Genomic DNA, 72,089 nt, shown 5'->3' with positions numbered 1-72,089 from the left:
ACTTATCTAAGTGTTTTACCCCTGAAAATGCATAATCTTATAATGACTCCTCTTGATTTTAAGTAATGAACCACTGTATATGTATTCTTGAGGAAGTCCCACCTTTCTAGGAAAGTGATGATCACTTCCACGGTAGTTTATGACCAGTCCTGAAGTCTGAAGGATGCTAGAGTCTCAAAAGTTGTCCAGAAGCAATCTACAACTCAGTAACATTGAGGACAATTATTTATAGACTATAAAATACATATGTTATCACTCTTTTAAGATAGTTGGATAAACCAAGACATTCACTGAATATCCTCATCCATGCTTATTTCTCTTTCACAGTACTTACAGAATAGTTATAGTCTCACAGGTTTCTGTCAGGTGTTCTGTCAGCTTCCTAGCCAAAGGTAGACCTCTGCTACCTTCCATGCATTCTGTTGGACAATATCTACCAGTGGGAAACATTGTACATTAAATTAAATCCATTCTATTACTAGGCAACTGCTGGTATTAAAACAGTTTCTATTAAATTTAACCAAAACCTGACTCCTTCTAATTTATGGCATGATCTGTTAGTCTGGCTGGTACCACATGTAGTTAATTAAATCTGTCAGGTATTTGCAAAGTGTTTTCATATTGAACATTTGTCCTCCATTTTATTTCTAACTACCCAAAGCAGTGAATCCTGAGTTTCTTTTATTATTTGTAGGAGACCCAAGTAAAAATGACTAGTATTTATTGAGAATCTACTGTGGTAAAGTCAGGGTAGGGAAGTGGAGTGAATAAAAAGATGAATAAAATAGGATAGCCATATTCAAGGAGCTTAAAATTAATTCAGTACCCTATAGTTATCCCTACTCTGTTATTTATTTTTTTCTTCTAGCAGCTTTATAGTTTTATTACATTCAAGTTTTTCAAAGATTTTTTATTCATTTATTTGAGAGAGAGAGAGAACATGAACAGAGGGAGAAGCAGACTCCCCGCTGAGCAGGGAGCCCGACACAGGGCTCAATCTCAGGACCCTGAGATCATGACTTGAGCCAAAGGCAGGCACTTAACCAAGTGAGCCACCCAGGTGCCCCATATTCAAAAAGATACATATTTTTAAGCAGGACAAGAAAGTTTAGCTGATGACTCAAGCCCAGTAGGATCTATGGTGCCCTTAGGTTACATTGAAATCTAATGCATATATACAGACATTGTGTGGTTTAAAAAGCTCCCTACTACACTGGAATTAAAAAAAAAAAAAAAAAAAGCTGCCTACAAATTTCTTAACTTTATTCTGTTCGTAAAGAATCAGGAATCTTGGGGCGCCTGGGTGGCTCAGTCGGTTAAGCGACTGCCTTCGGCTCAGGTCATGATCCTGGAGTCCCGGGATCGAGTCCCACATCGGGCTCCCTGCTCTGCGGGGAGCCTGCTTCTCCCTCTCCCCCTCCCCCTGCTTGTGTTCCCTCTCTCGCTGTGTCTCTCTCTGTCAAATAAATAAATAAAATCTTTAAAAAAAAAAAAAAAAGAATCAGGAATCTTCTTTCCCCAAGGCCAACTTTTCAGCTTTCATAGAAGATGCTCATTCTATTACCATTGTGAATTTCCAGTTAAATAGCATATTTCTTCTGAAGAGTTCAACCATTCTAGATAGTAATTATAACCACCTTTGCAATAAAGATACCACATACATAGACAGAATCATGTAATAATTATGATTACTTGGGAGAAAATGGAAGAAGAGCATCGTAATTCTTATATTTCAAGGAGCAAAATTGAGGAATTTTGAGGTTTATTATAAGATATCATATTCACATAAGAGATTATATTCATTGTAGTTTTGTCAACTTCCCTTTTTAAAATTTTGTGCTAATTGTCTTTCATATAAATACATGCTTTGCAAAGGCTTCTATTAATACATGTAAAACAATATTCAGATTGAAATTCAATTTACTCTCTCCAGAAAAATCAGTTACTCAGTGTAGTCACTATATTAATTAACTCATTCAGTGCTAAGCACTATATTGATAGAAAAATGAGAAGATACATAAGTTCGCTGTTTTATAAGGGATTCAGGGAGGTAAGTAACCACATGAAAAGCATTTTAGTAAGGACTGTAAGATATATTAAAGCTGTACCGATGTCTCAAATAAAGGATTGCTAGGTCTTCCTGAAATGGTCAGGGGCCACATCCCAGAGAAAGCAGCACAGGAGATGCAAGATGAGAGCAGGGTTTGCCAGGGAGGAAGGACACCGAGTCATATGTGGGCAGCAACTGTGAATATCTTGTTCACCATTCTTCACACCGAGTAAATCGCAGTAAAAATGTTCAGTGAATATATGATTTCTAGGCAATGAAAATGGCAAATGCAAAGGCATGGAAGTGTGAAACAGTTTGACAGAATCTTGAGACTGAAATTAGCCACGTGTTTAGAGATGATACTAAGGAGGTAGGCAGGGACTCCCAACAAAGAGAGTTTTACACATTATCTAGGATTTTCTTTTAAAGGTTTTTACCATATGTTACTTCCTCAGGCATTTCAACTTTATTTTTTTAACATGTAATTCATACACAAATTTTAGAAACATATCTTTTTACTTTTCCAAGAGAAAGGAAGGAGTGAGGGAGGGAGGCAAAATAAAAGAAGTTGTGTTTGTGATCAAGATTGGCCTAGAAATTGCAAAATAGGGTTGAAACCAAGAAATAGTTTGTGGATATTTGGTTTTTTACAGAATTGCAATTACTGTCGTCCAACCCCTCTCCCCCGCAAAATGCGCATGTATCCTAGGTAAAAACAAAACAAAACAAAAAACTGCTTACTAAGAAACTCCCAACTTTGGGTCAGTATTCTAGTGCTGCTTCTGCTTCATCCTGCCTGGGGAAAAATGCCACCCCCCCCCCAATCTATTATATATGGAAAATCTGGAGCTGACATTTTGTGAAAAATCGGGCCTGTAAACAAATATAACGTGTGTGTTCTTTTCTTTCTTACTTACATGGTACCAAAATAATAGTCATGCTTGTTTTCTAAAGCTTTTGAAGGTTGATGACAAAATACCCAAAGTGAAACTTTAAATCTTAATTCATAGTAACGATTCAGTTCATCTGCCCTGGGGTGGAGAATTATTTTAAAAACAACAACAAAATGGGCGCCTGGGTGGCTCAGATGGTTAAGCGTCTGCCTTCGGCTCAGGTCGTGATCCCAGGGTCCTGGGATCGAGTCCCGCATCGGGCTCCCTGCTCCTTGGGAGCCTGCTTCTCTCTCTCTCTCTCTCTGTCTCTCATGAATAAATAAATAAAATCTTTTAAAAAAAACAACAAACTTCACAGTAGACTTTTTAAAAATTATCATTATTATATTGAGAAAGAGGTGCCAAAATTTTGCTACCAAATCAAAGATAAATAACAAATAGATCCTTTTATTTTAATGATAGAAAACTTTTTATTGCCCTTTTTCTGAAATAAATTTAATATTAGAATGTTACCTGTGGAGATTCTTTTATCTACTCTATGCTTAAAGCTTAAATAGAAAAGCAAATATAGCCTTATTAACATCCTTTTATAGAAGATCAAAATTAAGAGCTTAAATCACCTACTCCCTAATTTTCTTTAGAATCGTAAACATTTCTTCAGAGTTACTTGCTTACATAGACAAATTGATGAAAGGGGTCCCTAAAGTGCCATTTGGTGATACTGTAGACACCTAGCTCCATAAGTACTTTATAAATTAAGGGTTGATTATTTGCTTTGCCAAAGAATTCTTCCCTTTACAAGAAATTCTCCAGAGGATTCCTTTAATTAGCTAGCTCCCTAAGTGCATGTAAAATAGAGAGGGAGTAAGGCTTTTAAGCCCCATAGCTCCTTTTGGAAGATTATCCTGTTTCTGGTTTTAACCTTTTTGGATTAAGCATTGTCTTTATGCAGATCTCTTGGCCTGATCCATTACAGAGTTCAAATGTATAAAGATCCCCTAGACATCATGCTAGGCTCTGGGTTAGATCATGGAGTACACAAAGATGAGTGATGCCGGTAGCGGCTGTCACAGAACAAACAAGTACACCACCACCCCCCCCTTTCAGGAGACCTCAGCCAGCTCTTTGTCAACAGAATAATGCAGAGATTGAGGAGTTCATAGGGGCTTATCATGCACCATTTCTGCTGGTAGAGAAAGAAACAATTAACTTATAGAAGAGAAATCTTTGGTTTTAGTGGTAGACATCATAAAGAGGTAGGGTATGAAACTTTCTAGAAAGAAGAAATTCATGGGAAAAAAGTCAGGGTCATTATGAATCATGGAGTGTGTTCTGACGGAACAGAGCTTAACTGGAGTAAGGGGTAGAAGAGCCCTAGAAGTGGGACATTGTGATTAGATGAGGAAGGTAAAGGCTTAGGGTCCAATGAGAAAGGACCTTGAAAAGGAGACTGCATTTTGCTTTAGGGAGTGGAAACCATTAAACACATTCAATAACTGGATATTGTGACTGTATCGTAGTTTTTCTGACCAAAACTCAGAGCAGAGTGTAGGAGGGATTTGAGGACAGAGAGAAACAAAGCCAGAGAGACTAGACGGAAAGTTTGATGAAAGTCCATCTGAAAGAGAATAAAGAATGTGGTACCAGCATTGAAAAGGGAAGAGACGAAACTGATGGAAATGGAGGACAATTGCAAAATTCACAGGCCAACTAGAGATTGTGAATAAGATGGAAGAGACACTTGTGTCTTCTAGTCCTAATCACAAGGTGACTGGCGATACCATAAATCAGGAAGCAGACTAGAGCAGGAGGAAAATTTAATTTTTTCTGTGTTTATCAAAAAGTTTCTGACTATTTGTTAAACCATCCCTTCTATTTTATATTGTGATAATTCTAAAGAAAATGGTAGGATTGTGATTTAAAACAATTTAAATATAAAAATATGTTTTTGACTTTTAAAATATATCTAAATTCATTATCTACAAACAATTTCAGTTATCCTTTCTCTTGTCTTGACTATGTGTTTAAGATTTCTCTTCCTACTGGGAGATAAATATTGTATTACTAAAGACAATCGTTTGGTTCTATTAATTTAATTGAATTTATAATTTGGAGAAGTCTTCTTGATGACTGTAGAAACATATCTTTTTGCTTTTATTTTTACTTTTATTTAAATTCCAGTTAGAACATGTCACCTGTACTTGTTATTTCTATGACTTTTGTAAAAAAATGCAAACCATCTAAATCTTATTACATATTACCCGACTTGTTTATCAACACAAGTCATCTAGACACTAGATTCTAGTGGAACAGGCCAATTGATCTGTTCCAAAGAAGTTGTTTTTAAGATGGAAGATTGTATATTATATGCTAACAGCTATGTGAATAAACCTTTAATGACATCCAACTAAACTTCTGACAGATTTTCAAAGACCTAAACATTTAGGTCTTAAATAAAAAAGTTGATGCTCACAATTAGTCATTTTATCTTATATTTTCAGGTTTTTGAAGAAGTGAGAAAACGTGAGGCAGAATGGCATAATTTTTATGAAAATGAGTGTGGGGTAAAATAGGAAAAAACTACAGTAAAGATATAAATGATAGAAAGTAATAATGGAGGTTGAGGATATTTTTACCACATTAGAATGCAATGATGAACATTGTTGAAGATTCAAAGATGTTTTGTCCTTACCTCCTAGATGTTCTTTCAGTTCAAGAATATATTGAAATAATAATTTAATACCTTTGTGCTATAGGGAAATATATTGATGTGGGAATTGGTAAGGTCAAAGAGAAGGTCAGGTTCTCTCTCAACCCTGTCAAAGCCTTTCTATAAATAGTTTGCAATTTCTTGAATATATTTGGAAGTATTTCACACTGAACAAAGCGTCACCCCTTTCTTTCACCCATAAGGCAGTAAATGTTCACATGGAAAAAGAGAAATCCTGTCCCTCTCTCAATAAAAGGTACTTGCCCCTGAGTACATTGGTGTATTTCCAATATTTACAAACAGGTCTTCATAGCATGTGGATAATTTAATTTATCTAGCCATGTTAGAAAGGTGGGCAGCATGTTTATTTTTGAATAATTCTCCATGATTTTATCAGAATTCCTTTATAATCCAAGAAAATAATAACATCTGGGCTTAGACTTCACTTAATAGAGAAAAATCTTTTCTTACAGCGTATTGATTTCTCTGGTCAGTTACTCTCTCTCTCTCTCTGTGTCTGTCTCTCACTTTTAAATGAGATGTAACTGACCTATAACATTGTGTGTAAGTTTAACCTGTGCAGGGTGTTCATTTGATACATTTATACCTTGCAGTGGGATCACCACCATAGTGTTAGCTAACACCTCTACAACATCACATAATTGTCATTTCTTTTTTTGTGGTGAGAACTTAAGATCTAGTCTCTTAGCAACTTTGAAATATGTAATACCGTATTGTTGACTAAAGCAGTGAGAATGTTAGCAATTGATAGGAAATCAGTACTTATTTTATTTCATTCTAGGTAACATAGTCACTTATTTGGAATTAAAACAATAGAAGCCTTACTATTTAAATTGTAGGGGCTTATATAAATGTTTACCCATGAGAATCCTATCCCCATTGCAGGGCAATAAGATTATCTATATGAGCAGCTGCATAGAGGAGTGAAAGATATAAAGACTATAGAATAAGGCCAGGCTGGAAATCCTGGTTCCGCCCATTCCTAACTGTGTAACCTAAGGCAAGTCAGTGTTTCCAGTCTTCTAAATGTGTAAGATAAAGAATGCTGTGATGAATTCATCCTTAACGTTTCAATAATATCAATAATCAATGTGTTTTCAAAAATCAATTACTTTTCTTTCTCTTTTAACCTCTCTTTGACTTGGGAGAGACATGAGTTAAAAGTCAACTCTGATGCATATCTGCTCCATCACAGCTATAACAGAGCTGCTTCTGAAAGCAGAAGCTATACTGACTTTGAAGGTGAAAGCATTATTTCCTCAGGGTGGCTTCTTGGGTTGATGGACTGTTGTCCTCAGTGGCTGTACTGACTCTGGAGGAGAGAATAATCCTTAGAGAAGAAAGCAGATTTCTCTGTGTCCATACATTTTCTGCTGTCCTCAGTACACAAAGAGAAAGAAAGGTCACTTTGTTCTTGAGTATAATCATTACACTATTTCATCCAGTTACAGTGTTCCTGCAGTGGTCATTTTGTATTGAGACCAAACAGAAATGTATGTTTGAGAAATGTTTTTTAAATTTGTATTCATACTACGTATACCAAAATGCAGTATGATGGCATTCTTTTGCAATTTTTGTTCCACAAAATGGATTGACTCTGAGATTTGGCCTCATTTCTTGACATACTTATAAAATTTATTTCATCTTGACAACATCCTCAAACAATTGGTGCATTAAGACTATGCACATGAAGACTAAACTCAGACATCAAGTTCTGTATCTCCACATTGGTACATCAGCCACCCCCAGGGATCCATTGCTGTCCACTCTGGAGAAGGTGTCATGTGGTACTTCCAGCCAGAGTAGCATTCCCTCCAGTGGAGGAAATGGTGGGGAGATGTGCTCCATGGAGCTGAGCACCAGGGAAGGCTCATATTCTCAGAGCTTTGGTTTCCAGTGTGAATAATAGGAAACCATTTAAATGGTCTTCCAGTGGTCTGAAACTATCAGTGCCTCTTCAAATCTCTTAACAAAGAGTAGCTCAGGGACTGGAAATGATTTAAAGAATACTTATTTGCTACAGGAAAAATGTATCTTCATCATTGTTTTACTCCAGTTAAAGACTAAATTCCTATTTCCAAAAGTAGAAACAAGAGTAGTGTCTGCTTTTTCTCTAAATGTGTCTTTACACATTAAACAAAGATTTTCTGAATATAAATAAACAAAAGTAAACATTTTACTTTTTATATAATACATCTTTTATCCTATTTGGGGAGGAAGGGCATACTCCAAGAGAACAAAGGATTATAGCCTTCACCAAAAAGATTATTTTATTTTATTATTATTATTTTTTAAGATTTTATTTATTTATTTGAGAGAGAGAGAATGAGAGACAGAGAGCATGAGAGGGAGGAGGGCCAGAGGGAGAAGCAGACTCCCTGCTGAGCAGGGAGCCTGATGCGGGACTCCAGGATCATGACCTGAGCCGAAGGCAGTCGCTTAACCAACTGAGCCACCCAGGCGCCCAAAAAGAGGTTATTTTAATAGCTTGATTTTCCTCAAGGAATATCTTAATTGGTCTGAGAGGGTTAGCAGCATTACCAGGTATAAAGAACATAATTTGTGGGGCCCAGTGAAAAATGAAAATGCAAGGGTCTTTGTTCAAAAGGCAGGAAAATGTGAAATTAAAGGTTCTAAAATATGAATAGTTTTCTTCCATGGACTTTTCAACTTGTCAAGGTGTTTTTGCCATTTAATGCCATTTTATGTAAAGAAACGTTAATTATTAGCATGAATTTTACTGTTTATGTTGTATAATGCCTGTTTTAAATGCAAATGTAAAAACATTCACCTACTATGCCAATCACTAAAATATGCAGTTTGTATTTTTCAGCTCATATGTATTTCATTCTTATCAGAAAAATGAAAATGCTACATAAAACAATCTCTGTTTTTATTTCACATAGTGAATATAGCTAAAATATTTAGTCTACCAATACTCTCTTATCTTCAACTTACTGATAAGTAAGGAAAGACTCGGGCACCTGGGTGGCTCAGTTGGTTAAGCGACTGCCTTCGGCTCAGGTCATGATCCCGGAGTCCTGGGATCGAGTCCCGCATCGGGCTCCCGGCTCGGCAGGGAGTCTGCTTCTCCCTCTGATCCTCCCCCCTCCCATGTGCTCTCTTCTCTCCTCTCATCCTCTCTCTCAAATAAATAAATAAAATCTTTAAAAAAAAAAAAAAGTAAGGAAAGACTCAAAGAAAAAGGAACTATGGTTTGTCTTTTCCCCATATCCTTTTATGTCCTCATTTGCAGCATTAGTGGATGGCTAATACAAGGGAAAAGTATAAGAATGGACATGATAAGGTGTCTAAGTCATTCATGTTTCTTACAAGTCTTCTTCATTGGAATTAAGTTGTAGTTCTACTGGAAAGGTAGTTTTTCACTCTGTCTTAGATCTAATATGCATACCTTGGATTCACTTTGAGTGTTCCTAAACTCCCAGACATCATGGGCCCATTGGAATTTGGTGCACAAGGGTCCCTGCATACACTGTATTTGAATGGGGAGCCAAGAACTGGCAGACGTGCATATTGTGAGTGGCTTATCTGCTCATGTGCATGTTTATTGTCTCATCGGACTTCACTTAAAAAATACAAGCTCAAAGGTATGGAAACAGCAGAGCATGAAACCAAGTTCAGTACCCTTCCAAGCACCAAGTCCTGTGCAATTACATTACTCATATGCCCTTGAAGCTCTCCCTGGTAAAGAACGAGTGATGACTCCTAATGTTCATCCTCTTCAGACTTCCCCTGAGATAGGGCCATGGGGCTGGGACTATTTCAGGACTCACTGGGGTAATTGTGGCTCTTACCAAATGTAGCCAGGCACCCAGGGGATGTGCTGCCCACGTGAAAGTGAACAACCAATCTTTAATCACACCCCTCAATTCACAGTAGCATTGAGCCTAGATTCAAACTGCTGCTTAATGAAAAGTTTTAATTGTCCTACATTTAACATAAAGCCTATAGAGCTTACTAACTTAGGGATAGTGTGATTTTCAGAAGGACTTAGTAATGTTGCAGTGTGGAATTTTCTTGTAAAGATCCAGGCTACAAAATCAGATTTTCTCAGGAGCACTGAGAAAACACATGCTCCTACATTCTGCACTCCTTTCCCCAATCTTCCTTGGCTTTCCGTGCTGCCTCCCATCTGCCTACTGACCTCCAGCTCTCCAGACAGAAGGCCTGCTTCCCTGTACAGTGTGAATGAACATGGGCTTAGACTAAGTCTCAACTAACTTAACAATCAGAAGGTTGTTAAGAACTTAAAATAGCTGATAGGGTTCTTCCTTAGGAATATACATACTAGCAGAAACTACCATTATAAGTGTACAATTGCTCCTTCTTTTAAAAGTTTTATTTAGGGGTGCCTGGGTGGCTCAGTTGTTAAGCGGCTGCCTTCGGCTCAGGTCATGATCCCAGGGTCCTGGGATCGAGCCCCGCATCGGGCTCCCTGCTCAGCTGGAGGCCTGCTTCTCCCTCTTCCACCCCCTCTGCTTGTGTTCCCTCTCTTGCTGTGTCTCTCTGTCAAATAAATAAATAAATAAATAAATCTTAAAAAAAAAAAAGTTTTATTTAAATTCCAGTTACATACAGTGTAATATTAGCCTCAGGTGTGCAATATAGTGATTCAACACTTCCATACATATAATTACTTCTAATGGTAGAATTTCACAATTCTGAGAGAGACTTCTGGAGATGGTCCTTTCAGTAGGAAAAGTATTGTTGGGGTTCCTTTAAATTTCATTGAGTAGGCACATGGCAAATTGCATTTCCCCTCCTGGAGGCACCAGGTTTCATTTAGTATCTTGGTATTCACTTCGCTACAGTAGATCAACTGTCTATAGCTCTTATTACCCCATAGTAGTGGAGTTCCCACCCTTTCTATTGTGTACTTTATGCTTTCAAGTGTACTTTATGTTTTCATACTCAACAGTGTTAGCTAAAATGTGTAGGTTAAGTCAACCTAGTCATTCAGCCCTATTTTCCTATTACTAAAGAGCAAATAGAGAGAGAAGGGTCACAAAGTGAATCTTCACTCTGAAAAGATAAATAGTAAGAGGAGATAGGACAACATTTTTAGGATGATAATATGGATACCTTAAACACAGATTTGTTTATCAAATCTCAAAATACTATAATTTGTATATGAAGTTTGAAACAACTCAGGGTGATTCAAAACGTGTAGAAGGAAGTACCAGAAGCATTAACTTTGCATCTCAGTATATTCCCTCCCTCCCTCCCTTCCTTCCCTCCTCCCTCCTTCCTTCCTTCCTTCCTTCCTTCCTTCCTTCCTTCCTTCCTTCCTTCCTTCCTTCCTTCCTTCCTCCCTTCCTTCCCTCCTCCCTCCTTCCTTCCTTCCTTCCTCCCTCCCTCCCTCCCTCCCTCCCTCCCTTCCTTCCTTCCTTCCTTCCTTCCTTCCTTCCTTCCCTTTCCAGAAGCCATGTTAAATAAAGCCAAGGTAAAAAGTCTGTGGAGTAAAGCTTGCAGTTACCACTTATTGACACTAGATGGTGATGGTGCATCAGAAAGGTGAAATGTTGCTGGTCTCATTTGCCCTTGGGTATTACAAATTTAAGTATTTGTGGAAATACTAGCACAATTTGATAAGTATTGTAAATTGAAGGGATCATCAAAGTGTAAATGAGAAAGAAAAAAAGGCATTCAATAGAATTTTTTTATTTTAATCAATGGGAGTAATTTCTCCTAAACTTTTATGGATAAATCACAGTTTAGGGTATCTATGATTTCTAATTTCCATATCTTTATTTTTTTAAATTTTATTGTGTTATGTTAGTCACCATACAATACATCATTGGTTTTTGCAGTCAAATGCTCTACCACTGAGCTATACCTCCCATCATTGGTTGTTGATGTGGTGATCCACGATCCATTGTTTTCGTATAACACCCAGTGCTCCATGCAGTACGTGCCCTCCTTAATACCCATCACCGGGCTAACTAATCCCCTCTCCCCCCTCCCCTCTAAAAACCTGTTTGTTTCTCAGAGTCCATAGTCTCTCGTGGTTCATCTCTCCCTCCAACCCCCCCCATTTTTCCCTTCCTTCTCCTAATGTCCTCCATGCTATTTCTTATGTTCCACAAATATGTGAAACCATATGATAATTGAATTTCTCTACTTGACTTATTTCACTTAGCATAATCTCGTCGAGTCCCATCCATGTTGATGTAAAAGTTGGGTATTCATCCTTTCTGATGGCTGAGTAATATTCCATTGTATATATGGACCACATCTTCTTTATCCATTCATCTGTTGAAGGGCATCTTGGCTCTTTCCACAGTTTGGCTATTGCGAACATTGCTGCTATGAACATTGGAGTGCATATGGCCCTTCTTTTCACTCCATCTGTGTCTTTGGGGTAAATACCCAGTAAGTGCAATGACATTTTTCAAAGTGCTGAAACAAACAATCCTAAAATTTGTATGGAATCAGAAAAGACCCCAAATCGCCAAGGAAATGTTGAACAAGAAAAACAAAGCTGGGGGCGTCATGTTGCCCGATTTCAAGCTATATTACAAAGCTGTGATCACCAAGACAGCATGGTACTGGCACAAAAACAGACATACAGACCAATGGAACAGAATAGAGAGCCCAGATATGGACCCTCAACTCTATGGTCAAATAATCTTTGACAAAGCAGGAAAAAACATGCAATGGAAAAAAGTCTCTTCAATAAATGGTGCTGGGAAATTGGACAGCCACATGCAGAAGAATGAAACTCGACCATTCTCTAACACCATTCACAAAGATAAACTCAAAGTGGATGAAAGACCTCAATGTGAGACAGGAATCCATCAAAATCCTACAGGAGAATATAGACAGTAACCTCTTTGACATTGGCCACAGCAACTTCTTTCAAAATACATCTCCAAAAGCTAGTGAAACAAAAGCAAAAATGAACTTTTGGGACTTCATCAAGATAAAAAGCTTCTGCCCAGCAAAGGGAACAGTCAACAAAACAAAGAGGCAACCCACAGAATGGGAGAAGATCTTTGGAAATGACACTACAGATAAAGGGCTGGTATCCAAGATCAATAAAGAACTTCTCAAACTCAACACCCAAAAAACAAATAATCAAGTCAAAAAGTGGGCAGAAGAAATGAAAAGACACTTCTCTGAAGAAGACATACAAATGGCTAACAGACACATGAAAAAATATTCATTGTCATTAGCCATCAGGAAAATCCAAATCAAAACCACATTGAGATATACCACCTTACACCAGTGAGAATGGCCAAAATGGACAGGGAAAGAAACAACAAATGTTGGAGAGGTTGTGGAGAAAGGGGAACCCTCTTACCCTGTTGGTGGGAATACAAGTTGGTACAACCACTTTGGAAAACAGTATGGAGGTTCCTCAAAAATTTAAAAATAGAGCTACCCTATGACCCAGTATTGCTCTAATTTCCATTTCTTTAGAGCAAGAACATAAAGCAGTGAGAATACAGACTCTTAGGTTTTCTCACTTCTTTCCTTATCTTTTACTCTTCCCTTCCCAGCACTTAATTTGGCTTCTAAAATTTGTGAAGGCATCCAAGAGATTCACCTTATTTTCATAGAAACAACAAATCAGTTTTTCAATAGACATTTAGTAAATATCTCCCATGTGTCAGAAACTGTTCAAGGTGCTGGGGATACAGTAGTAAATTCAACAATAATAATACTTCCCTTTGTGGAACTTAGATTGCAGTATCAATTCTTTTCTTTTGCACTCATATTTCACTGGCTTTTATAATATTTCATTAATTTGTAGAATAATAACAGATAATATGTAGATGTTGATTAGGGAATTTACCCAGGGCACACTGCTGGGTGTAGAACCAAACTATTGGGCGTAAAAGTGTTAAGAGGGTATTAGTAGTGAAAGTTCATCATATGGAGGCCATAGGCATTATTTTAATGGGTGGAAGGAAGGCTTCTGCCTATTAATCTTGTCAGTGGATCAGGGCTGGAAAATGTAGTCAGCAGATCCCAGTGTGTCCCTGAGACTCCTTTAAGGGTCTTCAGGATTAAAATTATGTTCATAATAGTAGTAAGATATTATTTGCCTTTTGTACTTTGTTAGTACTTCCACTGATGGTGCAAAAGTAAAGGTAGGTAAAACTGTTGGCTTCTTAAGATGAATCAAGGGGAACAGCACCAAAATGTACTAATGGTCCTTATATTCTTTTCTGCTACATACTCTCATTTGATAATATCTTTGATCAAACAGTTACAATGGTTAATTTTTATTAAAGGTGCTTAATAATCTGTATGGTGAAATGGAAAATACACATACAAAGCTTGTGCTGCATACCAAAGATTGTCATTAGGAAAAGAACTTATGGGATTATTGGCCTTTGAGCGGAGCTTGCTGCTTTTTTTATGGAATACCATTTTACTTAAAAGAACATTGACAGAAAAATTATTCAGACATGACTATTAGACCATTTTCTCAAAAATTAATGAAGTAGGTCTATCACTTCAAGGAAAACTGACAGTATTTGTTACCAGAGATAAATTGTGAGCTTTCATATGAAAATTATAATTTTTGAAAACTTGCATCTACTATCATGAGCTTGATAGTTACCTCACACTGCTGTTTTAATATTGTGTAATGACATATGTAACCATTTAGAAGATTGCATAAGTCAGAGAACCAGTATTTTCCAGATGACCACGGTATTATGTTACAAATTCAGGCATAGGTAAAAAAATTCACTCAAAATACAAGACAAACCAAGGGTTTTCATGGAACACAGTGGGAAAAGCTACCCATAGGTTTCAGATTTTATGTTGTAAATAACCTTTAAGAAACTCCCACTTGTTGAGTTTTGTTGTAGTATCAAAGAAGAATATCCAAAATTAGCTAAAAAGGCCAAAATATTGTCTTTCCTTTTCCATTTTCATCCAACTCACCTATGTGTGACTCTGGATTTTTTTCAAACAATACATTTCAACAGATTGAAAACAGAATCAGATATGATACTACAGCTGTCTTCTAATGTAGAATTTATAGTGATGTGCAAAAATGTAAAACAAGGCCACTTTTCTTACTAATTGGTGTGTTTTGAAAAATATTTTTTGTAAAATGTTACTTGCATTAGCATTTAATGAGTATTATTGGGTTTAAGCAAATTACTAAATTAATATTTAAATAATTTCTTAGTTTAATTTCTAATTCAGTAGATGTCAATAAAAATAACATGCATAAACAAGAGCTCTTGGGGTCTTCAGTAATTTTGAGAATGTAGAGGGTTCCTCAGATCAAAAAGTTTGAGAAATCACTGAGATATGTTACAGAAGTTAGTTAATTTTATCTCATATTTAACAGGGATTATAGTATAAAGTATCTGTTACAGACTACGTGTTCTCAAACTATTTTCTGCATCTGAAAATACATAATTTGGAACCTCACCCCTCCCAAGACATTCAAGATTTTTAATCTTGGGTAGAGAAAATGAATCTACCTTTTTTTTTTTTTTTTTTAAGTGTAGCCCAACGTGGGGCTTAAACCCTGAGATCAAGACCTGGGCTGAAGAGTCAAACACTTAACCAACTGAGCCACCCAGGCACCCTTACCATTTTTAAAACACCCTGAGGTAATTCTGAGATTATGAAATAGTAGATGTTTAAACACTAATTTTGTAAAAATAGCTTTTATTAATTAAAAACAATGCTTATCTATTATATAACATTTTGAAAATGCAAATTACCTAAAATAATAACAATCACATAGAAATCCCTTTTCTGTGATCTCATTACCTAGAAATGACTATTACTAGCACTGCCTAGAGTGTCAGTCTTGGAAATGTGTATGTGTTTCTGTGTGTTTTAAGAACTAACAAGGTGTAGTTTGCTTTTAATCATTTAACATTTAATGAACATCTTTTCTTGACATTAACAATCTTTAAAACCTGTGATTCCTAAACCTGGCTATTTCAGAGTAAGGCAGGGGTTGGGGAGCAGATTAAAATACTGCTGCTTGGGCCTCGTGCCCAGAGATTCTGATTTCATTTTTGAATTGTTTTCTGTTGGAATGATGAATAGAAACTGTGGAGTCAAAGGCTTTAGAATCTTTATTTTGGAGCGATCTTTCATTTTGTTAAATTGCTCTACAGAAAAGCTCTGTTCATTTACATTCTCATTAGTAGAGCATAAGGGTGCTGAAAATCTCATCACTATCAGTGGGTATTTCTATCTTTTAAAAAACTTTACCAAGTTGATAGTGCGGAAATGTTGCCCATATATATTAATTTGCAGTTGTTGGAGTACTAGAAAGGGTCGAATATGTTTTATACTTGTTATCCATTTGAATTTTTTTTCTTTGCCTCTTCACCTCAAACCTGAACCTTTGAAAGTTGATATTAAACAGTATATTACCTTATCAAGTCCTTTGCCTGGAGCTACTGCCAAATATAGGATTCATGGCAGTATGCATTATTGATGTGCCAGTATGGCAGTTCTCCCATTTGTTTTCATTGGCTCTGAACTTAGCAGTCTTACATCATTTCTTAACTAAATTTTAAACACTGAAAGAAGTGTGTAAAGAATTGAATTTATATCTTGACCCCAGCCACGATCCTCAGCCCTGTCTTCAACTTAAATATTTAGCAATATGTTTGATTTTGATTAACTCAAAAGCACTAGTCATAGACTTAAACATTTCAAGTAAAAATATTGGAGAAATTATGTGCTTCATATAGGACTACATTGTCAGTAACTATATTGTGGCTTTGTTTGTAATCACTGGAAAATGTCTTGCAAAATTCAGGCAAACCCTTAGTGAGAAGTTGAGTCTATTCCTTTTGTGGCCTAATTTTAAATCACCAACAGTGTGAGTCATGAGAAATGAAAGCCTTAGAATTCTATCAAGTGAATTATATGCTGGCAAAGCCATCACAGGGTTGCCTTTGGAATTTGACATTACTATTATGTTACTGGGCATGTTCTGTTTTCAAGCTCATGAAAATCAAAAGGGTAATATTTCTGGGAAAATTTCCTAAAGCTCCTGTCTCTGTGGGCCTTTGCAATAGAACAACCACAATTTTACCATATGTTTCCTTTCAGTGTTTTTTGATAACTTTTCAGAGTTGGCTTCAGTTAGTCAGTGTTGATAAAACCCACTTGGTAGCTGTTGGGAGTGCTTTTTTGAAATGAGAGGCCAGGAGTTGACCTTCTGATCAAGACCAGTTTTAAGTTCAACCCTGTGACTCTAATCTACCATCAGCCTGGGCACAGTTGAGGGTAAAATGAATATTGTTTTTACGTGGGAATACCAAATGTAAACTAGGATGGGGATAGGCCTAATGAGAGCACAGAGTATAGTCATTTGATACCCAAACTGGGCAAATTAAGGATGGAGACCCCTAGGAAGTTACATCAAAGCTGGATCCTGGAGGAAGAGTGAGTTAACCAAATAAAGTAAAGGTAGGGATTTCCTATAAAAGCCAACAGTTGGACTGCTCAGACCTCTTTGAACATGCCACGTCTCTGTGTGAATAGTGGTGATGGGCTTTTGAAGTGGGGGAGGCTGGGAGAGGACCACACTCGGAAGGTCTTAATGTGTCCATCCAGGGAGTCTCATGTCAGCTGACTTACTCTCTCCCTACATTCTTATTAAAAAAAAAAAAAATGATAAATGCAAACAAAGTTCCTACTTATGTTCCTGAGGTGATCCACAGGCCCAGTGAATCCTTCCCTTTTCTCTTAGGTAATAAAGAAACCCATATATTTTTTAAAGATATTTTACATTTGTCATAATCATGAAATTCAGAAAGACTGTTGACAACCAGTGAAAACAACTGGTTTCCTATGATGAGGACAAAATTAGTGTCTGTTGAATTTAATATATGGGTTTTAGAAGCATCTTAGTTTTACTTGCTAATTTATTATTAATATATATTGCTAAGATAAGTGTGTACATTTTTAAAGGTTTTTTTACTGCTTTAAATTCTTTATAGAATAATATGGGGTCTAACAAACTATATATATTTTTTAAATCCCCACGTAATTAATTATTTTAACGTAATCAAATTAACTTTGTTTTGCGAATTTTGAATGGAGTGGTGTGGTGAATCATTTTTCCTATAATTTTTTAAACACTAAATCTTTGTTGAAAGGCCAACATATGCAAGGGAAAAGTTCTTGTACTGAAGAACTATTAAATAGGGAAATGAGGTAAACACAAAAAAGCAAAATAACTATGTATTTAAATTATATTTTGTGACTGTAGTAGATCTCTCTCTATATATACATATATATATACATATATTTTAAGATTTCATTTATTTATTTGACAGAGATACAGTGAGAGAGGGAACACAAGCAGGGGGAGTGGGAGAGGGAGAAGCAGGCTTCCCGCCGAGCAGTGAGTCTGATGCGAGGCTCGATCCCCATGACCTGAGCCGAAGGCAGACGCTTAACGACTGAGCCACCCAGGTGCCCTGAGATACTTTAAACTTAGATAGCATATGTATAATTGCCAGAGGAATCACATGGAATCACATGGAAATTGGGTCGTTACTAAATGGGACTATGGAGCAGATATCATTTAACTTTTTATGTGCGTCTTGAAAGATGCTTGAAAGATGGGTGTAATTTGTATTGGCAAGGAGGAAGGAAGGCTTAGGATGTAGTATTGGAAAGGCATTGAATATTGTGAATAAATTGATCTTTTGCTTCCAGAAGAGTGGAAAAAGCAAAATTTTAGAGTAAAATAACCTCGTTTATTTTTCTCCCTTCCTCTCTCCTTTCCCAAAAATTTCCTTGGGAAAGAAAATAGCTTTTATATGGTACCCATGTCATACTAATTTTTCAGCATTGTCATGCTAGGAGTTGTCAATGATTGATGATGAGCTATCTAGATTCAGTTCTTAAAAGGACAAAGCAAACCACTTTAGTGAACTGAATTTTTTTAATCTGCAATGTGTATTGTTTGATATGCCTGCATAATTTATCAAGACACTTCAGAATCTCCACGTCACCTGCTCCTCAGATCAGAAGGTGATTGTGGCTTTGGGTGGATATTAATCAGCCACAGCACTGCCTGGTCAGAAAGAGCAAGTGTCCTAGCCTTTTACCTCATGAGACCTTGAGTGTCCATCCAGCGTAGGTCCCAAGGGAACTGCATTTGGTGGACTGGAGTGGCCGGCATGCCTCAGGTGAGATGTGAAGAACAATGGTTGACCTATGTTTAGAAGCCTCTCTTTCTCATAAAATACCTAATTGTTATTTACATGAGAACTTCTGTTGTTATTTCCTTTTCCCCATTCTTTAAACATTTTATACTATAAAGAAAATAACTGGAGATTACATGTGGTAGTTAGAAATTCATGGGCAAAATGTTTTTAACTGAAAATAGCACAAATTTAATATGCATGCTTTCATTTTACTTTCTTTAAACATGAATGTTGGTTTAATTCATGAGTGATCAAATTATTATTGGAAGAAGTACATTGTACTTGCCATGTACCTCAGAAGCAGAGATGGTTTTTGATGATGAGTGTGGCTGCACATGAGAAGCGCGTATCTGGTCTTTTTCACAGTGGTTCCCATCATCAGGCAGGCAAAAGCTCCATAGAAATATTAACATATGTTTTTAGGAGTTAACAACTCAGTGGAGTTTAGTCAAAGAGAATGTGGGAACAATACTCCAGGAATCCAGGAAAGACATTGATGGAGAGAAATGCTGTTACTCTATGAAACACTAGAGGTGGGAGGTAAGCCAAAGAAAAATTTTTGTACTTTACAATTTTTCCTAAATTTGGTCTTTCTCCAACATAATTATACAAGCTGCAGTTGCCAAAAACTAAATATGAATAAAAATGGAAAAGACAAGATGTTTGTTGGGAAGATTATAGGCATCTGGTGATAAGAAAAAAAGTCAATAAATATTCAATTGATATGAAAAATAGCTAATTCGACAAATGTTTTCAGGCAATTGTTGGCAGGGTGTTTCTTGAGGACTGTGTGTACCCAATAGTAACTCTTATTGACTCAAGTTTTCATTTTGATTGAGTTTTATTCAATCATATATAAAAAATTAGAGCTTCCCCCTTTAATATTTTTCTAATATGTAGAAAAAGCAGAATCTTCTATAGGCATATGTCAACGGGAAATATCTTTGAATATTTTATATTCTATCAATTATTGGCAAAGTATCAATACATACTTTTAAAAAGGCTATTTAAATATATATATGCAGTGTTGATCCAATCTTTCCATGTTCTTAGAACCTGAAGCTATGTCTACACTGTACATGCTCCACATATTTAGCAATATTAATGTGTACCACTTTAAGAAATATTGCACTTGAGTTTTTGTGCTTCTGTTTTTTGAAATGACTTGACCAGAGGAGTTTTAAGATACGGTCTCTTCTAAAAATTTGATCTTAGAAGTTTAGGGATCAGCAATATGCTAACAAAAACAAGTAAGAGGAAGGAACCTTTAACCGGAGGGGACAAGTAAATTGCTGAAGTTTATTTCCTTGGGAGGAGAAATGTCAAAGATGGGTCTAATAAACTTTCCTATGTCAAATGCTTTTCTTCTGAGTATTTTCAAGGATCACAGCTTTCATCATTTCCCTTTAATAAAACTGGTTATCCTGTGCATAATCCTGCTTTTATTCTTGTGAGAAAAGAAAAGTCATGAAATTAGAGAAGATGGGCACAATTTTCTTTCTCCATCAACTTAGGTTTTCAAGAAAGTGTTCCCTCTAAAGCCCAGAAGTGTCTAGGCAATAGACTAAGATTATGATGACACAGAGGATAGAAACAAGTAGAAACAATATTCCACACATGGATTACCTCAAAGATGTGAAAAGTACTAAATATTTCCTATGTAAATGTTTTGGCCATCTCTTTAGTTGATAATGTGTTTTGACAAAAATAATATGAAAGCATTTAGGTTTCAAAGTCATCAACAAATCATTACTTGAAAAGATTTGGGTAAACCATTGATACTCTTTTGGTGAAAGTGCTATTATTTTAAGCTAAGCTTAAATTTTAAGAAGCTAAGGTTAAATATCTATGTGTGAATTCCTTCTCTGCATTGGTTTGATAATATCACTATCTTACATAAATTCCTTAAAAGTTTTCCTCTGCTTTCAGGATAAAGTTCAGACTGTAGCCATGGCATATTACACATTAAACATTATCATGAAATTCTTATGTCTTTCACTTAGTTATTTTGGTTCCAGTTCACTGAGGCATCCTTATGTCTCATACATAATATCCTTTTCCTCATTTGTCTGCCTCAACAACTTTTACCCTTCAAAACAGTCTATTCAGGACTTAGGCCACAAAGTCTTCCCTGAAACATTTTTTGCTCTGCCAACACCCCGATGCCTCCCCCATCAAAACTACACATTCATTTGGTTGCTCACAATTCTGTCTTTATAATTCTTATTTATCACACGTGTAGTACGGTATAGTAGTTACCTATTTACATGACTTTCTCCTTTAAAAGAATAATTCCCTGAAAACAAGGACCATGCCATTTTCATTATTATTACCGAGGATCCAGGACAATGCCTGCATATTTTGACCGCTCAGTAAATGGTTACTGAATGGGAATATTTGAACTAAAAACTTATATGCATATTATATAATGAAATTTGGCATCGAGGCAGTATGAAATTATTTGAAGTAAAGCAAACATCACATATCTAATCACGTAAGGGTGGTACAAACCAACTGTGTCTCTCAACACAAAAGAAGATAGAGTTTAGTCTATATGCCGAAGACAGCAACTGGGTATCTCAGTTTACAGAATCTGAAATGGACTGTTGGGTAGAATATACTCCTCTTGATTCCTCTCTGAAAAGGAGTCAGAACACCTTTACCTTTCTGTGTTAAGGTGATTTGAAAATAACTAAAAAGAGACAATTTGCTGTTTTTTAATATGCTTAATTTAAAAGTGTTTCCTAGATAGTGCTGAAAGCTGTATAATTTCCAGTTTCGACCTTGCTTTGTTTTCCCCTTTAACAACTTTATAGGAACATAACTGCACATACTTAAAATATAAAAATTGGTAAGTTTGACCTAAGTATATATCCATTAAATAATCACCACTTTCAAAATAGTGAACCTATCTGTCACCCACAGAGAATCCTTGTGCCCTGCCTCTTACCCACCTATATCTGAGGCAGTCACTGCCCTGTTTCCTGTCATGACAGATTCGTTTGCATTTTCTAGAATTTTATATAATATGAATCATACGGTATGTACTACTTATTGTCTGGCTTCTTTCATGTAGGATAATTACTTTGAGATCAATCCGTGGGTTTTAGTGTGTATGAGTGTTTCTATTTATTGATGAGTAACATTCCGGTGTGTGTAGGCACCACAGCTGTGTATCTGTTCACCTGTTGCTTGCAGGTTTTGACTGTGACAAATAAAGCTGCTATGAAAATTAGTGTAAAGGTATTTTTATTGACATATTTTTTTTTTCCTCTTGGATAAATATCTAGGAGTGGAGTGGCTGGGTCATTTGTTAGGTGTATATTTAACTTTCTAAGAACCTAACAAACTGTTTTCAAAGTAGATTTATTATTTTACATTCCTTCCAGTACTGTGTGAGAGGTCTAGTTTTCTACATATTTACTACTGATTTTCATGATCAGTCTTTTTAATTTAGGTGTTCTAGTATGTGTGTAGGTGTATCTAATTGTGGTTTTAAGTTGCATTTCTTTAATACCAATGATGTTAAACATCTTCCTTTGTGCTTATTTGCCATCTATATAACTTTCTTGATGAACTCTGTTACAAAATTTTACAAAAGTTTTAATTGGATTACTTGTTATCTTATAATTAATTTTTGAGAATCCTTTATATATTCTGACACAGATCCTTTATGTGCTGTAATAATTTTCTCCCACCCTCTGGCTTGTCTGCATTTTCTTAACAGTGTCCAGGTGAAGTTTATAATTTTGCCAATGTCCTTTTTATCTTCTTAGATTTTTTACTTTGTAATCATAACCTCTGTGAGAACTATAAAATGTCCAAAATCCTCAGGCAAAGGAAATTCCCATGACATGCAGTCATCTGTTACAACATACTACACAGCAGTTAATATGTTGTGCAAATCACCTTGAAATAGGAATCTCATTCAGGACTAAAGATTGAGGCTAGTGTCAAGGAAACATGAAATATTAATCTTAATAAAAATGACATTTAACAAACAGGCAATTCTTTTTTTTTCTTTTTTTATTATTTTTTTAAATTTTATTACGTTATGTTAATCACCATACATTACATCATTAGTTTTTGGTGTGGTGTTCCATGATTCATTGTTTGCGTATAACACCCAGTGCTCCATGCAGAACGTGCCCTCCTTAATACCCATCACTGGGCTAACCCATCCCCCCACCCCCCTCCCCTCTAGAACCCTCAGTTTGTTTCTCAGAGTCCATAGTCTCTCATGGTTCATCTCCCCCTCCAATTTCCCCCCCTTCATTTTTCCCTTCCTGCTATCTTCTTCTTCTTCTTTTTTTTTTTTTTTTAACATAATGTATTATTTGTTTCAGAGGTATAGGTCTGTGAATTGTGTAAAATGACTGTTTTTTTTTTAATATTTTATTTATTTGACAGAGAGAGAGATAGTGAGAGCAGGAACACAAGCAGGGGGAGTGGGAGAGGGAGAAGCAGGCCTCCCGCCGAGCAGGGAGCCCGATGTGGGACTCGATCCCAGGACTCCGGGATCATGACCCGAGCCGAAGGCAGACGCTTAACGACTGAGCCACCGAGGTGCCCTAAAATGACTGTTTTTAATGTCTTTGTCTACCAATTCTTTTTCGGTTATAGGTGAGTTTCTACTGATTGGTTTTTCTGCTTATCATAAGCCATATTGTCCTGCTTTTTTGCAAGCCTGGTAATTTTTTATTAGTCTTCAGACATTGCAGATTTTTACTCTAGGTGGTTGGAATAGGCACTGTTCCCTGTCCAGTGTGATTGCTGGGCACTATAACATCTCACTGTTTCCCTAGTCTTGGGTAGTTTCTTGCACTGATTAGGTGAACCCTCAAATGGGAACTCTGTCAGTTTCCAGAGCTCTCTCTGTAGCTCTGTCCTCTCTCAAATTCTATACTTAAAGTCTAGCTACTGTTTTCACTCCAGACTCTCAGCTCCATGTCTTCAACTGAGGAAACCTACTGGGCTTTGTTTGGGTTTTCCTTCCCTTCATCATGGTCTGATAAAACAGACCCCAAATCTTCCCATCTTAGAACAATTTATTTCTTATTCATGTTCCATGTGAGCTGAGAGTCTCTGCTGTATGTGTGTTTTTCATTCTAGTATCTACACGAAAGGAGTCAATATGACAAAAAAATTTCATGGTAGAACGACAACCTAGGGTGGCTAGAACCAATAACACCATGGTATTTTTGGAGTCAGATGTATTATATACCCCATTGGAAAACTGATCCCAGTAGAGAGAAGAGTACTTCTCCTACTGGGGCATTATAAATCACATGGCAATGGGAAACGATATATCATTTTTGTATGGGGAAGGGAAAAGTGACTAGTTAAGGGCAATAATAGAATCTATCATACTCGTGTATCTTCTCTCTGCAAAATGGAAATAGTATATACAGTGAATATACACTGTAGTATATACACTACAGTCTTGATCTAGAGAAGCAGTCCAGCAAGACTGGTTCTGGAGCCAGATTTGAGTTTCAGTCTTTATTTTTCTACTTTACTCTTTACTTAGCATCTGAGAAAACTTAGGCATGTCATTTAACTTCTCTAGGCTCTTCCCTCATCTGTGTAAAGGGATAATAATAATATTGGTGTCATAGAGCTGATGTGAATAATATAAGTGTTAATATATTCAAAATACTGAGTATCTAGGGGCGCCTGGGTGGCTCAGTCAGTTAAGCATCCGACTCTTGATTTCGGCTCAGATCATGGTCTCAGTCCCACTTCGGGCTCTGTGCTCAAGGCGAAGTCTGCTTATCCCTCTCCCTCCCTTTCTGCCCATCCTCCCTGGGTGTGTATGCTCTCTCTCTCTCTCAAAAATAAATAAAATCTAAAACAAAACAAAACAAAAAAGCCCCCAAACCAGAAGTACTTAGTATCTAATGCAAAATAAGCACTTGACACATATTTGCTTGTATTATTACAAAATAATTTTCTTATTTATGTCGTACTTTTACCCTAAAGTATTTTTAAATGATATCTATATAAATAACATCTATTTGTAAATAATGTATATTTGAAAATTTGTAAATAATATATATTCCCTTGAGAGACCTATAAAACAGATTTCCTCAATTCTATCTTCCTTCCTAAACATTTAGCTTGGGCATAATAAAACTGTTCATGGGGAAACAGGATAGTTGGACAGCGTTCTGTTGAACAGAACTAAGGTTAGAATAGGAACACCAGTAATGTTGATTTTGATTAGCCTTAAAGTAATATGGGAATAATGAGCTAAGTGTACTATCTATGAGTATTTCAGAAATTCTTAGAAGAGTTTCATAAATAACCTATCACTCATCTCTTTGTAATATTTGATTTTCAGTGTTCTTTTTCTAGATCCATACCCTATATTTTGGATGTACTGTGTGTGTGAGAGAGAGAGAGATATCGAGTGTCTTTATCTCTAAGCAAAGACATATGTATTACTTAAAATATATATTTTTATTGTTCTGAAATAGATTTTTTAATCTATTCTAGAAGAAACAAGAATATTTAATTTAGTGTGTTTACCATGAATGAAAGGATAGACAGTGATGAAAGTGCATTTTGTAAACACTATGTGGCTGACACTCTACAGGGTATATTTGTAGACATTAAGTCATTTTCACATAACAGATACATAGAATTCTAATCAGTCTGTCTTGATTTCACCATTTATAAATCAGTAAGTTAGAAACAATCAAACAATAGTTTGAGAATATACCTGTGGTTCATATTTTAAACCTTCTAAATAAATGAAAAGGCTTAAACTGCTTTTCTTGTTGAGAATATCTATGTACATAGGATATTAGTATTCTGATAACTTGGAAGAAATGAACTGTCAATGGTGGATGACAAAAATGCATGACCCCCGATGAATCTCAGAGTCTCCCTGGGAAACTTTGTGTTCTGAACTGCCATCATCACTAACATGAACTGCCTGAAAGGTCATCATTTATTCTGTTTGGGCATTTTCAAATTGGCTATATGAATTGCAAGCATAACAATCTTTTCAAAATGCAAATTTGATTGTTACTTCTGGTGCTTAAACATTTCAAAAATTTCTTATCTCTCTCTTCTCTCTTCCCATAAAGATAAAAAAAAAATCTTAAGTAGGTGTATTAGGAATCTACAGAGTGTACATGTTTGTGTGTGCATACATGCACCTGAATAGAGAAATTTATTATAAGGCATTGGCTCCTGGGATTATGAAAATGGAGAAGTCCAGACCCAGGAGATCTGACATTGTAAATTCTGATCAAAGTCTGAGCCCAATAAGAGTTGATGGTGGAAATTCAAGTTCTAGCCCAATCTGAAGGTAGAGGACTGCTGTCCCAACTCATGGACAGTCAGGCAGAGTGTGCAAGTTTTTTCTTACTCTACCTTTTTTAGTTGGATAGACCAACCCAATTGCCCCCCATTGAGGAGGGCAATCTGCTTTACTCAGTCTACCATTGGGACGTTAACATCATTTAGAAACACCCTCACAGACATACTCAGAATAATATTAAACCATATATCAGGACACCAAATACCCTGGCACTCTGTGGCCCAGTCAACTTGTCATATAAAATTAATCGCCACAATAGGTTTATAAACACTCTGTACTGCAGCTTCTGCCTGACTCTCCACCTCATCTTAAAATGACTTATCCCCTTTTGGATTAGTTTTCTTTTACTTATCCCTCAGATGTTAGTTCACGTATCACCAACTCAGGAAAACATTTTCTACTTGCTACTTTCCATTTCCTTCATCCAATTCTATTTTCTTCAGAACCTAAATATATAATTATGCACTGCTTGATGAATGTTCTGTGGAAACAATTACCTTATCAGTTTCATCATATCATTATATTACTTGAGTCTACTGTAGGGTCTGACCCAAAGTAGATGCTTAGTATCTGTTTGCTAAAGGAAACACACTCACACAATTCAGTCCTGGAATGAAGTCCTGGTATAGGATGCAGACCCTACTATGGAAACCAGAACAGTGCAGAGCCCTTGGCTGTATGGCAGGGAGTCCACTTCTAGTCTTCCCCTTTCTTTGACCTTTTGACTTGAATAAGGAAAATTTTTTCCCAGGCCCTGATTTGCTCACTTGTAAGATGAGAACATCGGATAAAATAATCTCTGAAATCCTTTAGTAGTATATAATTTTATGACAATTTAAAATTGATTGCGTTTTCTGACAGTAATCCCATGTTACATGAGCTTATCTCTTTTTTATAGCACCCACAAAGTTAAGCCTTAGTCATTACTAAATTAAAATTCCAATAGTTTCTTAGTTTAAAGCTGAAAGAAATCCCTCATCATCTAATGAAAGCTCTTATTTTTTTCTGAAAACTTGCTATTTACAATTCTCCTAAGCTATTAAGTTACCTGCTCCAGTAGCTGGAACTTCCTACTGACCAATCATGTAATTTTGTGGAGAGTAGAATTTTCAGAAAGAAGAAAGTTTTAGTTCTTTGAATTCCATGAATATGAACTCTTCCTTCATGACGTTTCCCTGAATGGAAGGTAAAATCCAATTAGCAAGATTCTAGAGAGTAGTCTTTTAAAACTGTGTCTCATTTGTTAGGTTTGCATGTAAGCATCTTTGGAGCTTGTGCTTGCAAATGGAAAAGAGAAGAATCTATTTGCATGGCTCTTTAGTTTACGTTTGATGACTGAGTCTTAGCATCTTTTAGTCTGTCTTTAATAGTCCTCTTTAATATCACTGAGACTTAGTATTTCCGACATGCAATATTTAAACTGAAAGAGCCCGGTATTGTAGCCTGGTTCTCTTTTTGTTCTTCTCATACCCTATTCTTATAGTGTTAGAGTGGATTCAGTTTTCCATTTTCCTGCTATAGGACCTCAGGCAAAATATTTATGTTCTCCGGTAAAATTTCTTCATCTATAAGATGGGAGTAGTAAGAGTAACTTCACAGAAATGTTGGAAAGATTAAGATGTCATTCTCATTATAATATCTAAAATATAGTAGATGCCCCAAATACAACAATTGTTATTACAGGAATTGATGTCTTGCAACCAAAAGTAAACATATCACTCAGAAGCAACACATCAACAAATTGGACATTTTTAAAAGTCTCTTAAGATATATATATATATATATATATATAAATTTAAGATGCTTTCTCATCAAATCCTTTCCTTTGATAGATAAAACTAAGTTCTGTGAAGATTAAATGGCTTATAGAAAATAGATCCTGACAAGACAATACGATTTAGGTCTCCTCGATTTACGTGTCATGTTCTACTTGTAAGTGGCCTGAAGATAGTTCCCAGAGCAGGAGACAAGCTCATTTTAGAGAAATGAGATTGGGTTGCTTTGACATTGATTCTGATTATCTTCTCCATTAGCTCCAATTACCTGGATACAGAATTTTAATGGGCAAATCAGAAATAATATTTTCTAAAATTTGATGAAGTACTGTGTATCATGGTTTTTACTGGTTATAACAACATTGATACGCTATTTTTCTTAAAATTATTTTATTACCACTGAAACATTAATTCAAATAAAATAAGGTCTGTAATGTTTCATATGAATAATATTTCCTTTTTGAATTTTAATTTTGCTCTAATGCCTATTCCTTAAAATATAATAGTTGGCTAGAAGACTTTCCTGATCATTCTGATCAATACTCAATTCTCTTGTGTTTCAAACCCTTTAAGCACAAATAATCTTTCCTTTACTTTCAAGCTGGTAATTATATTCAAATTATATCAACAATCTGTTATGGAACATCTACTTTACTTAAGGTTCACCTGTTTGTGATGATGTATTTCATTAATTCTCATCATTACAAATGCAAGTCTATATATGTTGTTTGGTTCCTCTGCATTCCTACTGCAGTGCAAAGCACATGATTTTTTAGATACGTAAAATGCAAGGAATCATACCATACCTTTTGCTTTGGGAGCTCTCACTGGTCTGTGGCAGATTGCTTGGCAGTGAGTCAGTGGGATGAAGGAAGAAGCTGCTCCCTTTAGCACTAACTGGGGCTTTATCTTATTCCAAACTAAGGTAATCAGGGCTCCTTTGTGGGTTAGCAGCCTTGAGCCCTGGGGTAAGAATAAGAGGAGTAGGTATTGAGAGTTTTCATGACACTAACTAGAGATTGAGAAGGGATTTTAAAAAATATTACAATGTTTGAGGCTGTTCTATGATTGGTTTGAAGAGAAAGCAGATATGTAGAATAGCTGTCAATGATATGGTGATAAGCAAAGATAATATGGAAAAGTCAGAAAAGGTAGAAAGTGGTTAATTTGAAAACTTGGCTGAGAAATCTTTGTGAGGTTGTAAGAAGTAGAAGAAGAATAGGAAAGAAGACACACATCTTTTTTAATGCATACTGTGAATTATGAAGTGGGTGTTGATATAACATATGAAACTGTAATAAATAGATGAGGATATTACTGACTTGACTAAAGGGGGTGTTCCAGTGAAGAACAGCAGTATTAAGAGTCTTGAATCCTCCATGATACAGGTTTAATATTGGAACAATTACAAGAGACATCGTAAAACAGTAGGAATGGTGTAAACTTTTCTATGTTTATATTGTAAAATATATTCTAGTTTGTGGTACTGTATAATCTACTTGTTTAAATGCATCAGTGTTTCTCAATTACATATTTTATGCTTTATAAGAAATTATGACAGAAATGGATTAGTTTCTTCAACTCAGGTGGTTAACAGTGGCTGTTCCTTTTCCACATTCTCAGCTTCGAGGAGAGGTAGTAAGATCGATAGTTCACTCCACCATTGGAGAATGGAATCAGACGGGGTAGGATACAGCCTACCATTGCTAGTACCATGTTATTCATTTCAGTGGGTATATTTGTGCCACCAAAATTTAAAGCTTCCAATAGTATCAACTAATTCTAGGACTGTGGCTGTAGCTAAGCCTTTATGGACCATAGGTAGCTTCTTACATTGAAGCCAGAATTCTAAGAATCCCTTCCTCCTGACCTATCTAGCCACTGATGCCTCACCCGCATTCATCTTTTTTTCAACCTTTGCTAAGTGGCTGAATAAGACAGATGAATTGGATATAAGAACGAGTACATGCTGTTGTCTTCATTAAGATTATTTTGGTTTACAAGGAATGGATACCAAATTGAGATGGTCTAAGCCAAAAGGTAACTCAAAATGTTTTTAGAATAACTTGAAATACCAAAGGAAAAAAAAAAAAAGCCTTAAGAAGGATAGAAACCAGAGTATCTCTGGGTGAAAGGGTCTTCAACACAAGCATTTAGTGTAATATAGTCAGTGTGTTTGCATGTCAAAGGCATGCTTCTTGCTGAGTCCGTTGCTATCTCTAAGGATTGGCTAGCTCCAGGAAGGGCAGGTTCTCCCTATTCAGAAAGAGCTTTTAAGATGTTTAAAATGTGTGCGCACACACATACACACAGATGTTTAAAACACCAGCATATACAGCAAATTAAAAAAATGCAATACAGGGATGTAGAGCTTCTACATTCAAATGATAGTAGAGAGTGTAGAGTAGGCACAACTCTTTCTTCACCATTTTAGCCAGGATATGTCACTTAACAGTTTTGCTTACATCTTGTTTTCAAGAGCTGGCCACATAGCATACCTAGAGGTAAGAGTCTGGGAACTGTAGTCATGGATGAGCGGCCAATTTCCAGAAACAACTCTATGTTCTGGAAGGGGAGCAGGAATCTTGGATAGATCCCTCTGTGCTTCATTAGCCTACCAGCTATTTCTCGAAAATAGTGTTCCCTTATTGGGTATTTTATTTGGTACTCCCTTTGCCTGGAACACCTTTCTCAGACCTCTCTGCATGGCTCATTTCTGTACTTCGTTCTGTATTGCCTTCAAATACATCACGTATTCCGGGTGGCTTTTCTGACCACCCACTGTATCTTACTAGCAACTGACTCCATCTGGTGCCATAGCATAATTACTGCTTATTTTCTCTGTTCCTTCTAGAAAGTAAGCTCTGTGATTATAGAGATGACCTATTTTATGGAAATATGCTGTATCCTCATTGCTGTAACAGTGTCTGGTAAATTGTAAGAGCTAAATGTATTTAATTTAGAGTTTTAGAAATTAAGAAAATATTATTTTTGAAAAAGGAAGGAAGTATCAATTCTTTGAGTAAATATGCAAGGGTTGATATAGCCTCCAGAAGTGGGGAAGGATATTCTATTCTCAGGCTGTACAAATGGGTTCATAGAAGATGCCATTCTGGACAGTGGATATTATTTTCCATGAAAATAGTAAAATAACTGGTAATAAGTAAAATAAGTAGTAGTAAAATATTTTTAAGCAGGAAATGACATAGTTTCAATTGTGAGTGTGATTTGAATGCAAGGAGGGAGAGAGGGGAGACTAGAAGGAGGAAGACCAGGGAATTATATGGGAAAGAAAAGTAAAATGCAACGCCTAAATTTTCCAGACAGAGTACTGAGAGGATTTAATAATGATCCCTATCCTAAAATGGTCTCACAGTAGTCCCATTATTTTACAGATATTTTACAGATGAGAATACCAAATTTCAGAAGATAAGTAACTTACTTGAGATTATAGAGTTAATAATTGGCTCAAATAGTTTTGTGTGCCCACAATTGAATTTCTGTTTGTAGGTTATCATAGTAAACAGTGCAGTCGACCATTCTGAGGTTAAGAGGGCCTACTTCTCAGTGTCAATTGATGGTAGGTGAAAGTTGAAGTGTGAGGGAGGTAGTGGAAAGGATAGAGTGATGACTGAATGGCACTTGATGGCATTCATCAAGATACAGGGCTTAAGGGGAAGAATAGATTTACCAAGAGATGTGGGTAGTTTCAGCTGCTTTGCTTTGGGTCTTAAGTGTTGGGCAACTTATATTGGGTTAATGTATAGCAAATCATTGAAAATTTGATTTTAACTATTAATTTACAGATGAGGATTAGGCTAACAGCTTTTAATCTGCAACACTTATTTTTGTAAATTATTTTTTAAGATATTGTGATTAATATTTCTACTAAAAAAAATTTCCCAGCAATGGACACAAAAAAAGATCCCCCATTGGACCATGAATCAGTGGCTTTTGGCCTTAGCAGTATGAATACATTCACACAGTCAGCTTTACCAAGAATCATGGAGATTCTGTTGTGAGGCCAAGCACAGATTGGCTGAAGAACAGCAGACATAAATAATGATAAATGGTGGGATATCAAATTAGAGCAGGTGTCCAGCAGGGGGCCTCAAGGATTGGTACCGGGCCCAACCTTATTTAACACTCACATTAATGATCTGGAAAAGCAGGTAAAGCAGTATGTCCAGCTTGGAGAGATGCTGTAAAAAGCAGAGGGGAATGCAGTACCTGCAGACACCTTGAATTCCAAAATGCAGTTTGGTTTCAAGTGAATGGGGAGAAAACAGTTACGTAGTTTGGAGCTCTATTTAATTAGATTTTTATAGCGAGAAAGTAAGTAACAAAATATACAAAATGTCGTCATCTGGATTAATATCTTCCTTTTTTTTTTTTTTACGTAAACCGCAAAGAAATAATAGTATTTATTTGTAGCCCTAGTGTCAAAGGTGTCAGCTTAGTCAGGAAATGACAGGTTTCAGCTGCCATAGGCTGTGTCTTGCTGCTTGAGCACCGAGGGGATAAACACCTCCCCACACCAGTAACCCATTCAAAGAAAAATGTTGGAATCCTCTAAGAAAAGTCAGTTTTTTTGGCACATCTTTTAGCAAACTTATTTATTTGGTCAGATATGGCAACATACCTATTTAGGAGGAAAGGGAAAAATTTTGAGTCTTTTAACTTTATATTAATTTAAAAAGAGTTGCTTCTGAGTCATCTGCAAAAGTGCCTTAGAGGTTTCCAAGGGCAATTGGGGAGGGGCGATGAATTCAGAGAATTATTTTTATCTGTTTCATTATTGTAGTTCCTCTGAAGATCTTGTTAAAAAAACAGAAAACAAAAACAAAACAAAAAAACAAAACAGAGAGAGGGAGAGGACCTTCTTTTGCAGGCGATCCAGCTGTGGGCCCTGGGAGACAAAATGACTTGCCCAAGCTCCTCTGTGTGGTGACTGATAGTGATAAAATCAGAATCCGGGTCTTTTGACCACCCGGTTCTGTGCTCTTTCCACTTTATCAAAGAAGATATGATCTGCAAATAATCTTTTTGCTTCCCTATATTTTCCAGCTCCTTAATAATTTGGGGGGACCATGTGACAAAGTTGTGTTCATTTGAGCAGAAACTGTGTACTTTATTTCTGGACTGAGACCTTGAAGGCCCACAAAATAGTCTCCGGTTTCTCTCTTACACTTGCTGTAAGGAATAGCATTTTCACAGATGAGGAATTCTTTGACAGCCTGAATCCGAGAGCAGCTATGTGTAGGAGACACGTTGTTCAATCTGTGATGAATATGTATCATGAATGAAAAATAAACCTTTATTGAGCTTAGGGATTGATTTGTTAATTCTGTATTATCCAGCTTATTTTGACGAACACAATTATGAGTAACCAAAATAGTTTTTACAAAGGAAGAAGTAAAATGGCTCTTAATGATATAAAGAAAATGGTTAAACTTAAACATTGTAAAGATTTCACACAACTAAATATATGAAATCTATCTCGGTAGAGATTATTGACATCAAGAATTTCTTTAAGAAAGGACATAGTTCTGTAAAATACCAATAATTACTGACATTAAGAATCATGAGTCATAAAATAATCGAAGGCCTTTCTCAACTTATATTTTCAGTCTTACTGTAGCCAGTAGATATGCTTTCATTTATTTTATTTCCAAATAGTTCCCAATTTTACTATTTTGAAATTATTGAATAAGGTTTTGACTGTTTTCAAAATACCTTCATAATATTTTTAGTTGTGCCTAAAATATATTTTCCACTCCTTTTCCAGACTATTAACTTTTAACTTTTGTAGGCATTCTTGAAAAAGACAATCCACCCATTTCAGTTGATTTAATTTAATACATTTTTTTCCCTCTGAACCATCCCATGCTCCATTATGTCTTTTTTCTTCCTAGACTTCAACACTCCTACTCATCTTTCCTCTTTGGAGTTTATTCCACTTCTTAAACCCTTATGGTACTTCCTATTCCTGAAGAATGGGATGCAGCTGCCTGAGAACTTTCTTCTCCATCTACAGGCATATTCACTCTTTGTAGTTTACTCATGTGAACTGAGAATCAAATGAAAACCTGAGGTATTGAGGGTATTCTCCTTTTCAAATCATGTACTAAAATGTTAAGTAAGATCATTATTGACAAGGGTGTCAATTTACAGAAATGCCCAAAAATTTAAACCTCATGTTTCTTGTATTTGTGCCAACTGGTAAGAAACATTTGTATTTCAGACAGGTACCCACAGGACAGGTGCAGCCATAGATTTCTATTGTTTGGCCCTTTCAAGGTTTTAATAAAATATGAATTTCAGTGTGTTTAGATGGAGTGTTCCCTCTCCAGTTGGCATCAGCCTCCACTGGTAAATGCTACCCTTCCTGCAGCTATGTCATTCATAAGTGACACCCTGTAAGTACTTAAATTTGTGATATGTGCCTAAACACACATTACTGCATTTGTCTTTCATGATCATTGATGTCAGCTCCTTATACTTTGGTATGTTAATTTACTTTTCAAAACCTGAATACTTTAACATTACATAATTTTCTTCAATGGAAAAATGTGTGTATATGTGTTTTATAAATAGGCTATGTTTACTTAAGAATAATTCATATTTTAGGTTTCATATTTCTAGATATAAAAAAAAGATCAGCTGAAGCATCCCAATATAGAAATACCATGAAAATAAATAGAATCAAACTATTTAAGGAAAGTAATATACAGAAAAATCTTAAAATTCACAGTATTTGAATTAGTATATACCAAAATTATTTTATTTTTTGAGATTTTAGAGTTGAAAAGGAACTACTTTTTAGGTAACATGCTTATTAGAAAAACTTAGTATTTGAAGGGTTGGATTGATGAATTATTTGTATCTCTGTAATGTTCATTATAATATTTTTGAAGCATGATATGCATTGGAAAGTACACAAATCATAATCTTACAGCTCACTGAATTTTCCCCAAATCAGCATACCCACATACTCCAGGCCCAGATAAACAGAATATTACCAGAATCTTAGACATTCCTTGTGTCCCCCTTCTGTCTCTATGGTTTTTAAAATAAGATTGTTGTATTCACTTGAATTCTATAAAGCGTATATCTTAGATTTTCCTATATTTAATTATAAAGTTATAACCCTAGGTAGATATGTCTAGGAATAGTGATGGAAAGCAGTTGTTACTACCCGCATTTATCAAATCAGCTTCTTGAAATCATGGGATTTTTGTGTTAATTCAGGGGTGCCCTTGAGTAAATTTTTAGGCTAGATCCTTAGCATGGAATGTCAGTCTCAGAGCATTTATCAGTAATATATTTTAAGTTTGTGGTCAACCACACAGTAGCTCTTATTAGTAAGTCCATTTATTTTTTCCAACTATCACATGAAAGCAAATATAAAAATAGTTGGCATACGATTCCTATTTCTAGACAAAAGAATAAATGTCATGATGTTTTCAAACACCTTTAAGAAGGGAAGTCATTATTCATTCAATAGTGTTATAAAAAGACATTGCTATTTCAACACAGTTGATACTATATTTTATTTTTCTTTTTGTTATTAATGTGTTCCTTATGTTGGATTAGAATTACCAATGATTAATAATCTACAGGCCCCAATAAAATATAATGGAATTAACTACTTTAAAATTCATCATTAAACATGGACTAGGATTTTTCATTGTATATGTATGAAGCTGTTTGTTCAGGAGATACTTGGTGAAGTTAAATATCCTGCCTAAGAACATGAGGGTGTAAGTGGTAGACCTCGAGTTCAAATCCAGGTTACAACCTGGAACACTGTGCTCTAGAAATGTGAGCATCCCAAAGACAGAGAGAAGGCTGGTAGTGGAACCGTGATAGCCCCAGAGACTATAGAGGGCAGCTTGCTTTGATTGCCTGTATGTGTAGGTACAGTTGTGGTTGCCTCCTTTATTTAGTAGTAAAGCAATATATTTCTATATAATACATCACAGCATGCCACATGCTCTCAAATATCCACAAGTAGAACACCATGGATATTTTGCTGTCATATGTAAAAATCATTTAAAAATAAAAAATATATATATATATTTTTAAAGATTTTATTTATTTATTTGAGACAGAGAGAATGAGATACAGAGAGCATGAGAGGGAGGAAGGTCAGAGGGAGAAGCAGACTCCCTGCCGAGCAGGGAGCCCGATGCGGGACTCGATCCCAGGACTCCAGGATCATGACCTGAGCCAAAGGCAGTTGCTTAACCAACTGAGCCACCCAGGCGCCCTAAAAAAAATATTTTTGACCTCTATTCTACTTTATAATCTGTCAATTAGCCATAATCATTCATGCTCATAATCACAGACACATATATTTTTCTAATTGGAAATAACTGTAGAAAAAATAACACTTATGTGATAAGCAGGGAAAGTGAATCTTATAGAAGTGATATGCCCAAAGTCACATAATTACTTTAGAGTCAATTAAGACATTTACTTAACTCTCTTGACTCCTTTCAACAGCATTTTTCATTCTTCCACTTCCTAACATAAAATAATATAAATATTGATTTAGAGTTCTTTTTGGTGCAGAAAGCTCTGGTAGTTTCTTCATCATTTTCATTCTCTTAAAACCAGTTTTTAAAAGCTACTCTTAAGCAATTTTTAAATTTATAATAACTGCATACTCAAAGATCTTGCATGCCTCCTGATATTTTGTGACCAAATATACATCAGTTTCAGGGCCTGATTTGTAATTTGACCAACTGGGGATATAATGACACGTAAATCAGTAGCATTCCTTTGTAAAATCACTGAGATATGAAAAATAAAATCTTAGTTTTGCCTACTCTTGAATAAACATTTATAGTCCTCATTTATCAATAAATAACACATTAAAATTATATCGACTATGACAAGGTATCTTGGTTATTAAAATATAGCAAGGATCGAGGTGATTTATATAATAAAATGAATAACATTGTTTTAATAAATATATATAGAACTCTGCAACAGAGAGTGAGAATGAAAGAGACAGAGAGAGCGAGGAACCATGCAGATTCTTTCGAAGGTCTAACAAAAGATTTGTAAAAACTGGGCATGTTTTAAGCTATAAAAACAAATTTTGATAAATACTAACGCATTGGTATCATACAGAACATTTATGTCACCAAAATATATTTAAGTTGGAAATATGAAACTAAATATATATAATACAGTAAAAGATAACTAAAACAACAAAGGGGTTGAAAATTAAACATGCATTTACCTTAATAATACTTCTGAATCACTAATGAACTCATGAAATAAATAAGTAGATAAAGGTGGCCCATGAAAGGATCAAAGATAAGAATGTTTATATGCCAAGGAACAATTTTTAATTGAATTTTACTACTGAAACCCAAATTTAAAAATAAAGTAGTATGCAAAGATGCTGATAGGGAAGTTTTTGTTCTCACGTGCTTCCATTAGAAAAAAATAACCCCTGAAAGTAATTAGTTAGGATCCAACTCAAGAAGTTAAGAAAGGACAAAGGAGAGTAGAAGGGAAAAATAATGAAATAAGCGTTATAATAGGTAAATTCTTTAATGAAATATTAATTTTATAAACAAGTAGAAATTCAGTTTATGGCACTCTTTTATCATTTAAATTAACATCTATTTTGTTCAATTTTATTTTATTATGTTAGTCACCATTCATTACATCATTAGTTTTTTTTTTTTTTTTTTAAAGATTTTATTTATTTGAGAGAGAATGAGAGATAGAGAGCATGAGAGGGAGGAGGGTCAGAGGGAGAAGCAGACTCCCTGCCGAGCAAGGAGCCCGACGCGGGACTCGATCCCGGGACTCCAGGATCATGACCTGAGCCAAAGGCAGTCGCTTAACCAACTGAGCCACCCAGGCGCCCTCATTAGTTTTTGATGTAGTGTTCCATGATTCATTGTTTGCATATAACACCCAGTGCTCCATTCAATACATGCCCTCCTTAATATCCATGACCGGGCTACCCATCCCCCCACCCCCTCCCCTCTAAAACCCTCAGTTTGTTTTTCAGAGTCCATTGTCTCTCATGGTTCATCTCCCCCTCTGATTCCGCCCCTCATTTTTCCCTTCCTACTATCTTCTGTTTTTGTTTTTGTTTTTTTTTTTTAACATATAATGTATTATTTGTTTCAGAGGTAGTGGTCTGTGATTTGTCAGTCTTACACAATTCACAGTGCTCACCATAGCACATACCCTCCCCAATGTCTATCACCCAGCCACCCCATCCATCCCACCCCCCCACCACTCCAGCAATCCTCAGTTTGTTTTCTGAGATTAAGAATTATTTCTTGTCCAAAGATTATATTTGCTGTTTAAAAAAGACTATTTAGACTTCCTTGTCTATTTATATTCAGCAATTCAGGTTAAAAAATATACCAGGTGTGAGGAGTGTGTGTATGTGTGTGTATGTGTGTGCAAGTACACACAAATGCATGTGAGTGGTGTTGATATGTGTTTGTATATATGTGTATGTATATATATTGCATTTATAGTAATATAATGTCACGTGGTTGAAAGATAAAAAGATGATTGTTGTAAAAAAAAATGCATGGGAAGTGCATAGAACAGTGCTCAATAATGTAATCACTGATAAAAACAGCAAAAAAGACCATATAATAATAATTCTGCGTATTCATCTCAACTTGATACTCTCTGGCTTTAAGTTGCATGTATATATTTATGTACCTATGTATTCTCTCATCTGGTGCAATGTATATGGTAATTATAAATGTCATTGATACTTAAACAACCAGTGTTTTTAAATGGAGAAAATACATTGAGCTTTTAAAAAGTTTGTATTTGAGTTTTTGATGATAAAGCTTTCTACAGTTACTTGCAAATAATTGCTTATATTCCAGATTGTTTTTTTTTTTTTTTTTTTAAGATTTTATTTATTTATTTGACAGAGAGAGAAATAGCGAGAGCAGGAACACAAGCAGGGGGAGTGGGAGAGCGAGAAGCAGGCTTCCTGCCGAGCAGGGAGCCCGATGTGGGACTCGATCCCAGGACCCTGGGACCATGACCTGAGCCGAAGGCAGACGCTTAACGACTGAGCCACCCAGGTGCCCTCCAGATTGTTTTTAATACTCATTTGTCCCCAAACAAAGCATGACATAATGTGCTGTTTTGCATTTTTATGACACTTTGTTTTTTCTCAATGATTTTTTAGCAAGTTAAAAACTGAGAATTACTTATTTCAATTACATATTGCTGTATTACTCATCACCTCCAAACTTAGTGGCTTAAAAAATGAGTATTTCTCACAATTCTTTGTGTTTATTTGCAGCTTTTTTATTCCATGTAATTTCAGCTGGGGTCATTCATGTCACTGCTCCCTGAAACCATCAGCAGATATTTTTCCATCTTGACTTATTCTTTCTTACTATGGCTTGTCCTCAGTAGGGCCATCCACAGGGTGTGACTACCAGAAGGCATGGTTCATTAGAGACCACCAATACATTTCTTTACTACACTTATTAAAAATAAAAGTCATAAGAATTTTTTTTTTTTTTTGGTATAATGAAATTTCTAAGTAATGCCAAAATGCTATAAATGCACCAAACCATCTTTGGTGATGGTTTCAGGGAGCTCTGAGTGGAAGAGAGGAAGTAGTACAGGATAACCACCATGTTATTTACTGGATGCTGGTGACAACGACTGACGTTAACTGAGAAAGGAAACCTAGAAGGAGATGCAATTTGTTACAGTGTGGGGAATAGTATTTCAGCTTGGGACCATGCTAATCTGGGGCTATTTGTTTGTCTTGTTAGATAATATGCACAGCAGAGAGCATAATGCTCATAAGAAAAATAGAATACAGACCTAAACTTGTCTAAAACAGATAAACCAAATTAAAAGTTGATAGTGGGAAGATATTACTCAAATAGAGTCCATGGAGTGAGAACAATGGATAAGATGGAGCCCTGGGGAATGCCACTGTGGATTTAAGGAGTTCATGTAGAAGATTTTAGGAATAAAGAGATCCAGGGGAAAGTATATTCAAGGCAGCACAGATGGTTAAATATATTAATGATCAATCATGTCCCAAACAGCAGGAACATTTATTAAATAAGATCTAAAAACCAAAGAATGGCGACTAGGAATAATCCAGATTAAGGTCTTGGTAGACAAGTAAGATATAAAAACATGGTGAAATTTATATATAATGTTGGTCTTGATGGGCTCAGTAAGTAAACAAATGAGATCTTTAAAAATGCAAATGGTCTATGATCCAGCAATTGCACTACTGGGTATTTACCCCAAAGATACAAATGTAGGGATCCAAAGGGATACATGCACCCTGATGTTTGTATCAGCAATGTCCATAATAGCCAAACTGTGGAAAGAGCCAAGATGTCCATCGACAGATGAATGGATAAAGAAGATGTGGTATATATATACAATGGAATATTATGCAGCCATCAAAAGGAATGAGATCTTGCCATTTGCAACGACGTGTATGGAACTGGAGGGTGTTATGCTGAGCGAAATAAGTCAATCGGAGAAAGACATGTATCGTATGACCTCACTGACACGAGGAATTCTTAATCTCAGGAAAACAAATTGAGGATTGCTGGAGTTGATGGGGGTGGGAGGGATGGGCTGGCTGGGTGATAGACACTGGGGAGGGTATGTGCTATGGTGAGCGCTGTGAATTGTGCAAGACTGTTGAATCACAGATCCGTATCTCTGAAACAAATAATGCAATATATGTTAAGAAAAAAAAAAAGGTAGTAGGAGGGGAAGAATGAAGGGGGGGAAATCGGAGGAGGAGACGAACCATGAGAGACGACAGACTCTGAAAATCAAACTGAGGGTACTAGAGGGGAGCGGGGTGGGAGGGAGGATGGGTTAGCCTGGTGATGGGTGTTGAAGAGGGCACATTCTGCATGGAGCACTGGGTGTTGTGCACAAACAATGAATCATGAAACACTACATCAAAAACTAATGATGTAATGTATGATGATTAACATAACAATAAAAATTAAAAACAAAACAAAACAAAAAAATGCAAATGGTCTTTGTTATGGGAGTTAGAGCATGAAAGATGTAGGAGATTATATTAAGAGTAAGATCCTGGATTTTAAGATTTATGATATAGAACAACTTCAAGGACTGACAAGGTATGTTATTTGGATTTTGGAATGGGTGAGTAGACATGAAGTTTTTTTTGAATTTAATAAAATTAGGGCGCCTGGGTGGCTCAGTTGGTTGAGTGACTGCCTTCGGCTCAGGTCATGATCCTGGAGTCCCCGGATCGAGTCCCGCATCGGGCTCCCGGCTCGGCAGGGAGCCTGCTTCTCCCTCTGACCCTATCCCCTCTCATGCTGTTTTTTTCTCTCTCTCTCTCAAATAAATAAATAAAATCTTTAAAAAAAATTAATCTTTAGATCTCTTAAGTGTTAAATAGGTCATCTACAGTAATTCTGAAGTCACCCAGGATGATTACAGAACCTAAGAAAGCAAAGCACTGTAACCCAGGAGCCCCACATTTCAGTGATTGTTAGGTAATACAAAGAGCTCAGTAGATGAAAATAATGAATAGATGAACAGATAAATAAGGACAGGGTAGAGGTGTATGAAGCATCAGGTAGAGTCCTCCAAGGCAAGAGGATGCAGGAGCACTCTATGATGAGACTGAGTGTGGGATGTATAATGAAGTGTTGGTGTGATCACTGGGAAGGGGAGAGGAAACATGGGACCCTCTGAGGTGTGGGAGGAGCTAGCACCTCAGGCCTCAGGCAGTGAAATGAATAGTTTTTACTGTGGGTTTGAGGAGTGATGAAACCATCTGACCTTCATTTTCTAGAAGAATCCCTAGTGTCAATTAGGAGTTTAGACATGGTCATATTAGAAACAACTGGGTCTGGTCTTACAGAACCATTTAATGCCAATCAGCATTCATAATGCCTGTCTTAAGCAATCAGCAATCAGTCACAAAATGGCAATAACTTAATGATTTGATAGTTTTAGATTTCCTCCAAAGAAATCATAATAAATGATTGTAGTTGTTAAATGGTTTGAATAAACTCAGATGGTTTGAAAAGTAAAAAAAAAAAAAAAGACAATTGAAATATATGTATCTTGGTTTTAAGACTGAAATTAATAAATTTTGACCTGGGAAATATAAACTTTCCTCTTTGTTCTGCTGGTAGAAGCATTTCCTTTTTAAATAATACGTTTTGTTAATTCAGTGAGTTGATAAAAATATATAAGGGAGGGTATATGGAGCCTACAATTCTTTGATCAAGAGACTTCCTGTTTTGGTGGCTTAAGTATCACTAAACTTTCCCTTGATTTTCATATGGTTTACTTCTTACATTATTTTAAAAATTGTGATATAATTGACATATAACATATTAATTTCAGGTATACAACATAATGACTCAATATTTGTATATACCGTGAAATCACTAAAAGAAGTCTGGTTAACATCCATCATTATAATTTTTTTTCTTGTGATGAGAACTTTTAAAATCTACTCTCTTAGCAACTTTCAAATATACAGTACAATATTGTTAACTATAGTCACCATGCTGTGCATTACATCCCCATGACTTACTTACTTTATAACTAGAAGTTTGACCTTTTGTTCACCTTCACCCATTTCCACCTCTAGCAGCCACCAACCTGTTTTCTGTATCTTTGTGTTTGTTTTTTGTTTTTTTAGATTCCACATGTAAGTGAGATCATATGGTATCTGTCTTTATCTGACTTATTGCACTTAGCATAATGCTCTCAAGATCCATCCATATTGTCACAAATGACAAGATTTCCTTTTTTTATGGCTGAATATAAAATGCTATTGTATATGTGGAGATACATATATATTTTATGTGTATATATATATATATATATATATTTATATATACACACCCCCACCCACATCTTTATCCATTCATCCATCAGTGGACACAGGTTGCTTTCATATCTTGACTATTGTAAATAATGCTGTAATGTATTTCTTCTCTATTTGTCTATCAATCTATCTGCAGTGTATGTATTTCTTATGTTCACCTCATGGCCTAACAGCCATGAACTGGAGTAAAGTAATTTAGAATGACTGAGAAATTAGTAAGTCTTGAAAAAACTTGTTCATTTAAATTCATTCCATTGTATGCTTTTCATTATATATTATTTACATATATAATTATGTTAATAGACAAAAGATTAGGTTTAACATATATCCATAAGTCTTCACATGAGAGAAAATTGACAAACTGCAAGCAGTTTGTTACTACTCACTAATCAGTAGTCTGAGGTGCTTTATATTAGGCACACATAACACACATTTTTAACCAATTTTCAAAGTATTTAAAAAATTTCTGATGATGTGTTCCCCATCCTCATGGGAACACAGGAACAAATAGAAAGATGATGAATAGGTATTGTAGAGCTCTGTTGTCCTATCCAATAGCCATGAGTCGTGTAGATATTGAGCATTTGAAATGTGGTTAGACTGAATGGGAATATGTTAACAGTATAAGATTAACACTAGATTTTGAAGACTTAATATGAAAAAAAAACTGTAAAATATCTAAATAATTTTAAAAATACTGATTACATGTTGAAATTATTAAGATGTTTGACATATTTCATTAGATGAAATTTATTAAAATGTTAGCAACTTTGTTTCTTTTTTTAATGCAACTACTAGTTAATTTAAAATTACATATGTGGCTCATATTACATGATTATTTGACAGTGCTACTAGGGAGGGTGAACCAAAGCCAAATATGTTAAATGGATAGTGTTCTTCCCTTTGATAGGAATATCTTGTGCATACAGTTGTTCTGAGTGAAGTCTCAAGAATCTCTTATATACTGTCACACGATACCAGTTTTCCCCCATAATATCACATGTAATTTTACATATCATCATACAATATCCTAGATAACCCTCAGTTATGAGGGCTTACTCACCTTTTCTTTTCTTTATTTTTTTCTTTATTTTATTTTATTTTATTTTTTAAGATTTTTTTTAAATTTTTTTATTTATTTGAGACAGAGAGAATGAGAGATAGCATGAGAGGGAGGAGGGTCAGAGGGAGAAGCAGACTCCCTGCTGAGCAGGGAGCCCGATGCGGGACTCGATCCCGGGACTCCAGCATCATGACCTGAGCCGAAGGCAGTCGCTTAACCAACTGAGCCACCTAGGCGCCCTTACTCACCTTTTCTGCCTTCTGTCTGAATGCTTCATACTGAATGGAATTCTTGGCACTATTACCCAAGAGCTTAAATAGGAAGAGGTATCTCAAATTTCCATACTTATCCTGCTATGGGGCTAACAGTAATTGCTGCCCAGGTAGCCGAGGTAGTAACGGAATGCCTTACTGGAGTCTAATATTTACTATGACATTTGAACAGGAGGTGCCGGCGTGGCATTTGAAGAATCCAGACCCATTTATTCCTGGAGATAAACTGCCACGGGGATGTTTACTTCACAGAGACCTTGCGCTTATTCTCACTCCCCGATCTCTGGATTCATCTAGTCATATCTTTTAAGTTTTAGGGTAGATAGTTGGGAACCATATGCAAAAAATATAAAAGTTGCGTGAAGAACTGGCAAATGTAAAAAGGAAGTGGCAACTTTTATTTTTACAATTTTCCATTAAAGACAAGGGTTGTTAAATGGATTTTTGCTTTACAATTTTTCTTTTATTTTGAGATAAAACTCTGGAAAAAAAGAAAACTGGGATATAACTACTCAATAAGTGAATGATTCTATAGAAAAATCTGAGTGATCTTCCTAGATACTGAATGCTTTCTTCTCAATCTACACTGAATAATTGAAGCATAAGCAGAACTGGCTTTTGATAGGATGCCATGTTGGGACAAATGGCTCCAATTAATAAAGTGAATTACCACACTTCAGATATCACATATCTTCACATATCAGAGAATCTCAGCTTTATCAAACAAATCAGAAATAAGGGGAGGAGGAAGAAGTAACCATAGGAACAATTTTTTTTTTTGCAGTAACAACTACAAAAGCAATAAACAGTAAATAGGATAAAATAGTAAGATTATTTAGTAAAATTATAAATATTTCTAGTGTATTAAACTTACAAATTGCTGTCTGTATAGAATTACTAGGGTTTAGTAAAAGAATCCTATTTTCAAAGTAATAAAAACCTTGCTCAAATAAAAAAGGAAATGAAATCCTAACTGACCTCTCTAAGGACATGACTAGTTTGGTATAGATAGATCCATAGGCTTCGATCCTGCAAAGTGGTGAGAGCAGGTGTTGTTTGATAAGAGCTATCAGACTTCCTTTCCAGTACTATTTTTTTGGGGGGGGAGAGCCTCCATTCTTCATTCTTAGGGAATAGAGTCTTTCTGTTGCCTCCTGGATATCCATGACGCTGTGGTGCCATTGTGTAGTAGCTGTGAATATTCGTGGACAAAAGGGTAAACCAAAAATATGTATATAGAATTCCCAACTGCTGAGCTGGCAAGAAATACAGTGCTAGTTTGTGCCCTCTGTTCTCAGGACTCTTGACAAGAATCTTGTACTTGGTAGGGCCAGACAACAGGTTAGGTATCAGGTCAGTTGTTTCTTTGGTTACAAGATGCCCCTCTGCAGATCTGGTCACTGCCTTCAATGTTGTGGCATTTCTAGAGACCTCTAAGAGGGCCTACGGAGTAGTCTTTTTCACTTACTACAGACTGTATGGTCACATGTATTCCTCCTCCCCCAGGTCTTCGCAAGTGGGAGTGCAGCTCTCTGAATCTCTGCCTTTCCCTCTTCTACCTGCTCCCCATGCTCAGAAAAAACTCAAACATGGCCTCTCCTGCTGCCTTGTATTTAGGATTATCATTTGTGGAGATGGAGGGCAGTCTGGTCCACTAAGACTTAAAAAATAAAAAAAGGCAAATATAGTGTCTTTGTTCTGAGATACAGGATGTTCATACCAGTAATTCTCAATTCTCTCTGTTCTATATGTTCTTAACTATTCCGGTCTCAAAATGAAATTCTCTTTCCTGTATTCTGTCCATACTACTGTGTCAGGTTACTTAATATGTACCTCATAGAAGACATACCTAGTAAGTCCTGGATACTGTGGTAAGGGCTTCACAGGCAGTACCTACTTACCCTTCTTAATACCTGTGAGTATTCAATATTATTATCCTAAGCTCATGGATGAGGTAATAGTGACCCCCAAATTGAAAGGACTTGGCTAACCTCAGTGTGCTGTGGAGCTGAGGTTTCAGAGCAGGAATTTCACAATCCATAGCCTTTTCTCAGGATGGTAGATTTCCCTTTTACTCAGGCTTACTTAGCTTCATTATTATTACACGAAATAGATATTTTTCTCAAGCAAAGGCACATTGCACAACTAGAATTTCAGGGTATGCGCCTTTGAGGATTAAGTGTTGACCTGCTCACTCTGCCTTCCATATGACTTTCCCTGCCTTTTCTCAATTCTCTCATGTGGGAATGGGTGAATAAGATTCTGAATTCTTTTCCTCTCTCTTAAAATAGAGATTATACAAGAGAACAGTGAAATTTCAGTGAAGTGAATGCAGTGTATATTAGTGCAGAGAATTTCCAGATGACTGATAAGTCCTCAGTATCTCAGTGTGCTTTATGCATTAAAAACAAATCTTTCACACATTTGAACTCTTGGAGGTGTCAGATAGCTGCTTATGGCTCTCTCCCAATATTTGTAATGCACCAGTTTCCCACAGCAAAAAAATACCTCACTCATTTTATATTTTGTGAATTTAAGAACATTTAGCATTTCAATTAGCCTATTATATTTTATGTTCTCTTCAGACTTACTGAGACATAGCATTCAGAGTCTTGGGAAGACATTTCTTGAATTACATAACTATGTAGGTCTGACATATTAAGCATTAGGGGATATTCTCAAAGGAGTTTTCTGAGTGCTAGTGTCGAAGGGTTTGCAAGATGTGGTGCGCTTTTCAAAGTTCAATAAGCATGCCTGATAATTGTGGAAGCTTATGCATTAAATAAATGAGACTCTCAGCAATAGCTATAAAAATACTGCAAAGTTAAATCTAGAAAATAGGAGAGTGAATGTGGAATAATCATTTAAGTTATCTTATTGTCTCCACAATCATCTTAGTTTTTCATTAATTGTAATATGCATGAATCATGTAGTATTTCAGCTCACTTACATAGTTTTGTGCTGTATATATTATATGGTACTTGGAAGTCATTTAGGTTATGACATTATCAAAACAAGATATTCAGTTTTGAATTATGGGATGAATTCAAATGAAGTAAGCACCTTTCAGCACCTTAAACATTCAAATGAGATGCTTTCCTGAGTCATTTTGCTGGGTCATAACCAGGCTGCCCTTTTACATTGCTGCCAAACAAGTACATAATAATAAATATATTCAAAGGTCTCAAGCAACTGTAGGATTTATGTAACAATGCACATACATTTGAATTTTAAATGTATTACCAATTGTTTATATCCCTGTTGCTCTTATCAGGGCAGAGCCTATCTTTTCCAGACACAGGTTAAAAGTTAAATTTTAATCAGTGTGGCAAAAATAATAGTTTTAAAAGTATATTTCACCTATGAGTGGAACGATGTGATAATTGTCTTTCTCTGCTTGACTTATTTCACGTAGCATAATCCCCTCCAGTTCCATCCATGTTGATGCAAATGGTAGGTATTCATCCTTTCTGATGGCTGAATAATATGCCATTGTATATATGAACCACATCTTCTTTATCCTTTCATCTGTTGAAGGACATCTTGGCTCTTTCCAATGAGTCGTTTAACACTACATCAAAAACTAATGATGTACTATATGTTGGCTAACTGAACATAATAAAAATAAATAAAAGTATATTTCACACAAAATGTTGTAAATTCCTTTGAAAATTTGTACTGTTTCAGTTGGGTTTAAGAAAAGTAATATTTACCGATCCTGTCTCTAGGCCTGGCTCATTTTTATCCCTGTAACTACTTTCTCAACCCCATAACTACTCCTGGAATGCATGTTTATCACCATCATGGTACAGGTGAGGACTACAGCTCAGAAAAAAACGATTAACCCAGGTGTGCACAACCTGGAAAAAAAGGAGTCCACTTCAAGTCTTCTTGGAGTGAAGTAGAATAAAAAACAAGAGGAAGTCACCTTAGTATTTAAATATAGATCTCTACTACTGCTTTCCACTAGAATCATTTGATGAATGGCAGGAGAAAAGAGTTATAATTACTTTAAAACCCAAAGCTTTTATGGAGGTGAGAGACACGCACTGCTGTCTTCATGGTTCTACTAAAAAGTTTTTGTTTTTTCCAACGTTCTGTTTCATCTAAAAGAGAATTAAGATAGCAGTTTTGAAAATAACTCAGGTGAATAGTTTCATATGTAATTTCCCAAGTCTGTAATTCTCAAATCTGTAATTATCTCTTTTTGATCATGGACAGTGCTTTTAACAGTAGGAAAGTGAACAGACAGGTCTAAACTTTGTATCACTGTTGAGGGAATGTGAGAATAGGACTTTGTAGTAGGATGTTAGAAAGCAATCTGAAGTTTCTGGGAAGAGAAGGATAATAATCAAAGGGCATGTATCAGAAACTGCTTGCTGCATACCCAGTCTCCATTTCCCCTTCGTCTTTAGTAGAAGAAGCATGAGCTCAGCTAAAAGATTGCATTTGCCAGCATCGGTCTGGCTGTGGTCCTGAGACTAACTTCACGCTAATGAGAGGTAAGCAGAAGAGTATGAGATTTGAGAGTTGTTACAAAGGAGTTGATTTAGCTGGGAGAGCTATACCTTTTTATTTTTTATTTATTTTCTTTGCTCTTGTCCTTCCCCCTTATTCAATATGCCCAGAATGTGGAGGTCATGGCTGGTCTTTTTATTAATTTCTTAGGGAAAATGTGGCCTTGAGTATTAAAGCCAAATGCTGAGAATAATGGACTGTAAGGATAGAAGTCCTGAGTCCCTAATCATTTTGCAGTCTCCATCCTAGAGTGGGACTGTTTATCCTAGATCTTTCTTTTACAAGAGAGGTGATTCCGGTTCTGCTACAAGTAGCAAGTGGATTCCTATCAGAGAAAGGAAAATAAGAGACCTCTTCAAAAACAATTTCTTATGCCTTGTCTTTTTGTGAAAGCCAATCCTGATTTGGAGGGTTTAACAAAATAAATATAACTTTTTTGCTAAAGAGTACATAACTAGAAAAATCAAAAGTTTGGAATTGTCATTAAAGTATCATCACATTAACATTAAGCCCCAAAATACTATTTTAAATTACCTTGATACAGGTAAATTGATTTACATTTTTATATTCATCAAACAATGTGTGATCCCCTAGCATAGCAAAGTATTGTTAGGGGACATGCCATGCAGGAAGTACTTAATAAATATTTGTTAAACCATAAATATATTGTTTTGTTTGGGTTTTAAGTATTTTCTATTCTATTTAGCAAAATAGGTTGGCATACTTCTAATATCTTTATAAAATCAGTATCTTATTTGCTAAATTTTCTTTTCCCATTATTGGCAGAGTTTTTTCATAAGAAATACAGTTTTTTTAAATAGTGTTTACATCAAAGATAATTTTGTATAATGCTACCTTTGAGATCAAGAGATGGAGTAATTGTTTTGGTTTCTCAGAAGCCCCTATTCTGCTATGACAGTCGTCTCATACATAACACTAGATTTAAATATGTGGATAGATGTTAGACTTATGCCTAGTAAAAAGTGCTTTTTTTAGTAAGTAAGTAACATATTTAAAAGCACTTTTACTTCTGTCATTTAATTGCAAGATTCAGATGTTTTTAATAGAGTCTTTGAAAGTTAACATAGTGTTTGACTTTGTACTGGAAAGGATTTCTGACAGATTATTTATATACATTTTATTATAATGAAGTTGCATAATCTAATAAATATGAAGATGAGAGAATCATAGGATAGATTTTATCTCATACTCTTCTTTTTCACGTAAAATATTTAAACACTTTTTCACGTTATCACACAGACTTCATAATGGTTTTACTTAATGGAATACTTAATGTATTCTCAAGTTAATACAACATAAGATGCTAAACCATTTCCAAAGTGTAAGATGATTTCTAAACTCTTGCTCTTTCACTTTCAGATTTAACATTAATAAGCATCTTCATGTACTTAGTTCATTTATTTGTTTGTTTTACTTCTGTAAGTTGTATTTCAGGTAATGGGAACAAATTTTCAAATTAGTGTACCTCCAGAGGAAAACATCTATAAAATTAAAGCCTGTGGGAAGCACACTTTATGACATCTAGCTTTAGAACAGAAGGACATGACTGCTAGAATAAGAAGTGATAATTTAGAGGAGAAGATTATTGTCTTCTAATACATAAAGAGATTTCCTATTAGAAGAGGATTTGTAGACTTTATTGTTTCAGTTTTTAGATGAACTGGGTGGGAATTTTTAAAATGACTTCTGTATATAATAGAATTTTCTAAAAGTAAAATGACCAGCAATGTTATAGGGCCTCTTGAAAGCAGAGATAACATTTATCTGTTGCTTAAAATGTACTGGACACTGTGCTTAAAAATTTAAATACAGAATTTCATTAACACAGGACAGATACAAAGCAGAATGAGTTTTTTAAACCAATCTCCAATTATCACATGGCCTGGACAGTCTCTACTTTCTAATAAAAAATTTATTGACCAATGTTCTTGGAACAATGAATATTCATGGCTAATACTTCTTTTATTTCTCTTACCTCTGTCCAATTGAATTATATATTTACTAAGGGTTTCCATTAGTCCGAAAATGACCTAACCCATTTATATTGTCATTTCTATTAAATCATAAGACAATACAATATTTGCCAGCTTTTAAAGCTCACTAAGAATGCATAAATGACAAGGTAGCAAAATACCTAGTCACAACTATAAGGATGACACAACTTTAATTAAAATAGTTGAATTTAAAGAGTAGTGGCAATTGGAAACTTGACTGATATGGACTACAAATAAGAAAAGTTACTTTTTATCATGTGAATTATTATTAAGAAGTGGCATTTAATCAGGTGCATTATGTGAGAAAAGTAAAACCATAACAAATAAATAGCATTTACAGCTTATGTGTTAAGCTCTTACTATAAACAGCAGGGGCCCCTGGGTGGCTCAGTGGGGAGTCAGCTTGAGATTCTCTCTCCCTTGCTCTCATGCACTCTCTTTCTAAAATAAATAAATCTTAAAAAAAGAAATACATATATTATTCTCATGTATCCCATTGTAATCAGCATTTTGATTAATCATTCAATTATGAATTCTGATTTGGGGGACTTCTGTTTACCTTTATTCTATGCTGGATTTCCTATTTCTCATACCTGTCAAATCCTTCTTTCTTGGTTTTTATTTCCTCATTTTTATGAACCAAATTCTTCATTAGATTCTTGAGCAGAAGCATCTGAAAGGGTGTTTTTCTGAGAAGAAAATCCAGCTCCTTATCTTGGCTGATAGCTGATCTGGATATAGAATTCTTCATTGAAAAAAATATATATACACACATATATACCCATTTTGTTTTTAGAATTTTAAGGCATTTCTCTAGTATTATCTAGCTTCCAGCATTACTGTTGAAACAAACTGATTGCATAGCAGTTCTTTTGGATGTGATCATTTTTATTAAACTATATTTGTATGATATTCTCCTTATCTCCATTGTTCTGAGAATTCACACTGCGAATTCCTGTAAGTCTATTTCCATCCCATGTGCTGGGAATTTTTGGAACCTCCCAATCTGGATCTTGTATCTTTCAGTACAGGGATAGTCCATGAAATATTTTAATAATGACATTGTTCAAGGTACTTTCTATTTTTTTTTTCTTTTTGTTTATATTTTCTAAATTTCTCTTTATGGGACTCCTTTTATCTGGAAGGTGGATCTCCTGGACTGGTTCCTCTAATTTTGTATCTTTTTGTTATATTTCATATTTCTTTGGGAGTATCTTTGTAAATTCTGGGAAATTTTCTCAGTTTATTTTTGATTTCTTCTATTGCGTTTCAATTTGATAACATATTTCTAACTTCTAATAGCTCCTTTTGTCTTTCATAGCTTTCTGCAATTCTGTCTCTGTCTTTTTTTTAAAGATGTATTTATTTGAGAGAGAGAGAATGCAAGTGCAGGCAAGCAAAGAGAGAGAGAGGGGGAGAGAATCCTCAAGCAGACTCCCTGCAGAGCACAGAGCCCCATGTAGGGCTTGATCCCAGGACCCTGAGATCATGACTTGAGTCAAAATCAAGAGCTGACCACTTAACCAACTGAGCCACCCAGGCACCCCTCTTTTTCTCAATATTTATGATAGAATTTTTTTTAAAGTTTTGTTTCTCCTGCATATTTTGTTACCTCTGGAGTTTTTGTTGGGTTGCTTTTTTGGTTCTACTTATATGCATTGTTCTTTATCTTCCATATCAGCTTTCCTTTGGTATTAGATAAATTTTTGTTGCTGTTATCTAGTTAGGATATCTACTCAGTGATATAAAGCTAAAAAAAAATTGGGGGGCGCACCTGGCTGGCTCGGTTGGTGGGGTCATTAGTTTGAGTCCCACATTGGGTATAAAATTACTTAAAAAAATAATATAAAGCCAAAATTGCGTAAGTTGGATATGTTGATTTTGAACTTTTCTGAATATAATCTTGGTGGGCTATTTCTTAGGGAAGTATAGTCTCTATTATTTTTGCATTTTTCATTCCTGGAATGGTCTATTTCCTAAAGAAGAGAATTTCTGTCTTTTCTGTAGAGGATAAAATACGACTGGCACAGTTCTAGATGCAAAGTGGGAGAACCACACTGAAGGTTTTAGAATTTTGTATTGCTTAAGCATATATCCTTTAATTCTCATGTTTTAATATGATATCTCAAGTCCACCAGTCCAGAGACCATCATTTTACCTTCTCCAAAGAGAAATCTCCAGACTTCTGCTAAGGTGAAATCAAGATAGGCAGTAGATTGGGGGGGTGGGTACAGATGCTTAGTAATCTAAGTGCTTCTCCAGGAGCTTTCACCCATGCCTGTCATCTAGCATATTCTTTAAAACCAAGTTCCTAAGGTTCCTGGGGCTGCCAATTCCCAGGCCTTTTGAGGTATCTTCCATCTACATTGAGTTATTCCTCAGCTTTTCCCACTGCCAGTTAAGGAAGCAACTTTCTCAGATATAGTGTCAACCAGCTTTCAGGTTTCCAAAATTTTGATGCTGTATCTCTTTTCCTGCTATTCCATGTTCGCAGTTTGTGCATTTTTGAAATAGTTTATTTGATAAAGTTAATGTTGTTTTAAAAAAGAGCAAAATTAGAAGTATCTGGTTAACCATCTTAATCCAGAAGTTCCTGGATTACATTTTAATAAATTAGCATTGGTAACTATGTGAAAATTGGATTACAAGGAGACAAGAATGGAAGCAGGACATTAGTTGCAGGTTATTTTAGCAGTCAGTGCAAGAGAGGATAATGCCTTGGGCAAGATGGTAGCAGTGAAGATAGAGGAAAGTGAATATTTTCAAGTACATTTTAGAGATATCATCGAGACTTGCTGGTAAATATTGGGAGTGAGTGAAAGATTCTAAGAGTTTTAAATTTTAATCAACTGTGTAGTATTATTTTTCTGAATGGGAAAGAATATAATAAGAATATGGTGAGGGTATCCAAAATTCTATTTTGGATAATTTCTATTGTGATGCCTATTAGAGAGTCAATAGTGATGTTAAATGGATGTTAGAGTGAAGAGGTCAAGATCAAGATGTCAGAACCAGAAATATACATTTGATTGTTATCAGCATTACAAAGGTTTTTAAAGCCATGAAGCTTCTTGAAATCACAGTCTAGTGAATAAAAGGTCTAGGAGCAAGATCTTAGACCTCCAAGCCTTAAAGGTAAGGAAGAAGATGAAACGCAAGCAAAGAGAAGAGAACGTGGTCAATAAGAGGAAAAAATCCAGGAAGCCAGAGGAGTAAGTGCTTGAAGAGGGAGAGAATGTTGATTCTGTTGAAAGATGCTAACAGGCTAAGTAAAGTGAAGGCAGTAAGTGATTATTGGATTTTGCAACATGGAAATTATTGTCACCCTTGATCAGCATAGTAGGATAGAAGGGAAAGGGCTGAGTATGGAATTGGTGCTTATGAGAAGAGACAATACAGACGTGTCTTTCTTATAAAATGGAACTGGAAAAAGTTGACAGCGAGAGCAATATGTGGAATCAGATGGTGGGTTTTTTTTTTTTTTTTTAAAGATCTTGATTAGTATGTGTATAGAGATACTAAAATCAACTTTAAGAAAATATATCCATATATATGGAAAATGTAACATTAAATAATAGATGAAATATGTTGATTATATATTTCTCTGCATAGTTGCTTTTTTATGGCAATAGGTGAAAAGGCAGAATCTATGAACTCCTGGATTAATGTAATGTTTCCTTTCTACTTATTGGCAACTGTGTTTTATTACACTCCTGAGCACCTGCTAGACTGCCTTATTATTTTTTTTCAAATGGATTACATCATTATTTACATCCTATCATGTCACTTCTGTTTTGCAAAATAATGAGCTTGAAGCTGCATTTTGCATTTTAACAGTGTGGCTAGAATTGATTTAGGTAACCCTCTACTTCATTGTAATGCATAGGAGACCACGGGTTTATTATTGCCTAATTTTTAAAACAGAAAGTCCTGAAGACATCTAATTTGCTGGTGGTTTAGGACTGTTCATTGGAACCTATTGCTTTTGCTTCACTGGGGATTACTGAAGGTTGGATCAAAACTACAGAGTAATATGCACATAATAGTCTTCTAGGTTGCTGTGAGCTGCAAAGGTTGTTGCTTATGTGCAGGATTATTTAAACATAGAATATTTGCCTTGAGCTGTACAGTTGGTTATACTGTAAGGTAAAAATGTGGATGGGATTGGAGGATGGATGATGGTTTAGGCAACTCTAGAAACGTCTGTTAGGTAAAAGTGGTTTCAGACAGTTAAATACAGGGAGATACACATTTCAGTTTGTCAAAAGTAGAGAGACGTTTTGTGTGTGGACCAGTTTTGTTACAGAAAATGACGACTAGCTGGTCACCTGCCTCACAGGATAATTCCAGGGCAGGACTTACATCACTGTGAGGTGAATGCGGTGTCCTTACGCGGCATGTGCACGCCTGACACTTGTGATGGTCAGGGTCTGAAGGATTTGATCACAGATTCCTTAACTCAAGAGAGAAGCAGTCTCTGCCAAACTCAAATAAGAATTTGAAGAACGTGGTGTTAGAATTAAAAGATTTGACAAGAATAGGATTTGTTCCAATTAAAGAATTGATATATACACTTTCTAGGAAGTATAGGATATTAGAATGAAAGACATGTCCATGATCCTACCACTCAGAGACTTTTTTTGGTTATAACAATAGTAATAATCATACTGTGTTTGATACTATATTCTATTTTTCAGCTACAACATGATTTTCCAGTGTTACTATACTTATTATTTTAAATAATTTTAGTTTATCAAATGAAATATATTTTTATTTTAACCATGTTTATATTGGACATTGTGTTTGTTTTCTCACTTTTAATTCTAAATAATTCTGTAAATGCTGTCTTTGAAGACAAAGAGATTTCCCTTATAAATTAGAATACTGGGTCAAGACTATGAACACTTTTAATATTTTTGATACATACTGCCAATTATATACCCAAACTGATATACACTGTACATTTTCATCAGTCATATGTGAAATGCTGTTTCATCAAAACTTCACTAGCAATGAAGATTATTGCTTTTATTATTGCTTGTTATATATACAAATTGATTTATTTGTAATTACAAATTTGCATGTAATTGATTACAAGTAATTTGAATACTTTTTAGTACAATTACTTATTGGTCTTGGCTATATATACCATATAAAAGATTTAAGGACAGGGGCACCTGGGTGGCTCAGTCGTTAAGGGTCTGCCTTTGGCTCAGGTCATGATCCCAGGGTCCTGGGATCAAGCCCTGCGTCAGGCTCCCTGCTCTGTGGGAAGCCTGCTTCTCCCTATCCTACTCCCCCTGCTTGTGTTCCTGCTCTCAATATCTCTCTCTCTGTCAAATAAATAAAATCTTGTTTAAGAAAAAAAAAAAATTAAGGACAGATTCTGTGGGCCCAATTTGAAAGGATTGGCCCTCAGAAAGTATACATTACATATTTCCTATTTTTAATGAACATTTGCATTCAATGCTCAGAAAATTGCTTTGATTATGTAAATAAATTAGTACTCTTCTTTTCCAAGGTTTTTGTTATAGCTGTAGAATATTTAAATATTTATTCGATTCACATTTATTATAGTTTACATGTCATTTACATTGATTTACATTTATTTGATGTATATTTATTGAATATCAAGCATTTGATAAAATGTGAGAAAAATCAGGGACGTTCTTTTTCTTCATGGAATGTATGTTTTATTGAGGAAGAGAAACATTGCTGGTATACATATACATAGAAATAAATGTAAAATTTAACTGTGATAAGTGATAAGAGGTTTATGAGCAGAACAGCTTGAGGCTTACACTATTGAGTGTATAAAAATAATTGGGTGAACTAATCTAGTCAGGGAGATAAAAGGAGAGATGCTTAAGAAGAGAACTGGAGAAAGCAGTTACCGGGTGAAGAGAGAGGATGGATTTTTTTTGTGTTTTTTTTTAAGATTTTATTTATTTATTTGACAGAGAGAGAGAGAACGTGCGCACAAGCAGGGGGCATGGGAAAGAGAGCGCGGACTCCCCACTGAGCAGGGAGCCTGAATCCTGGACTTGGTCCCAGGACCCTGGGATCATGACCTGAACCAAAGGCAGACGCTTAACCCACTGAGCCTCCCAGGTGCCCCAAAAGAGGATGAGTGTTTTAGGACATACAGGCTGTGTGTGCATTGGTCGTGTGTTGGGGAGGAGCATGGTGCACCTGAGGAATGGAGAGAAGAGCAAAGCCTGAGGAGGAAGAATGAAGGGTCTACATTATGAAGGGTCTTGTAACTTTTAGATGATAGAACTTTGACCTAGATATATATTTGGAAATTATATCCTGAAAATAATACAATTGATCTTCATTATTCATGAATCCTGTGTTTGTGAATTAGCGTACTCACTAAAACTTATTTGTGACTTTAAAATCAATAAATACTTGGGGCACTTTTGCTGTCATTTGCAGACAAGGGTACGTGCAGAGCTGGGACAATTCTGAACTGCCCACAGGCACATTCCCAGCTGAAGTTGAACCATGTGACACCGTATCTTGTCATGTCAGCTCTCGTATTATCAAATGCCATTTTCATGATTTTTTTTTAGCACTGCATTATTTGCATTTCTTGGGCTTTTTGGTTGATTTCTCAGTTTCAAATAACCCCCAAGTATAGTACTAAGTACTGCCTGTATTTTTAAACACAGAGGTTGTGATGTGCCTTTCAGAGAAAACACGTGTGCTAGATAAGCTTTGTTCGGGTATGACTTATAGTGTTGTTAGCTCTAAACTACAGAGAACAAGTTGATGGTTACCAGAGGGAGGTAGGTGGGGGAATGGCTGAAATAGGTGATGGAGATTAAGGAGTGCACTTGTCCTGATGAGTGCTGGGTATTGTACAGAAATGTTGGATCACTATATTGTACACCTGAAACTAATTTTACACTGTGTGCTAACTGGAATTTAAATAAAAACCAAGAAGAGGCTATATTTATTAAAAATAACAAGAATAGCTAACATTTATTGTGCTTATGCATGTGTTAACCCCTAACCCTCCTGCCAACATATCAGATTGGTATTATTATTAATACCCCATGTTTTATTTTTTATTTTTTTATTCTTATGTTAATCCCCATACATTACATCATTAGTTTTAGATGTAGTGTTCCATGATTCATTGTTTGTGCATAACACCCAGTGCTCCATGCAGAATGTGCCCTCCTCAATACCCACCACCAGGCTAACCCATCCTCCCACCCCCCCTCCCCTCTAGAACCCTCAGTTTGTTTTTCAGAGTCCATCGTCTCTCATGGTTCGTCTACCCCTCCGATTTCCCCCGCTTCATTCTTCCCCTCCTGCTACCTTCTTCTTTTTTTTTTTCTTAACATATATTGCATTATTTGTTTCAGAGGTACAGATCTGAGATTCAACAGTCTTGCACAATTCACAGCGCTTACCAGAGCACATACCCTCCCCAGTGTCTATCACCCAGTCACCCCATCCCTCCCACCCCACCCCCCACTCCAGCAACCCTCAGTTTGTTTCCTGCGATTAAGAATTCCTCATATCAGTGAGATCATATGATACATGTCTTTCTCTGTTTGACTTACTTTGCTCAACATAATACCCTCCAGTTCCATCCACATCGTTGCAGATGGCAAGATCTCATACCTTTTGATGGCTACATAATATTCCATTAATACCCCATGTTTTAAATGAAAACACTTAGGAGTGAAAATGTTAGGATAGATACTGTCCAAGATCAACAGTAATAAGAGCAGCAGAAGCAGCAACTGTAACAACAAAATTCCACAGTTCACAAAATAGCCTCTCCTTTTTAATGTCTCTTTGTTCCTACACATATTCTTCCTCCTAAATGAGGAAAGAGGAAGCCAGTGCATAGGCAGTATGATTGCCCAGGGTCCTGCTGCCTGCATATCCTGCACAGTGCTCCTATCACACTATCTACACTTCTTGGAGCAAAGATAAGACGAGCATAGAAGACACACCCACATGACTGCACTGTGTGCTTTATTCTGGAGACCTGGAAGTGACCTTGGAAGAGGGAATGCTTTGCTCTCTATCCCCAGGGAAGGGAAAACAAATGACGAATTTTGACTAAAATATCCGTTAACTTAGGGAAAAGCTAGTAAGAAAGTGCTTTCTTTCACTCAAAATGATTTCCCTTTTGGTAAACATGATGCCTTTTTATCCAAAATCTATCAATATTTCTTGAATAAAAAGTGAAGAGCTTGACCGGAACAATGAATTATTGTGTAAAAGTAAGTTCCTCTGATGTATTGAATATCTTTTTAGTAAATGGCTATTCAGAATTGCCTGAATTGGCCTCAAGTACAGTTATCTTTAATGTTGAGATATTTGGCTACCTTTTTCCCATTATACAGAATATATTCTACTTTAAAAGAATCTTAAAATAAAATTCAATTACTACTCTCTCTTTTTTAAAGATTTTATTGGTTTATTTGAGAGAGAAAGAGAGAGAGAGAGAGAACACATGAGTTGGAGAGGGGCAGAGGAAGAAGGAGACTCCCCGCTGAGCAAGGAGCCAGATGCGTGGCTCAATCCCAGGACCCCAAGATCATGACCTGAGCCAAAGGCAGAGCCTTTGGAGTCCTCCTCAATTACTACTCTTTTTACATAAGACTGATTCTGATGAAATAATTATCTTACAGATTATAAAATTTACATTTTTGAGTTTACTAAGTCTAGTAACTGATCTCAGGATACAAATTAAGATATCTAATAAATATAATCTCTTATTTTCTCAATTTAATACCTATTAAGAACCCCTATTCTGCTAAAGGAGAAAATCACCATCTTGTTCATTTATGGTTCACCATTTTCTTAAGGATCATGTATAAATTCTGGAGATTTACAAAGCTCTAAGTTATTATATTTTGGGGGGTTCATCTGAATCTCAGTGTCCTATACTCCCCCAAAAGTTCTTGGTTTCTTCTTGTTTGTTTTATTACCCTTGCAGATGACAGACTTGTGAGGTCTAGCTTTCTCTCAGCTCTTGGGCATATAAAGATCTTTCTGCCATTTCCATGTCCTATGCTTCAAGCAAAATTATGTGGGCTGTCATTAATCTATTTCCATACATTTCCATGCATTCTATTTCCATACTTTATTCAGTCACACAAATTCATGCTCTTGCTCCCAGGTCATACTGGGCTACAGGGAACTGGTTAGAAAGCTTGGGATGTATATATGTATGTATATATATACATACTTACACACATATTTATATATGTATATATATATGCAAGTTTTGACTAAAGATATATATATATATATTTCCATTTTTTTAAAAAAATAAAGATTTATTTCTTGAGAGAGAGAGAGAGTGCGCACAAGGGGGCGTTGGGGAGAGGAAGTGAGAATCCCAAGCAGACTACTAACTGCGGAGCCTGACTGGGGAGCTTGATCTCATGACCCTGGAATCACCACCTGAGCTGAAACCAGGAGTTGGACACACAACAGACTATGCCACCAAGGTGCTCCTATATGTTTTTTTAGATATACCATCCAGACATGCTCCCTAGGGAACTTCCAAACTTCCACTGCTCTAATTTCCCAATCCTACCAGATATTCAGGCATTTCTATTTTCTACGCCCCACTTTCTCCCCTCACTTCCCCCTCCATCCATGGAGTGAGGGACGTTTGTCTTATCAAGGGCCATTTTAATCTATGCATTCCTTACCTCCTCTGAACTCTCACTCTCCTAAAATATGGAATCTTTAGCTCCTTCCTGGGTTGGAAAGTATTGTTCTGGTTTAAGACATATCGTTCTAATTTAAGACATATTAATATTCCCTGAGCCCCTTTAGATAGTTGTAATTCCAAAAACACTAGTGTTAAACCTCCACAGCCTTTTCTGTGTGTATGCTTGCTTGCTTATTATACATTTACTTATTTATTTATTGCACACACCATTTCTTTCCTGAGGCGCAGAATAGCCTAAGAATGCTTAAGATAATATGATTGTTTGAATGGAAATGGAAAATAGTACCTGAATAATTGGTTAATATTTAGAACTGCTGTACATGGCATAGTATCATTTTCATGTAGATTACATCATGGAACATAAAACTAAACTGTGGTGAAATACGGTCATTGTCTGAAGTTACATGAAAATTTTTACACAAAATGATTCTGTCATTTTCCAGGAAACTTACTGTCAGTCGACTAGAGTACTGTGAATGTGTACAGTTGTTTTGAGTCGAACAGTTCTGTTTTGAATGTTTTATTTTCAAATTGTAAACAATTTATTATGGCTATTTCTTTATTCAAGTATTTTTTTGGACTTCTTCCACAAAATGTACCAATTATTTAGAGGAAAATTTAGGAGAATTATATATTCTCTGCCAGTATGATAACTGTGGTTTGAAATGCTCCTTTGTATTGAAAATTTTTAACATATTAAAGACCATTCTAACTAAAGACCATTGTCTAAAGAAAAATCTATCAAAGTTGAGATTGAAAGAAAAAATTAACTGTTATTCTTATGGACCCAGGGTTAGGTACTATTAAATAAAGAAGATTTGAGAACTTAAGATAGCCATCTTATGTATTTTTGTATACTACTGATTATCTGATAATTTCAGAAATTAGAAAAATAGTCTTAAAAGTATAAAAGTGTATCTCTAAACAGAGATTTCTTTTCCACATGCAGTATCTGCAAATCGTGAGTCACTTTTTTGGGAGATGATTTTATAAAATGGGAACTGGGTTCTGGGAATAGAAAAAGGGCATAAAACAAGTAGCACAGCAGGAATAGAAATTTTTGCAATCAGCCTTGGGAGAAAGGAAGAAAGTCAAATGAATAGTACCACAATCCTATGCCTGTTTAGGAAGTGAACTAAAATGTACCAAAATAGTAACAAGTCAAATTCTATGCAAATCTGTTTATTTGGGTTGGGATAAATATGTAGAAGTCTCAAGAAATACCAAATGGGCTTTTATATAAATAGATTAAATGAAAACCTCAAAGATGAGGATACTGCAAACAGAGTCAAAACTGTATTAACCTTTTTTCCCCCAAGTTTTTATTTAAATTCCAATTAGTTAGCATACAGTGTAATAATAGTTTCAGGTGTAACATTTAGTGATCCATCACTTACACAGTGCTCATCACAAGTGCCCTCCTTAATCCCCATCACCCATTTAACTCATCCCCACCCACTCCCCTCCAGCAACCCTTAGTTTGTTTTCTGTAGTTAAGAGTCTGTTTTCTGGTTTGCCTTTCCTTTCCTTTCCTTTTTTCCTTTTCCTTTTCCTTTCCTTTCCACCCCTGTGTTCATCTGTTTAGTTTCTTAAATTCCACATATGAGTGAAATCATATGGTTTGTCTTTCTGTGACTGGCTTATTTCACTTAGCATAATACTCTCTAGCTCCATCCACGTCATTGCAAATGGCAAGATTTCATTCTTTTTTATGGCTGAGCAGAATTTCATTGTATACACACACACACACACACACACAGAGAGACACATACCACTTTATCCATTCATCAGTAGATGGGCATTTGGGCTCTTTCCATAGTTTGGCTATTGTTGATAATGCTGCTGTAAACAAAGGGTGCATGTGCTCTTTTGAATCAGTATTATTTGTATCCTTTGGGTAAATACATAGTAGTGCAATTGCTGGATGTTGGGTAGTTCTAATTTTAACTTTTGAGGAACCTCCATACTGTTTTCCAGTTTGACTACACCAATTTGCATTCCCACCAACAGTGTAAGATGGTTCTCCTTTCTCCATGTCTTCGCCAACACCTGTTGTTTCCTGTGATGTTAATTTTAACCATTGTGACAGATGCGAGGTTTGTATCTCATTGTGATTTTGGTTTGCATTTCCCTGATGATGAGTGATGTTGAGCATCTTTTCATGTGTGTTAGCCATCAGTATATCTCCTTAGGAAAAATGTCTATTTATGTCTTCTCATTTTTAAACTAGATTATTTGGGTTTTTTAATAAGTTCTGTTGAGAGGTTGGATACTAACCCTTTACCAAATATGTCATTGCAGATATCTTCTTCCATTCCCTTGGTTGCCTTTTAGTTTTGCTGACTGTTTCCTTCTTTGCACAGAAGCATTTTATCTAGATGAAGTCCCAGTAGTTTATTTTTGCTTTTGTTTCCCTTGCCTGTGGTGTCCTGTCTAGAAAGAAGATGCTATGGCCAGTGTCAAAGAGGTTACTGCTTGTGTTCTCCTCTAGGATTTTGATGGTTTCCTGGCTTACATTTAGTGTATTAGCCTTTTCGTTAATGGTCCAAATATCAGGAGATGGAAACCTGCAACAAAGCAGTATATATTGATAAGTGTCTCATTGAAATGTTAGGGAAGTTTCAAGAGCAACCATTGACAATTGGGCATTTTCAAAAATGACTGATTTAAGTTTCATACCATGTAAATTAAATTTTGGTATCTATTTTTTGAGAGAGAGGGGGTGTGCATGTAATAAAAAAATACTTAAAGATAGAGATTTTAGACTTTACTTGCAACCTGGGGCTCCCATCTGTGCTTTACATTTAAATTTCAAATTCTTCAGCTAGGCCTTCAAACCAAACTCTCATACTCCTAGAGTTGCAAAGAGACAACTATGTGGTATTATCTAATCAGTTGATCTTTGCACCGAATGAGAATTTGTACTTTCTATGCATTCTTATATGTATTTAATATTAAATATGTTATTAAAATTCTTCATTAGAATATATATTTTTTCTAGCTTAGCTAAAAAGCTCATTGGAAAATATTAAATAGGAATCTGTAACAATGCTAATCATTATATTCAGATATTTGTTCAATTCAAACTGTAATAAAGGTACGTTATAATAAAATGTAAGTGAATTATTTTATTCACTTAAGGAATGCCTGTCCTAATTTTAGGAGTTAAAAAAGAAAAAAACACTTCACTGATCTATAAATGTGCTATATTACCTGTATGTGTTATAGCCACACCTCTTACCTCGCATCCATGTCCCGACACTTCTTGTTTAGTGTTTGCTGTATCAAGGATGGAAGAATAATAAATATGTAATTCCAAACTATTTTTATTTCTGACGTTAAAATAGAAGAGAAATGAAAATTACTCTGTGAACTTATAAATGATTTCTAATGAATACAATAATATTTTTAGCATGTATATGCATATAAATTGTGCACACAATTATATATATTTATATATACTTTATCCTGTTAAGGAAATATATATATTATACACACTCACACACATATTTGTCTAAAGGTAACCTAAGACACATTAAAATTTTAAAGAGTTTATTTGAGCAAAATATTGATATGAATTGGGCAGTACCAAACTGGAAGTGGTTTTGGGACTCTACCAATGGGAGCTAAGGGAAAAGTTTTTAGAGAAAAGACACAGAAGCAAAGCAAGGAAATGATTTGGTTGGCTCTAACTTAAGGAATTGTCTTATTTGAGAAAACCTAGTTTGTTGTTTCAACTAGTTGTTCTTAAGTTTCATTTTCTTGGATTCTGGTGTATTAATTCTGAATTAGGCTTTGGTTTATTTACATAGGCTGCTAAGGAATTAGAGCAACCTCAATCTAACGGCTCAGGCTTGTTTAATTACTTTAATGTATCCCATTATTTGTATAAAACATAATCTAGCATTTCCTAGTTCAGGAATGTTCAACATTATAATTTTTCATTGTTAGAAGCATTGCAATAAACAACTTGATGCATACATCTTAACTTTTTTCCAATACTTGTCCAAAATGTTCTTTGCATAAATTTCTGGTAGAAGTACTATATCAATGAGTGTATACTTGTGAACTTTACAAGTAGATTTCCAGAAAGTGATCAAATCAAAATAAGGCACTGGGATTATCATTTTATTCAATAGCTGCCAAAATGGTATGCAAAAATCACAATTTACTGTTGCTGTAAGCTGACATTTTCCATTTCATTATAGCTGGTATTATTTCATATCTTTAATGGCCATTTATATTTCCTTTTGTAAATTACCTATATATGTCTTTGCCTACTTTTTAAATTATTTCTCTTCTTCTCACTTACATGTAATAGACATTTAAAAAGTAACACTTTTATGATAAGTGTTGTATCAAATACGTCTCAATTTGCCATTTGTTTCTTTGTTTCCTGTGTTCGTGTGTGTGTATGTGTTTGCTAGGAGAGGCACTGGCATGTAGTTCCTTTGCTCTATGTAAGTTTTTAGTGTTAATATAGATTTATCTTTCCTTACCTTTATGATATCAATTTTTGGTGTCCTGATAAAATAGTAATTCCACATTTAAGATTTTTAAAAGTCATATTTTATATTTCTATCATACTGGCATTTTGTTATTTCATATGTTGAAATAATCCATCATAAAATTATTTTTAAGTATTATGCAAACTTCGTACATTTTTTTAAATGGAGAGCTATATTTTTTTTCCTAATTTAAAACAGCCTTTTAATTAATTCAAAAATAACTAAAGGTTTTACCTAGCATAATCACAATGCAGCATCACATTCAAGGGAAAGTGCGAGTAAATCCATTCTTCTCTTGCTTTGACAATGATCATTACAGAATATTCAACATGCAACCCAGAGCAGAGTACCACTTCTTGAAAGCCCCTTGTTGCTTTTTCCTCTCACTGTCCATATTTCATACATCCTCCCAGCTGTGCCATTTTTGCATACTTGGCATAAGTTCTACAGTGATTTGCTAATAATTAAGTTAGCTATTTGTATACATAATCTGTATTATCACCTATAAAAATCATATTGCCTTCAGGAATAGAATACATTTTAAAATAATGACATAAAACAACAGCATAATCCATTAATTTCCCAACTTATTAATAGACTAGATTAGCTTTTAAAAAATATTTTATTTATTTGACAGAGAGAGAGAGCACAAGCAGAGGGAGTAGTAGGAAGAGGGAAAGGGAGAAGCAGAGTGGGGAGCTCGATGCAGGGCTAGATCCCAGGACCCCAAGATCATGACCTGAGCTGAAAGCAGACGCTTAGCCGGCTGAGCCACCCAGGTACTCCTAGATTAGTTTTTTTAATTGTATATAGATATACAATGTTACCTATAGATTCAACAAGTCTGTACATTATGCTGTGCTGACCACATATGTAGCTACCATCTGTCACCACACAATGCTTTTACAACACCATTGACCATATTCCTTATGCTGTACCTTTCATCCCCGTGACTTATTCATTCCATAATTGGAAGCCTGTACTTCCACTCCCCTTCACCCATTTTGCCCATTCCCCTGCCTCCTCCCCTTTGGCAGTATCAGTTTGTTCTCTATATTTCTGGGTCAGTTTCTGCTTTTTTGTTGTTTGCTTATTCTTTTTTTTTTTTTTTTGATTCCACATGTAAGTGAAATCATACAGTATTTGTTTTTCTCTGATTTATTTTACTTAGCGTAATACCCCTTAGGTCCATCCATGTTGTTGCAAATGGTAAAAATCTCATCCTTTTTATTGGCTGAGTAATATTCCATTATATGTGTGTGTACACACACATACACACACTACATCTTCTTTATGCATTCATCTATCCCTGGACACTTGGGCTGCTTCCATGTATTGGCTATTATAAATAATGCTGCAAAGAAACATAGGGGTGCATAGTATTTATAGTATTTTAAATTACTAGAATGTAACTTTATGAAGCATATTCTTAATCTTGATTTTCTATAGGTAAAGGAAAAGTCTCCTAACCTAATTCAATTAAAATCATTTTAATAAAATGATATATACTAATACAGGGATAAATGAATGAATGATATGCTTTGTTACTTAAAACCATAATTTAGGGCGCCTGGGTGGCTCAGTTGGTTAAGCGACTGCCTTCGGCTCAGGTCATGATCCCAGGGTCCTGGGATCGAATCCCGCATCGGGCTCCCTGCTCTGGGGGGAGCCTGCTTCTCCCTCTCCCACTCCCCCTGCTTGTGTTCCCTCTCTCGCTGTGTCTCTCTCTGTCAAATAAATAAATAAAATCTTAAAAAATAAATAAATAAATAAAACCATAATTTATTAATGTTTGTCTTGTTAAACTTACATATATTTAGACTATGTATTTGCAATATATTTTAAAAACTTTTAAAGGGAGATGTCACTGTGAGTAAAACAATAAAAGTAATGTCTTAAAAATGTTTATTATCTATTTCCTTTTTATTAACTGGTTTTATATACTATAAAACTTGTATATCTTCATAATATTTTAAATTATGTTATATTTTTGAAAGCTCCCTAGAATAATTCCCACTGTCTTTTTAAAAATGATATCAAGTCAGGTTGTCTTCTGCTTCTAAAGGAATATTTACAAACATCTTATTATTTTTATTTATCTAAAACTTTTGTTGGTTTAAATCTTAAGATAGCTTTTCTAGTTATCCTTTCAGTGACTGGTATGTGTTATATATGACACTAGATCTGTTTTATCAAATCTAAAACTACTTTATAGGTGTGACGAAAATCCTGACAAAGATGACAGATTTTTTTCTGACAAACATGAGATTAAATTAATTCATTAAATGCATACATATAGAATTTATAAGAGAGATTTATTTTAAGATTCCCACATGTAAAAACTGACCAATAAATGTGAAAATGAGAATGATCCATCAAATACTCCAATTTATTACAACCTTAATTTAAAAAAAAACTTAAAAACTCCCCATATGGGGCGCCTGGGTGGCTCAGTTGGTTAAGCGACTGCCTTCGGCTCAGGTCATGATCCTGGAGTCCCGGGATTGAGTCCCGCATCGGGCTCCCTGCTCAGCAGGGGGTCTGCTTCTCCCTCTACCCTCTTCCCTCTCGTGCTCTCTGTCTCTCATTCTATCTCTCTCAAAAAAAAAAAAAAAAAAAAACCCTCCCCATATGATCTGTGTTCTGCTTTTTTGTTACACCATAGCTAATGACTTTTGAAAAAAATTTTAGAAATTGAATTAAAAAAGGAGTTAAAAAAAGAAAAACAAGCCTCTCAGATTGCCAGTTATTTCCAAGGAACTGAGAACTTTATTATCTTAGAAAGCAAAAAAATAAAAAATAAAAAACAAAAAACTCAGAACTGAAATTTAGTCATTTAACTGAGAAAATACACTAACATATACTATATAACTTTTAGCCCCCAAAGAAAACCAGCAGGAATCACTATTGTCAGTATCAGAGGAAAATACTAACATAGTACTCTATTATAGTGATATTTAAATTTTACACGTAATTGTTTTTATATTCAAAAATGCTTGAAGGCCAGTTTTTAGTTTGTGATTTTGTTTTTCTTATATATTACTACATTCTCAATGTCATTTCTAAACTTACTCAATTATCTGTGACTACAAGCCCCCATATTTAGAATGAATTTGTAATACATTAATCTGTTGCCTGCATTATTAACATCTAAATAGCAAGTTTTAAAAAATACAAAGATTTCTGCTCATCTTATTTCTAGCCTACATAAGTCACTGTGATGGTTAGTTTTATGTGTCAACTTGAGTGGGCGAACGGATGCCCGGGTAGCTGGTATAACATTATTTCTAGATATGTCCATAAGTGTGTTTCTGGAAGAGGTTCGCATTTGTATCAGCAGACTGAGTAAAGAAGATATGCTCTCTCAGTGTGGGGGACATCATCCATTCTGTTGAGGACCTAGAACAAAAAGGCAGAGGAAGGGCCATTTTATTCTCTCTTCTTGACCTAGGACTTTTATCCCCTTCTGTCCTTGGACATCAGAGCTACTGGTTCTTAGCTTTTTGGACTCCAGGATTTACACTAGCAGTGTCCTACCCTGCCCCTCAAGTTCTCAGGCCTTCAACCTCGGACTGAATTATCCCACCAGGTTTCCTGATTCTCCAGCTTACAGAAGGCATATTGTGGCATATCTCAGACCCTGTAATTGTTTAAGCCAATTTCCATAATAAACCTCCTCTTCTATATCTATATCTATATAACTATATCTATATCTATCATCTATACCTTTATCTGTATGTATCCTATTGATTCTCCTTCTCTGAAAAATCCTGACAAATAAAGATACCAATTGGCTATTGAATCATGTGACCGATTTGATCAGTAGCATAGACTCTCATATCTGCAGTATGCCTGTGTCTGAGAAATGCATCATATTAAGTTCATAATAAACACTGGCGAATATAGAGTAGGATTTATATGTAGTCTCTTTGCAGTGAAAGGTTTTTTTGTTGTTTGTTTCTATTCATTGTTATCACTTCTGGTAATAATTTCTTTCTATAACTATCTCAATAATTCATTCAAAAACCCTTATTTTTTCTCAGTCTGGGTCACAATTGGATTCTTTCTTCATGTTTATAGCAGATTGTCAATGTTGGAATGAGTCTTGTTTAGGTGGTTCCAGATGGTTAATTCGTTTACTTCTGTAAACTGTTGTGACAATTCTGTGAGATATATTTTTTCTGAGTTTGAGTTCTCAAATGTGAAGGAAAGAGACATTAGACCTTAGAGGAATACTAGATCAAAAACAAACATACAAACAAAAAACACCAACTAAAAGAAGGTTCCAGAGACTCACATTGGGATTCAGCACATTCACAGTGAGGAGTGGAGGCAAGAATTATACATTTTCCACACATTTATAAACCATCTTTGTGAAATCTGGTTTTCTTCATTAAAATGGCAAATTTTTTATTTCAATATTTCCAGAATAATACTTTGTACTAAGGAAGTGTTCAGTAATTATTAGCATGGATTATAGATCACAAAGTTTTATTCTGATACGATCCTCAGCAAACACTGAAGCCAATTTCTTTATTTTATTAATAAAGGAATTGGGCCCAGATGGGTGAAATTGTTTCCTGAAGAAATCAATGTCAGAATGACACTGTTAAAGTATTACCTATGTCTCTCAGCTGCTAGTCAAGTATATATTACTAGTTATATATATGTGTCCTGTTATATTATTAAAAATGGATATTAATAATACATAGTTAATGAGAAAAGTTTAACAATTAAAAATAAAATGATATTTTAAAGGAAGAGAGACTCCTGTTAGTATTTCAGTCTTCTTTGGAGTGTAACTTCAAAGAAGTTTTATTATGCTTTGCTTTATTACACTTTGAAGATACTGATTTTTCTACAAATTGAAGGTTTGTGGCAATTCTGTGTCAAGCAAATCTGTTGGCATCATTTTTTTCAGTAGCATTTGCTCACTTTTTTGTCTCTGTGTCACATTTTGGTAATTCTCACAATATTTCAAACTTTTTCATTGTTAAATTTGTAATGGTGATATGTGATCAGTGATCTTTGATGTTACTATTATAATTGTTTTGGGGAGCCACAAACGGTGCCCATATGAGATGACAAATTTAAATATTAAAGATGTGTGTTTTGACTGCTCCACCAAGAGGCCATTCCCTTTTCTCTCTGTCTCCTCAGGTCTCTCAATTTCCTGAAATACAGCAATATTAAAATTAGACCAACTAATAGCTCTCCAGCGGCCTCTAAGTATTCAAATGAAAGTAGTCATACATATCTCACCTTAAATCAAAAGCTAGAAAGATGAAGCTAATTAAGCCATGTCAGAAGCTGAGCTATGCCGAAAGTTAGGCCTCTTGTTTCAAATAGCCAAGTTTTGAATGCAAAGGAAAAGTTTTCTTTTTCTTCCATCAGTGTTCTTTTTTTTTTTTGCATTTTTATTTAAATTCCAGTTAATTAATATACAGTGTAGTATTAGTTTCAGGTGTACAATGTGGTGATTCAGTGCTTCCGTATAATACCTGATGCTCATCAGAAGTGCAGTCCTTAATTCCTATCACCGATTTAACCTCCCCCCCATCCTCTGGTGGTGGTTACCCTCTGGTAACCATCAGTTTGTTCTTTACAGTTAAGAGACTGTTTGATGATTTGCCTCCTTTTTTCCCCCCTTTGCTCATTCGCTTTGTTTCCTAAATTCCACGTATGAGTGAAATCATATGGTATTTGTCTTTCTCTGACTGACTTATTTCACTTAGCATGATACTTTCTACTCTATCCATGTCCTTGTAAATGGCACGATTACATTCTTTTTTATGATGGAGTAATATTCCATTGTGTGCACACGTGCGCGTGTGTGTGTATGTATGTATATATCACATCTTCTTTATCCATTCATGAGTTGATGGACACTTGGACTGCTTCCATAATTTGGGTATTGTAGATAATGCTGCTATAAACATTGGGGTGCATGTATTCCTTTGGTTTTCTATTTTTGTGTTCTTTGGGTAAATACCTGGTAGTACAATTGGTGGGTCATAGGGTAGCTCTATTTTTAACTTTTTGAGGAACCTCCATACTGTTTTCCAGAGTGGCTGCACCAGTTTGCATTCCCACCCACAGTGCGAGAGGGTTCCCCTTTCTCCAGATCCATGTCAGAAAAGGGAAAGTTTTTGAAGGAAATTTATTTATTTATTTATTTATTTATTTTTAAAGAGTTTATTTATTTTAGGGCGCCTGGGTGGCTCAGTTGGTTAAACCACTGCCTTCGGCTCAGGTCATGGTCCTGGAGTCCCGGGATCGAGTCCCGCATCAGGCTCCCTGCTCGGCAGGGAGTCTGCTTCTCCCTCTGACCCTCCCCCCTCTCATGTGCTTTCTCTCTCTCAAATAAATAAATAAAATCTTTAAAAAAAAAAAAGAGTTTATTTATTTTGACAGAGAGAGAGACAGTGAGAGAGGGAACACAAGCAGGGGGAGTGGGAGAGGGAGAAGCAGGCTTCCCAGTGAGCACAGAGCCCAACATGGGGCTCGATCCCAGGACCCTGGGATCATGACCTGAGCTGAAGGCAGACTTTTAACGACTGAGCCACCCAGGTGCCCCTTGAAGGAAATTTAAAGTGCTACTTCAGTGAACATACAAATGATAAGAAAGTGAAACAGACTTACTGATATGGAGAAAGTTTTAGTGATCTAAATGGAAGATCAAACCAGCCACAACATTCCCTGAAGCCAAAGCCTTATCCAGAGCAAGGCACAGACTCTCTTCAATTTTATTAAGGTCATGGTCTTTTTCTTTTTAAGATTTTTTTTTTTTTTTTTTTTTGACAGAGAGAGACACAGCGAGAGAGGGAACATAAGCAGGGGGAGTGGGAGAGGGAGAAGCAGGCTCCCTGCTGAGCAGGGAGCCCAACGCGGGGCTCGATCCCAGGACCCTGGGATCATGACCTGAGCCGAAGGCAGACGCTTAATGACTGAGCCACCCAGGCGCTCCTAAGGTCATGGTATTATGAAGGTCATGGTCTCATGGATTCTGGAATCAAGCCCTGCATGGGTTCTGTGCTCAGTGGGAGTCTACTTGAAGATTCTTTCCCTCTGCCCCTCCCCCCACGTGTGTGTGGGAGCGTGTGCTCTCTCTCTCTCTGTGTCTCAAATAAATCTTTATTTATTTATTT

Source organism: Mirounga leonina, unplaced genomic scaffold (assembly GCF_011800145.1).
Source record: "Mirounga leonina isolate KUSES-001 unplaced genomic scaffold, KU_Mleo_1.0 Mir_128, whole genome shotgun sequence".
Lineage (NCBI taxonomy): Eukaryota > Metazoa > Chordata > Mammalia > Carnivora > Phocidae > Mirounga > Mirounga leonina.
This window is presented reverse-complemented; position numbering follows the sequence as displayed.